This window comes from Anopheles arabiensis, chromosome 2, assembly GCF_016920715.1.
Source record: "Anopheles arabiensis isolate DONGOLA chromosome 2, AaraD3, whole genome shotgun sequence".
Classification (NCBI taxonomy): domain Eukaryota; kingdom Metazoa; phylum Arthropoda; class Insecta; order Diptera; family Culicidae; genus Anopheles; species Anopheles arabiensis.
In genome coordinates, this window is record NC_053517.1 from 41,280,490 (window position 1) to 41,352,578 (window position 72,089).

At 43.4% G+C, this 72,089-nt stretch overlaps 2 protein-coding genes across 14 annotated transcripts in view; both read left to right on the plus strand.

Moving 5' to 3' along the window:
- Positions 1-2,166, plus strand: part of LOC120897674 (extended synaptotagmin-2) — a 26,159-nt gene extending 23,993 nt beyond the window's left edge. For all 7 annotated transcript variants that reach the window (XM_040302751.1, XM_040302724.1, XM_040302717.1 and 4 more), the window contains 2 exons: positions 1-72; positions 146-2,166. The exon at positions 1-72 is cut by the window's left edge and continues 951 nt beyond it. In XM_040302751.1, coding sequence (XP_040158685.1) covers positions 1-72; positions 146-235 — 162 coding nt within the window. In that variant the 3' untranslated portion in view covers positions 236-2,166. The remainder of the gene's footprint in view (positions 73-145) is intronic.
- A 1,987-nt stretch (positions 2,167-4,153) lies between these two features.
- LOC120908829 (protein CREBRF homolog) lies at positions 4,154-31,983 on the plus strand. 7 transcript variants are annotated; one of them, XM_040320272.1, is made up of 8 exons: positions 4,194-4,216; positions 5,555-5,650; positions 19,455-20,120; positions 26,950-29,072; positions 29,145-29,344; positions 29,747-30,017; positions 30,130-30,258; positions 30,349-31,983. In XM_040320272.1, exons 4-8 carry the CDS (start codon positions 27,041-27,043, stop codon positions 30,450-30,452), a joined length of 2,736 nt encoding a protein of 911 aa, XP_040176206.1. In that variant the 5' UTR covers positions 4,194-4,216; positions 5,555-5,650; positions 19,455-20,120; positions 26,950-27,040; the 3' UTR covers positions 30,453-31,983. The 7 variants fall into 7 exon arrangements, with proteins under 7 accessions (XP_040176237.1, XP_040176185.1, XP_040176223.1 ...); XM_040320303.1 differs by having other exon boundaries at positions 4,154-5,650; positions 29,762-30,017; XM_040320289.1 differs by lacking the exon at positions 19,455-20,120 and having other exon boundaries at positions 4,191-4,216.
- The last annotated feature ends 40,106 nt before the right edge of the window (positions 31,984-72,089 follow it).

Below are 72,089 nucleotides of genomic sequence, written 5' to 3' on the forward strand. Positions count from 1 at the left end.
CTGGTCAATTCGGAGCTGGAGGTGACGGTGTGCACACAGAAAGGGTTCTTCGGCAGTCCCGTCATCGGAATGGTAGGCAGTTTAGATGCAAAAATCGCACAGAAGTGTGTGTGTGTTTTATGATTTGTTTCCTCTTGTTTTTCAGCAAAAACTCTCCCTAAGCGATCCGGACATTTCGAGCGGACAGGGCATCAAGGCGTGGTACGATCTGCTGCCGGAGTCCAAGTTTGAGTAAATCGTCCTGCCAGCCCGATCAGCATAATGCGCATTAATTTTAGCAAACAGTGTAAGAATTGTGATGCAGCTTAGCGGCAGGCCTAATGATTAGATAAGAAGAAGCTTGTTAAACACACACACATACACATACACAACGAGCATTTTATTGGGCACAAGCATTCAACGGCTAGCGTTTGTAATTAAAGTGCACCCAGTGGGCAACATTGAGCCAGAGAGCTGACACAATATAGGTGGCGAGCTATTTTATATAAGCAAACGACGATCAAAAGCGATAACTATGCGGTGATGATGCTGAAGCAGCAGAGATATAGTTGTGGCGTGTATTTTTTTATGCTTGATTAATGTTAATTTGATAACTATGTATGGTGCAAGCAGCTCCGCATTGTTGCTTCTGGAAGAAAGTTGTGAAAATGCAATTCAAGAGCAAGCCTGAAAGAAAACAGTGTGATCTTTTGGAGCGTTTAATCAATTTTAACAACAACAAAATGGAATTTCGGGTCAGTTGTGGCCAATTCTAAGCCTAGACTAGACCAGTACTCTGAAGTGAACACAAATACAGCAACTACTATTCGATCAAAATATGTTTTATTTTTTCGTAACCGCGCTTGGAGCATCACACCAAGCTGTGAAACTAGCAAGGATCCTGTTGGTACACCTTTGCATGTTCTTGTTTTGTGAATCATACTAGTGAAGTGCATCAGTAGAACGTTACATGTAACATCAGTGGTAGAGGATGGGTTTATTCAAGCCTAATCATGCGGAGAATGAGTAGAGCTAATGTTTTTGCAGTAGAATTTTGCTAAATAACGAATGTTACTCTGTACCCCCAACACACCCAGTCAACCTCTATAGCTTAGCGGTAGACTGCAGTAGTAGCTCTAATAGTAAGCTCCGTTTGAAAAACAGAATTCTCTCCCTTACGTCCAGAGGGTCGGCATTCTGTCCGGTAAATTGAACGAAAGTTGTCTCCAAAATGTGTCAATTATTAGCCCACACTCCTCGTGCAAGAGGTGATGGGTCGCGTAGTGGAAAGAAGTAGATACTATTTATTCAAGGGCGGTGGCGCACGAGTCGGCACCGCCTATTTGCTAAGCGGATGGGGCGTTGTGTTGTACGATCACCGGGAACGGAACTGGAAGTCTCTGAGGCTGAGGCTGAGGCTGTGTCGTTTGCTTCAACGATCGGGCTTCAGGTACCAAACACGTATCCAGTGTGTGTGTGTAAATAGGCCTTTGCTGCAGTACACAGTCCACGGTTTTTTAGCGGTATGCACATGCACATGCACAATCAATACGTCCAACCATTACTTCACTGTGTGTGTTGACGCACGGACGGCAAAAAATGAAAGCGGGTGTTGAAACCCACCCCAATGCAAATATACATCCAAACAAACAACACACACACACCTAAAGCACACTTGGTAAAGCAAACATCTAAATCAGTAAGAATATACACAGAGCTTATAGATTTATAGCGCGGCTGAGCTTACTCTGCTCCTCTGAACGAAACTTCCCACTAAACAGTCATGTATTTTCGCACCATATTTCTACAGCTTGTCATGTAAGCATTTTGCGCTTCGGTAATTTCGGAAAATCTAATACAGAACAATCGCAAACGTCCATTTAAGTAGATTCACAAAACGAGTGAGAAAGGGAGCCTTTTTACAGTGCGACAGGAAGGAAACAAAGCTCTACAGTTCGACCCGATCTAACATCCCCTTTGCACGTAAATTAATCGACATCGACTGCACGTTGCTTGTATTTGCACACACACGAACAAACGCAAAAGAGTTTTGAAGAACTTTAAATCACTTTTTTGAATATTGATCGATTCAGTGTACTCTCAGTAATTCAACGACGGCGTGATAGTTCAATAAGATGTAAACCGCTTTCATGAAGAGATAATAAAGCCTTTTACTTGTATAGTGTACATCCCGCTCCATCGCATGCTGGAGGGACAGTTTGGGTTTATTTTTTTTCAAACAAATAATAAAAATGGCTTCTAAAATAGTGTTGTTTACTTTGATGTGTATATCATACGTTCTACATCAAACCAGCAAATCGAGATTCGGGTGAGTTTATTGACCGTAGGTTCGGTTGGATATGCTAAACTTGGTTTTAAACCTAAGCTCGGCGTGCTCGGTCGCTAGTGGGCTTTTGTTTTTGTGCGACCTTAAACGGTGACAAAATATTCAAATGCATTAATTTGTATTCATCGCAGCGGCTCGAAGAAACTCAAAGGTGTAGAAGAGGGTTTGGCAACGTTTTTTTATGGCCATTGGGGCTATAACCAACCACAAGAAACCTCTAAACGTATGAAAGAGCAGGAACAAGTATTTAATAACAGGGTTCTTTAAATACGAAAAATGAAATGATTTTTATTAAAAAATGTTAACATTTACTTCAAAACCATTTGAACGCTGAACCATGCGTTTCTACGCCAAACTCAATGCGCTAACGCATGGAAACGCTTTACAGTGTAGCCAGCGTGCACTAACACTAACCCGTCCACACAGCTGCCGAGTGCAGGGCTAAACAAAGAACCACGCTGTGTGCCGCACCGAAAGAAAGCACCCCACCAAAACCATGTGCTCAAGAAAGGGAACCTAAGCGCGAGGGCTGCTGTGGTGGGAAGGGGATTGATTTATTTGCAGCATAAGTATGCCGCCAGCATAGTCGCGCTTGGCGTTAGGGCGAAGGTTCGGCGCTATCTCGTAGGTGACATGCGCGCCCGTCCGCCTTACCCGTAAGCGTTTGCAGCGACCCAGTGGCATGGTGAGTCGATCGATTTTATGCTCTTCCCCTCTCCATCGCTGGCGCATCATGTTGGGGGGCTTTGTTTGTAAACATGCGGCCTGCCAAACGCAACGGTCACACATTTGGATGCCACGTGGGGACGAACGGTGGAAACCTTTATGGAGATAGAAACATTTGGTTGAAATAACATTTAATGGGAAGAATAAAGAGTAGCAATTGCTGAAAAACAGTTTCCACCATTTGACTACAAAAAAAAGAATCCGTCATTTGGCAGACCAATTTTCCGGGCTTCCAGCTTGTCACGAAGTTTTGTTTTTGTTTACATGCGCTGGCGCTTTATTTCGAGAATGTTTTTACACACGCCGTAGCGTTGGAGCACGATTTGCGTATGTGTGTGTGCACGAGCGCGTCTGCGCCCTGCGTTTGTTTTATGTAAAAGGGTGGCTTTTGTTTTGTGTGTTTCGCTTGCACAAGGGTCGGCGAGAAAAGAGCCCCTCACTCTCTCCTTCTCTCTTACTACCCTTTCCCCTATGCCAATCGTTCTATCTTTCTGTTTATTAAATCTAATTCAATACATAAAGCTCGTGTTTGCGCTCGTTGGTTTGGATGTGTGAGTGGCTCTATTTATTCGCACCATCCAAGAGCAACCCCTGCAACTTCCAACCCCATCCCAACCTTCCACGCACAACAAACCCTGCAACACAAGCACCCCATTCGGCTAGTGGAATTTGTGCTCCCTTTCTCTGTTTCCCCGTCTGCGCTCTCGCTCTCGATTTCATTTCAGCCCTCTCGGCTCTCATCTTTTTCTCTCCCTTTTATTCTTACCCTTCAAATCGATTGCAATGCGGTATGTGCGAAAGCGCTAAATTGTAAACACGGCACTTCCCTCTCGCCTTCGCACATTGGCGATCGGGAGCGCGCGCACGCTCTTTCTCGCTTTCTCTTTCGCAAGGCAATAGCTGGGCAGGGGGTGCTAGAGACGGTGCTAGAGGGTTGTAGTGGTAGATTGAAATCCCTACGTACACACACACACACGGACAGTGCGAGACGCGCTACGGGAACATACGCTTGTGTGAGTGTGTTGCGCTCGAATGATGATAATTCTCACACAGAGTGAGCGTTGCGCTTGCTCGTTCGTCCTGCTCGATTCAATTCAAAACAATCAAACAAGCAGTGCGGACGCACCGCAAAGCGGTCGCAGCCGAAAGTGATAACATTGAACAGTGAGACATACGAACCGTGTACACAAACAAACAAAAAAGAAACATTTTTGCACTAACTCCGAAGACACCGCGTGTGACGTACGGGTTATCAGTTTTTTTTTTGCTTTCTGGTGGTGATGTAAAGTTGCTGTAAAAGTGACACACTTTGTTGTGCTTTGTTCCGTGTTGTACATTTTTGCGACAGCCACCGAGCAGGCTTAATTGTGCTTCCTATTGTTTTTGTTATCGTTGTGCATTGAACAGAGAAAACACTGAATAGTGTGTGTTCAAATTTGAATCAAAAACAATTTTAACAGAACACAATCACAAAGAACCAGCAAAAGGTGTGTAGAGAGAGCAAAAAGGCGAAAGTCCTGGCCTAAAAGTGCTGTGTACAAACGTGTTTGTGGGTGCATATCGGTGTATGTGTGTGTGTGTATTGCACAGCTGATATACAAACGATTATTATGTAAGAAGCGAACTCTCTAAAGCAAGGCCAAAGTAATTGCTCTTCAATTGATTGCACTTCTATTGTGTTTCGCAGTCCGCATAAAGTACAATATCGTTTTCGAGTTAAAACTGTTGACAGTTTCCACGAAAGAGTCTATCGGTCGCACTGAAAATTGAGCTACATCGCGAGTAAACAGGTTAGCTGGTGGACAGGAGAGGAGCGAAGGAGACAGGAGAGGTGCGAAGGAAAGGGCACACGCAACAGGGTGGTTTGTTGACACGAAAAGGAGAGAAATCGCTGTCCGTCGTCGATCGATACACGCGCCCGCGAGAGAGAGAGAGAGAGAGAGAGCGAGAGCGTGCGCGCAGGAGAACGCGTACCAGCGTGCGCTGCTTTCAGCCCGCCACCCGTCGCTTCGTTCCGTCGTAGTGTGCGAGGCGTGCGTGTGCGCTTGTATCTGCATGCGTGCAAGGGTGTGTGTGTGTGTCAGTAGGTAGCGGAATAGAAAAAGCAACACAGCCGCCGCCATATTGGTGCCGTCGTGTGTGGGGAGCAGAATCAAAACAAAGGAAAATCATCTGATCAGAGCGGGCGAACGCAAAACGCGCAAACACAGAGCGACACGGGCACAACACACATCGAAAGGCGAGATCGTTGTGCACGTCATCGGGCAGAAGTCGAACATTGTTGTTAGTAGTCGGCAGTAGCTGTGTTTCTGTGTTCTGTGGTGCGAAAAGAACATCAAATTCGGTTGGCGAATTCTTCCCGAACCTTTACGCGGATCTGGCATTTTGTGTGCGGCACAGAAAGTGGGTGACGGCAACCTCGCACCCTTGCACCCCTCGCGGGGTGGGTTAGGAAATAAAAAAAAATGATATAATTCAGCCTGAGTCGTTCACATTTTGCAGTTCATATACAGTCCGTCGTAGCGGCTGTGTCAGTGTTTCTTCAAGAAACGGGCAAATTCAACCGAGAAGCGTCCGACAGACAAACCACGGGGCAAGGTAAGTGCACACATATGGTGACGTACATTTGCTGATGTAATTAGAGCTGTATTTACTTTACACATCGCCTACACACTGTACTGCCTTGTTTGTGTGTGCGCACAGAGACGAGTGGTAGCAGTAAATGATAAATTAGTCTGTGGTTAGAAATGTTTTTGACCGATTAAAAGATAAAATTGATCTAAACTAACACACATTTTAATAGTTTGCCTTTGGTTAGGATTGGACGAAAATAAATGTGTTTGTTTAGAACACACGCTAATCTGATCCAATTAGGTAGAGTTGGGCATGACTCATCCGTTGGATGACTAAATTGAATGATTTCTGTCGACCAAAGCACAGACGCCAAAGTACCGCAACCAGGGTGTAGGAAAGGGGAAAGGGAAGGGGTAGGTGTAATGCCAACTGCTGTGTTATTAAACACATCGCTTCCCCCCAGTAGGCTGAGCTTGTTGTAACGACGACGAAAACACCTCCAACAAAATCCGCACAAGCCTGTGACCCCTCCCCCCCCTCCTTCCGGTTCCTTGTTGTTCTTGTTGTTGCTCCGTCTCGCTTCCATTTCGGGCCGACCGGTGTGTCTCGTTCCATCGTGTGCGCCATCATGGTCCCATAGTCTCCCAAACGAAACGACCCACACGCCGCCACCGCCGTTTCGCGATGGTGGAAGTTTCATTTTCCAAAACCCAAAGGTGTTTCCCTTTCGCGACACAAATACACGCGCCACCATCAAGTACGGGCACGCGCAGAACAGATTGTGATGATGATGATGATGATGATGACGACGGGGTGTGTTGTGTTGTTTGTTGACATTTTTCCGGTGCTGTGTCGTTTGTGTGTAGCTGGGGCTTCGTCTAAAATATTGATCGACCACCGTTGCGCAATACGCGCGTGTGAGCGCGGAGAGAAGGGAAGGATACGCACCGGGATATGATGTTCTTGCGCACCAACACACACAGACGCAAATTGTAAAGAAATATGGAGGAGTTTGTTTTGGCAGTGCGTGCTGCCGGAAGCGGAAGCAGCAAGGGAGGGTAAGGGGTGAAATGCGTACCCGGCTGGAGGCACAAGGGGGGGGGGGGATTCATTTCGAAACAAGCTGTATGTAATGTCCTTGTGCTGTTGCAAGGGTGGAAAGGGAAAGTCTTTGGAAAATGCACGAGGGGGCAAATGTGTGGCAGTAGGTTGCGCTTACACGCGCATTCATCCCTTGCGTCCTTACCGCTTGCACCACACCCCACACCTCCCCGGGTTGCTGCCGCCTTTCCTGTGTGGCTTCCTGTGTTGGTTGCTGCCTCGTGCTGGCAGCGGTTGCCAAGCGGGGAAATATCAAGCACCGAATGGTGATGAGAGGAGGGTTCGCTCTTTTTCGGGCACGTGTTTTCGGGACGTAAACTTGCGTGCCGTGGTAAAATTCCGCACCAGACGCGCGCTCGGTGTGTGTAATGGAGCGAGCGAGTTGCTAACGATGTTGCCAAACAAATGTCCAAACCGCTCTCGGTTTTGTTGTGTAGCGAATGCTAATTCCGATCGATGTTTCGCATCCCACGTCATGTTTTGGAGGGGGCAGTAATGCGTTTCCGATGCTAATACGGTTCGATTGCCGAATTTTGAGAGTGGAGCCCTTATACCAAACTCCTTATCAATCGTAACAAGGGCCACTCTTCGTGCGTCCTTCCATTGGTGTATGAAGTTCTTGGAATTCGCTGGAAAATCGTTCGGTACCCGCCGGGCCGTCCGAGGTCATCCAATCGAGGTGAGCTGAGCCTAGGTAATTCGTGGAATTATCCCTGCTAGGCTTGGTGAGGTGTAGTAGATGAGGGAATGTTTGCTGAATTGTTCGCGACAGACCCATTGCTGTTTAGTTTCTGTAGCTCGTTTGAGCTGTGTGTATAGCTCTTCCCCAATGTAAATGTGTATTAGTCGTCGGCTTTCTATGAAACCAAAACAAACCTAGTGCGCCGACTCAACAACGTTGTTATGGGTGTCGGTTATTAGAAAGATGTTCCCCAGGCGACGGATTTGAACATGAAGGTAAGGTTTGGTTTTGGTTTACATTGATTCTTGAACATCGTGCATGAGGAAGATATAGAAAGGTTTTTTGGATTTCATCAAGAAGTTAATGCGATAGATACGTTTGAAAAAACTTTCTTGAAAATTGTCTACAAGCATTTCAGTTTGTTCATTGAAGAATGAAGCATTGTGAGTTGCGTATTCGCGACTTCAGCCGTGCCTCAAACGTGGCAGTCCAACGTCTTGTATACCTCGTGGCAGGGGTCTTATCACAAACATACACACACACTCTCTCTCGCCTTCGCTGTCCACGCCAAATACCGCCGTGTAGTAAGGAGGGAACGAATAAAATCGTAAGCAGAGAGCGCCGCAGCACCAACCCTGGGAACCATGAATGAAGCGGCCTGTGAAATTATGGCACTGCACAGTTCCATTATCAGCGTAGCCAGACGACGCCAACGACGACGGGAGCATTTGATAATCGGCGCAACGTTGCTCCTGCCGTAGAAAGGAAGACACTGTTAGGTGCCTGCGGTCTGAGGGGAATGGGAGAATGGGGGAAGCTTGTGCAAATATATGATGATGATGACGATGGGAAAGTAGGCAACGTTTGATAACCGCTTGCAGGCTGTCGTGCGTCTGGACTCTTGAACTGTGCTTATGGCTAGGATGAGAGCAAAAAAAAAAGGAGTTCAAGCGAGAAAGTTTTGACGTGATCAAAACGTGTGCCTGGTGGATCTGAGATTGTTTTAGTTGCCATTATGAGCAGATAGGGCTAGGTGGAGTGATTGTATGATCGGATCAGTATGATTAGCTGGCAATAGTTGGTGTCTGGATGGAGTGTTAGGCGATAAGCGAGCTAGAATGTGTATAAAATGTATGCAAACTGTTGCAGAATCCCTGGTTCAGTGCTACTGATCTGGGATTGAGAAGTGAGGCGTTTTACATCGTTTAAAGTACATTGAACATATTGTATATGCAAGTATTATGTCATCATGTCATAAGTAAGTTGCTTTTATCGTCAACAAACATCTACTGGCAAAAATCTACTGGAATCTGATGGAATATACCTTAGGCGTATCTAATTTAGTCGGTAAACAAACTGGAATACAGCACACACCAACGTCAAGTGAAGAGAACGCTGCTATAGAGAGGAATGCAATGACTGAATGATGAAAAAGTAAAAACACCTTTCCATCTGGATTCTTCCGCTCTACAATTACGTTCGCTTCTTCCCATTCCAGCCAGGGTGATGGTGTTACGATGAGGTTGCAAAATTGCGAAAGTTTCTCCCATGGCATCCCTTGTGTGTGTATGTGTAGCCAAGAATAAACCTTTCTCAGTTCGCAAAATGAAGTCTTACCGGCTTCGACTCTTCTTGTGCCTCTTTCGCTACCACATTGTTTCTTTGGGTGAAGTTTGCCTCCTTATACTTCAAATGTTTATTTCATCAGTATGAGAAGATGAGCTGGTACCGCAGATCTACACAGAACACATCTTTAGTGGTGTGTAATGCATTTGATCAATTCCACAAATAGATCAACGCTGCAAATTTGATTGTGTTACTGTTTACGGCAGTTGTCTTATAGCAATAATTAATAAACGAATTAAGGAATGTTTCAAACTTTCCAAAATCATCCCACTGCCTATTATAGTAAAACGAGTATCTCTGTATGATCTTTTTTTCTTACTTTCTCCGGTAATATATAATGCATAATACATAAATAAATAAGGGCTTCACAGGACATCCCATCCATTGAGTGAAAGTAGCAATAACAGAACCACCTTTAGTGGCACTTAAAACCAGAAGAACGGCTATTCCATCCCATTCCTGGGTTGTGTTTGTGGTGCCTTGCAAAGAAGAATAAGGGGGAAAGTATTCCAGTTTTCGTGCGGAGCGCGTCCGACCTGTTAGAACACCTTTCCCTATACTAGCGTGGTTGATTGTCGATTGCTTTCTTCCACTTGCAAATGGCAGCAAGGAAAAGGGGATAACCTGCACAAGGGATGATAAAAGGGGGCAATGTACAAAAAAAAAAATCGAACCGCTCCGCGCTTCCCCCTGTCAGGGCATTCGGGTCAAAGGCAACGAAAGTGCTGGAATGGTGATAGAAAAACGAGGTTAAAACCCATTTGCATTGTCCTGAGACAAGTTTTGAGCCACTTTTCACGCACACTGGTGAGGCGGAATCTTTTGTCCTGTTGTCCTGCCGCGCGCGCATTGTGGCAATTATAGTGTGTATGTGCGCCGGTGTGTACAACCGAGTGTAGCAGTAGCCCTTCGCAAGTTCCTCTTTGCCCGCGATTTGTCGAACCCTTCGGAGGCAAAAAGAAGCAGCGGTATATTTGCACGGCGCTAGGGTGATTCCCTATGGTTCCTGTGAGTGCGTGTCCCGAATATTGCATAATGAGAATTCAGCTTCTTTCGCTTTTTTTTATTGGGTGCTTTGTTGCTACCCAACAGGTTTGCCTTTCGTGTTGTTTTTTGCTGCTAGAGTTTGTGTTAGTAAATAAGATCCCCTTGTGGTGGAATTTTTCCTGGAGGTTTACGGTCCGATGCACGGGCTTACACACTCCCCTCGGTAGTGATGCGATCCTAAGCCATTCGCGATGAATGGTGCAAATTTGCTAGGATATGCTTAGCCAGGGAGTTTCTTGATTCGTTCCCCGTGATATAGCTTTGAAAAGGAGAAAACAAAGAAATTCGGTGCCTGTCCATATTCTGTGTGATTGTTAAGGAGGGAAGAGAAGAGCCTCGTTTTGGATGAGTAGAGGGTTCGTCGTTTGCGTTAAAAATATCAACAATTCTACATTCTTTTGAACGTTTGAGGGGAGAAAGTTTGTAGTGATTCTTGCGCAATGACAGCATTGCATAGAATCTACATGAACTCCTACAAAGGTTTTATAAAAAGTGTATTTTTCCCAGTACAGAAAGCCTTCACAAGCTCTTACTATAATGGTGTTTGATTCAATCGAGTCCTAGCAATGGGGCTCTAGCGTTTTCCCCCTTTGCGTACAGCGCACATCTGTACATCTTGTCCGTAAGATTCATACCTTCTTTCATCCCCTAAGGATTGCTCTATTGATTGTTCTGTAGCTCGCGTGCCCTAGCGACCCTTTGCATTTTCTTGAACGCTCGAGGGATGGTTCCCTTCGAGAATTTCCTTTGCGTGCGAAAGGACAACGAACTCTAGCGGCAAGTACACTCCCGTCTGCCAAAGGCATCTTGACACACCCGGGAGGGCTTCTGCGCGAAGGGCAGTTTTTGATGCGGCTTGTGTTTTGCAGAGGTTCTCCCCTCTCCCCTTCAATCGCTTCTGAGAGGGTGAGCGTGGAAAATCAAGAAAAGTTCCCTACTGTTTGTTATATTGCTTAGGGGTAAATGAGATTGATTCATGATGTAGGGTGCCGCAACATGTATCACTCGGCTATAAAATAGGTCAGATTATTTAGAGTTTTTTTTTAAACATTGAAATAGCTTAAATGCCGATACCGGACGAGTAAAATCTAGGACATCGGGGGGATTTTTTGGATGAAATATATTGATGACACAGCAATCGTCGTGTGAAACAATGCCGCGTACGAGTTAAAATCATATAATCAATTCGCTCTGATTTCTTTATCGACTTCCTGGAAATTCAATGTAACATGGAATCTACCACAGCAGTTTGATTGCATTCCCTACTGCGTAACTTGCTTTTTGCTGGCTGGATAGTTTGCAAATTTATTTTTATTCATGCTTAAATCATCATAATGTCTCTCCGATCATTCACCACCAGACAGCGTGGAGACATTCGGGGTAACGAATTGACTAATGGACAATTGGAACTTGAGTACCTTTAAGAAAAAAAAATGCTGTGCGTTTGTGTGTGTGTTTTGCAAATTGAAACATGAGCCATCGTTTTCAGCAAGAGGCAAACAAACTTCCCATGGTTTTTAGTTAGTTCTTATTTTCGATTCAACAGAAGCAAACAAATTAGAGTAATAATAAATATTGGACAGGTCACCCTGGTTGGGTCTTGTTACGAAATCGCGTGAACACACCGCCGCCATTGGTCAAGTGCATGCAAAACGGTTCGACGATGTTATTGACCCAGTTTGCACTTGAAACCGGGCCTGCGACGGGGCTAATGTTCTACGCTTTTTATTCTACTAAACCACCACCACCGTCTGCGGGACAAGCGTGCGCAGAGGGATTGGTTTCACATTTCGCAAACGAATCGCAAACGAACGCTGGGTAGTAGTGGTTTGATTTGTTACCTATTTGATAGCGTTACTACCACTGCTACTGCTTCTACTACTGCTGTTGCCATTTTATTACAAAACAGTCGAAAGGTAAGGGGGTGACTACGATGTGTCAATGCACTAACGTCCCCTACGTCCAGGAGGTGAAACGACGCTCGTCGCAGAGCGCTCGCACCTAGGAATGTTAGCATGGAACAGCTTCGTTGCAGTACCCACCACCAGATGGCGCCAGTGGGTTTGTTTTGAATCGTGGGTTGACTTTCGAGCAGAAAACTCTCGAAAAATCGGGTTCGTCCTGTTTCTTCGTCTTAAAAACGAGAGATAGAGAGAGCGAGTGGGCATGTTTTGTTGTGCGTATCCCTATGCTGTTATTCGTGTTCTTTCATCGTTCCTTGAGGGAAGCGGAGTTTGGGGGTTCAGCTGGTGTTGGGGAGGGTTGCGCGCGTTTCATTCATAAAACGCGCAACGTACGCCTACGCGCGAGGCGGGCAGAGAATGGACGCCCTTTTGCAGCGGCGTGCGTCACAACCGATAAACCGTCACAACAAGAAACATTCCCTCAGCGAGGGACCAAAAATCAATAAGCATACCAAGCAGGGACAGGCAAGCAGCACTCCCAAGGACGGATCCTGCTTTATGGGAAGAAGAATGGGTCGCGCGTGGGCTAGCAAATGCGTATGGAAGTGGTGGGCATCCTTATGTTTATGTAGGCGTATTTCCTAGATGTTCGTAGGATGTAGGATGAGGACGATACAAAGCTTCCTTGCTGGGAAGGCATGCGTTGTAATGATTGCTGATGTAATGGAATGTGAAGAGGCGATCGTCTTTACCGTTGTGTCATTGGAGCAGGAAAACTGATAGGACGAAACCGGGATCTGCTCTGCTTTGCATAAGACTGTTTGCTACCGTTACGGTAATCAAATCTGGCCACTAAGACGTGCGAAGGGTGTGTGTGAGTGTCATATTTACGTGTTTACAAATCATTTACGCCTAATTAAATGTGTAGCGTGTTTATTGGTATGGAAGCGGCAAGAGAAAGAGAATGTTGTTATTCACACTAATGGAATGAGTAAAATTGTGTTTTGGACGTTTTGAATTCCTTTTTTGCATTTAAATATGTTCCATATAAGTTACAGGGTTTCCAGGAGTACTCAAAGCTGTGGTCCACTTTATTAACTCGTTCTTATGGGAAATGAACTTAATGTAATGGGAATTGGACTCTATATCACCCTTGTTGGACAAATCCAATAGGAATTTCCAAGTAACCTGTCCAAAAAGGGTGCCAAAAGCGTCCAATTTCCATCATTTGAAATTCCCATAAGGAAAGAGGCAAGGAAGTGTCCCACAACTATGTATTATTTGCTGTAAAATTTAAATAAGCTATCATTCGAACGTTTCCATTATGTCGATTATCGATTAATGTAGGCATAATTATTCCATTTTCCTTTATCATCAATTAAGTATTCTAGCTTAATCAATCTTGGCTTGGCCCGATTGCATAAGACACACGGACCCGTTGCGGGGGAGTGGGTTGTTGTTATTGGACCTCCGAGCTCAGCATTTGCGTGATAATTTTCTATTAAGTCCCACGATGCGTAATACATTTCGATAACAAACTCTCTGCCCCCTTGTGCAATAAGCGGCGGTGTAGTAGGTGTGTCTCGGGACAAGAGAGAGGAGAGAGTGAGAGATGAGAGACGCATTTCCATCGGGAGAAGTTTATGATGGTGCTCGGGTTGGAAAAAAAGGAATCCTTGCGGTTCGTTACGCATTTCGTTTCCCTGATGACACCAACGTAAAGGTCACATTAGGTGTGGAGGTGGAGGCGTTATTTTTAGCAATCGAAATTGCATCGACGAAGCCCTCCACTGAATTGGATTCAGTTTTGATTGAAGACATTTACTAAGAAGTGAGCCATATTTCTATTTCCGTGTGCAGCAGCGGTTAAGATAGGTATGATGTTCTTCACCGTCAACAAAAGAAAGGTAATATGCGCGTCTACGCGGCAGTGTTGGGATCGTTATTTTGTCATTTCTGACGCAACACAGTACGACCAACATCAAAACCTCGAGGGCTGTGTTGGTTGTTTTTGAATGTTGTTTTTGTGAATGAATAAGCTCACTGGCGAGAATGGACACTTGCGATTAGTGTGCCCGGGGAAGTCAGCAAGAAGAACGCATGAGACACGGAGACCCCGGAGAGGTTTTGTTTTCGTTTGGCATTGCGCGATTGCGATCTTGTATTTAGGTATGTTTTGTTGCGTTATTTTGCTGTTGTCACATGGTCAAATTTCTGTCTAGTGTAACCTTGACTAACAAAAACTGCACTATGGGAACGGTAAAATGTGTCCGTCGGGCCGAACGCCGTTTATTGGCAACGAAAGCAGCGCCGGTTATCGTTCTTCCGGTGTCATAAAGCGGTAAACGCTGTGAAGCGTAGGATCGCCGCCGTGTTCGATGTGCGCGGCAAGTGTTCCGGATTTATGTGCTGTGTTCGGAAAAGCACGCAAATGTCGTAAAAATAGGTGCGGGGGTGAGGGACGACGGTGTACGTGATTTAGCATGAGTTATGGGAACACACTTACTTGCCAACTCTACCGTGCCTTGGAGCACACATTACTGACAATGTAACGGGTGTGTAGTTCCATTGGCAGAGGGCGGGTGAGACAGAGCTGCGTGAGAAAGAAAATGTGGAGGAAAGTGAACTTTGGATCCCGATTGCATCGATTGCATGAGCCACTTACCGGAGTAAAATTAGCTCAAATTTGTTGCTGCTTTTACTGTAGCAGAAGCAGCCGGGGAGCTTTCGGCGATCGATTGATCGATTAAAATGCCCCCACCCCATTACAAGTAGGCAAAAGATATAAAACTGTTTATATGCGTAGCAAGGAAATGTTTCTTTCCTGTCATTTTTCGTTCGTTCATTCCTGTTCCTTTCCATTCCCCCAGTGGGACACCGGAGGCGGACGGAGCATTCCATTCCAATTGGATTCGTTTGAGCGTGGTCACTCACGCGCAGCCCTCCCATGTCGGGCACTCATTCAATTGAAAGTTTCCATCCCGGTCAGGCAAGAACCGCGGCGAACCTGTTTACTTTTACCCGCGAGTGTTCGCGTCGAATGCCTAGGGGGGTCCACGGTGCTGCAAGGGGTGTGCTATTGGTGGTGGCGGTAGTTGGCCGGTTGTTTTGTGTTGTTGTTTTGATGCGTTCGCGTCACGCCACATTCTACCAAGCCTCCAAGAATGATTTGTTGTTGTTGTTGTTGTTGCTTTCCGTTGGACGCGCCACACGCTTGCTCCGTTTTCAATTGGTCACAGTGTCTTACATTTACCTTCCCCCTTTACATACACACACCCCTTTTGCTGCGGGTGGAGGGCGGTCAGATCATTCTCGCAAGCCGAAGGGAGAAGTAAAGTCCACGTCCACGTAACGACACCGATGAGATAAAACAGCCGGCGGCCGGACACGCACACACAGCCATGCTTCAGCACACTCACACATACACCAGTTTTGATCAAAACAAGCGTCGCGAGCAGCTTAAATTGTGTGCGCGATAAAAACAACCCCCTTGCTTTGAGTGGGTGAGGGGTGAAAAGGGGTTAATATGGACAGTGCGCAGGGTAGTTTGATGACGTCACGTGTGGGCCCTACAAACACAATTGAAAATAATAAAAAAAATGAGTCGGTTCGCTGGCGGAGATCTGGAATAGATGGATCTGGATGTTGTTTTTTTTGTGCCATTGGAAATGTACGCCTCTTCTGGGCTTTCGAGCGCTCGCGATCCACTTAAATGTGTTACCAAACTGCAAATTATTCCGGGTTTTCCCCGTTTGGCCACGGATATGATGGTTTGTGTGTGAGTCACACAGTTTGCGGGGCTGGATGTATTTGTGTAGGAATGTAGCGAATTAAGCAGATCAACACACAGCAATAAACGCGCTGGATGGAAAACGATAAGAAGCGGTAATGCATTCCACCTCTTCTGGTTGCTCCGTTCGATGATGGGGATGGGGAGTAGTGGACCCGACGAGGAAAGGTGTGTTGTTGTTTACCGAGTCTTGTTTCTTGTTGTTACCCTTTGTTTCTTGCTCCTTTTTTGCTGCCTTTTTGTGCGCGTTGTTTTTGTTGCTCGCCTGGAGATTAGATGGAAAATTTAATTTCTAAGCGTAAACAAGCTTTCGATGAGTGTTTGTCAAAATGAAAGGATTTTTAAAGTTGCTGGAATGCCTCACGAGTAAGGATTAGTCAACAGTGTCACAACCGTTAAGATATGCTGTATGGTTCTGTTTTGTTTTGTCTAGATGACTTTCCAAAAACAAAATGAGTTGAAATTTCACGTAAAAAGTACTGTGAGCAAAGAGTTATAAAGAAGACATTACAGGGTATCCCACGATTTTTAAGTCGTATCCTATAGATTTTTGGTTCGTTCCCATAATTTATTGTAATTTTTTTTTATTGAATATCAATACAATTGGTCCAACAAATTCTGGAAAACGACCAAAACATCGTGGAAACGCACAAAAAAAAATGGGAACTCACCAAAAATTGAAGGGAACTAACCAATAAATCGAAGGAAACTATGTAAGAGTACATTAAGAATATTCGCAACTGGTATATAAAAGCGTTCTAATCATACGCAAACGATAGTGTACTGAAAATATGTAGCCATTGAAACAATAATTCATTGAATTTCCACAATTATTTACAACCAATTGTGTTTTTATACATTTTATATCCTTTCTTTATGAAATGCATGTACTATAGTAGATTTGAAGCATACTTCAGCTAATCTTTTCGAGCACGCAACGATGCAGCTTTTGTGAAAAACATTTACCTGCAAAAAACTGAGGTTCAAAACTTTAGGCTTTTTAAGTGTGTGATTTTGTAAAGAATGTAGACATTCAATCAGCCATTAAATGTCAAAATCCATGTAAAAGAAACTAGCTGGAATCGTATAACCACTCTTCATTACTTTAGGCTACATCAAACATATATTTCCTTACTTGTAACTGTCTGTGTTTACATAAAACAATACATAAGATATGATTGATGCAAGATTCCTATGTCCTTTGCCAATATTGGCAAGCCGAAAGTAAAATAATCAAATTGTAAGTCACTGTAACGTTATTGCAACTAAACAGAAGAAAAAAACAATGAGGTTGTTGTGGGCAGATAGTGAGAAAAAGGATGATCTATAAATAAACAACGTTCAAGACACCTTTTTTTGCATTTGAGCTCCCCATCCCGTATCACCAATATGTCACACCACGTCGCTTGGATGGGACGGCCTGGGCCTGGTCATGATGAAATAAGAAACTGATATTGCACTATCAATCGTAACAATGTCAACTTCGACAGCAAAACACACTGTAATGGAGGGAGAACCATCATCATCATCATCAACAACAACAACAGTAAAACAGGAAAAAAAATGGCAAACCGGTGACGAACTTAATGGATTTGTTTACAGGATTTGAGTTTCGCGTGCGCCCTGAGCTTTGGTACAACAAAACAAGCTCCTCATCTACATCAGACACTGGTGACGGGTGTGTGTGTTTGTGCGTTTATTTTCCTTCGATGGTGTTGGTAATGATGATGTGTGTAATCTTGCATCAATCTTCCATTGCCGGTGGCAGAATGGAGCACCAAACAATCACACACATACGGGCAGAAATCCATGTAGGTTAGCTAACGCACACCACCGCAACCAGCGCGTGTCGATCGAAGTTGAATTTGCTGAATGAATAAGTAATAAGATGTGAAACGAAATCGAATGTTGGACGAGCGGCAGGCTAGAATATGGATGGACGGGTAAATAATTCGAAGCAACCCCCCCCCCCCCCCCCCCCAATCGTGTGGCTCGAAAGATCAAGGGGCAAGAGGAGAAGAGGATGTACGATTCGCGATCGCAGAAAGGGATATTTTCATCCCTCTTTTGAATGTGTCCTATCTGTACAGCCTTCACATTGAAACGCCGATCGTGCGTTGTGTTTTGCTGCTGATGCTGATCGCGAGCGTGCCGAAACAAGAGAAAGAGAGAGAGAGAGAGAGAGAGAGAGAGAGAGCGCGCGAAACGAAAATACGTTTGTGATCGGATGGAGGCGCACGGTGCCGGGTGGAAAGCAGCAGTCATGCTGCCCGTCGCTGTTCGTCGTCGCACTCCCGCTGTGTTATGTTGCTTGCACGCCCTCCCCGCCCAGCAGCACCACACAGGCAAACAACAAAAACAGTCAGGAAAAAAACCTGCTCCACACAGCAGGTGGATGCGCGTATTTGTAGGTTCGGACGCGGTCGGCCGATGCTGCTGGCGACAACCAAAACACACGACCACAGCAACAAAACCCCCGCACAAGTTCAGTCAGTCAGTCGGTCGGTCGGGCAGTCGGGTCCCGCGAGCCTGCTAGTTCGTTACTGACGGTGATAAACAAAGGTTCGCAGCAGGTTTGTGCTCTTCCGCGTGCGCCGTACGCGTCACAGCTCCTCTTCCCTCGGGTGCTAGAAAGGGAAAATTTTTGTTTGAACTTGAAAGGAAAACCAATGGCGCCTATGCGCGCGGTGTGGTGGTGTTGATGCGTGCTGATAATTTCGTCTATTAATCTAATTTGTGCAACACACTCTCACACCCCGTTGTACGTGCGGTGAACACTGAATGATTTAATATATTAATTCAATCAAACGCTGCGCGCCGAGTGTGTGGAAGTGTTCTTGTGCATTGGGCGATCGGTTTCGTGCGGTGTGTTGAGTGTTTGTGTTGGTGTTGTCCAGGTGGAAGTGGAAGTAGAAAACGTGGACGGACACGTGCGCGCAACCACCTTATCATCATCATCATCGTCCCTCGAGCAGGGCGAGTCCGACTGGGGTGTGATGCGAAGGGCCGGTCGGGGTTGGAAGTTCAATTTGCCGTGCTTGAAGTAAATTTGCCAACGTAGCCAAAGCAAACACATACACTGGCAACAGCGACGAACCAAGCCATGAACGCTTTTGCGGTCGAACGAAAACAGCACAACCGCGCGCGTTTGTTGTGACTTGTGGAGATCGTTCGTCAGTCACTTAATCGCCTAGCCCCGCCGAAAGGAAGTAACGCACACACAAACGGTCAAGCGTGAGGTGTTCCGTCTTCATCATCTTTATTTTCTGTGTGGTGCGCGATTTTTTAGGGGTGGGATGTGTGATAGTGTCGTGATAATAGTAGCTGCTGCTGTTGTTGATTGTGGCGTTTGAGGATTTTTGCCTCATTTCCATCGATCGATAATTTCGTTACCCCCGGGCGCTTGGTGCCGCCTCCGGGAAAACAAGATGGCAGTGCGACGAGGTTATTAGATTGGGCACACTATTATTTACAGCTTTCTTCATTGTTCCTTGTTTACCAGTCAACAAGCAAGCAAGACGAACGTGAAGAAGGATAATTGCCGATTTGTATGATGTGATTACTATGTTACGATTTTCATTGTAACGTTTCATTATAGGCATTGCATTTTTTCTGTTTTACCAAATAGTTCATTTTTGATATAATTAAAACTAATGTTTTAATCATTTTCTTTTATAGCACAGACAACACAGAAAACTAACTGAAAACAAATAAACAACTAAACATTTATAGGAAAAAAACTTGAATAACCGTAAAATTAGAAAGGAATACAAACAAGCCAAACGCAGCAGCATAAAGCAGTGATCGAGTGTAACATAAAAAAAACCCATTCAAACTCACAAATACACCCATCCAGTTGTACGGGTGCCGGTTTTTTGGCTGTTTTATCTTATCAAGCGTTTCATGGTCGATCGCCTGGTGCCATTTTTGGGGCGAACGCTGTGTGCGTGTGTGAGTGAATAAAAGTGAACGGAATTATTAGACGGCTTTGCACGGGAGTTCGAGAGTGGTGTTTTTGGGGGCTATTTATTTGCTCAACACAGTCAAAAGTGATCAAAACAACTGCAATCGGGGGAGAAAAACCAGGCGTTGCAAAGATTCGCGAACGAAAGAAGCGAAACTTACGCGCGAAATGTGAACATGTGAAACGGGAGCGAAACTGAACAGCGCGAGAAGCAACCGTGAGACTTTGTTTGATTGGTGGAGTGTGGGGAGATTATTTCGTGCATCTGTCGTGTGGTCCGCAGTATATGTAAAATTCAGCAGCCGGGAGCTGTAGCGGCAGAGAAGAAGGAATCGGAAAGGAAAGTCACACACACACATACACATACATCTCACCCGGAAGTAAGTTTTTGTTCGCTTTTTAGCTTCTTGCTGGGGATAGAATGTAACCGATCCTCTAATGTAGCAAATAATGGGTGGACGAGAGCTATTTAACAGATGTTGAACAACTGCGGCAAGCCAGGCTGCTGGTGGTTTTCGGTGTGTTTTGCCATGCTACGGCAATTGTTTGTTGTTTGGGTATGAATGATTCATATGGTGGATGAAAAGGAGTGCCAAATATTTAATTTGATAGTCAATGGACATATGTTTTTTTATTAATGGCATGTGTGGTGTATGTAAAGTTCATATTTAGGCACAGTAAATGAATGCATAAATGTGAAGAGGTTTTGAAAATATTTACAACTTCAGTAGAGCCTATTAAATAAAAACTACAAAAATAAATCCTTTCCCCTTTTTGTATGATGTTTACCGTTACTTAAAAAGGGTTGTCTCATGAGACTGTGAAACAAGCCTCATTCTATATCCACATATTCAGGCAGTTCGCGAGATACACGGTTAATAGGGAACGAAAATGGTTGTAAAATACCGCGTGAGTCGAATTTCCGCGTAAGTTGCTAATTTTGGAAGTAGGGAGTACTTTATTAATAATTTGCTATGATTCTGACGGAATATAACAGTTTTAAACTTTTTGAAATGGTTTTTAACATGGATGTGTCAAATCAGTACAATTTGCTCAATAAACTGTCAAATTTTGAAAACCCCGTCTCCCAATCCGCTTATAAGAGGTACTGTGTATCTCGGGGACTACCTGTATAGAAGGCTCAAATCTAATGTGGATCAATGGAGAATAAAAATTATTGGACAATTAATGTAATTAGTTAGAAATGTAACATTTTGGGCTAGCGTTTGTCAAACGTTCTACATCAGCCGATTGGTATATTCCATACCCTATCGACAGATATGCTCTGCCATATGTTTTTGAGCTTGGCAGCTTATACTTAACAAAAATCATGTATTCACATATACATTTTTTCATTTTATTGTGTTAAATGAAATGTATGATGATATTTTCAAACATCGTTTTATCCTTTTTGTCCGTTCTTAACAAAAACCGAGCTACGACCGAAAAATCAATAATACATGAGCATCGTGTACAGCATTGTTTTACCGATTTAGGCGTAGCTACAATTAAAGTTAGTTTTTAGCTATAAAAAAGGTGTTTTAAAATCGTAAATAAATTAACGATATTTTTTTTTGTCATAAAAGTAGAGGAAGAATTCGAAGAGGCAGAATTCACTTCCCTTTTATCTGACAATCGTCTTTAAAAACGTGTCATTTTATGCTCGAATGACCCATTCAGCCTTCCCCTAATAAAAACGGCAACGAAACGATCACGGAACTGTTTTGTGAGTTTTGTTCTTAATTGCCCATAATTATTATGCTTCTCGCGGTATCCTGCTTGCCGCTCAGCTCGGCAAAATTTGTTTCACTGTCCTGAGTCTGGCTGTGGTGGGAGAAGAACCATAAGCGTGTGAAAATCTCCCGCATGATCAGTGTTAGCACTCTCCTCTCGCTTTGTTTTGGTCAACGAATCGAACGGGATGAAGGGTGGTGGTGGTGCTGCTGCCTCTGCAATGGGAAGGAAACGAAAACGAGATAAGCATACTACCCTTAGGCAGCCAAAAGTGTTTGCCAAGATGAACGATGCGGGGCCCCGTTGGCTATTTTTTTGTTCGCCTCTGAAAGTTTTATTTTTATTTCGTAAACAAACTTTGCAACACACGGTTGCGCGGTTTTGGGTGGCGGTGGCGCGGTGGTTTGCTTGCGGCACGCATACAAACGAACGAATCCGCTCAAATACATACACACTCACAGACCATTAGGTGTGAAGCGAGAGGGGAGGATTTGGACTGGCTGGCCAGTACTTTGAGCCGTCGAGGCGGTTGGATTCTACCCCCGGCGGCAGGTTGGTCTCACGCGCACTGCTGTGTTAATAAACTTTGACAAGGTCGATTTGATTTTACCCACTATGTGTGTGTGTGTGTGTGTGGAGAAGAGCCATTTGGATGGTAGTGGTGTGGGATCTTCGGGGGCCGTTTAAACCGAGCTCGTAGTAGTATTCCGCTCGTACAGCCAGATTCGATCGTGGAGAACAATGTTCATGCCAAGCAGAGGCACTAATTTTGGCGAAAACGTCCCATCCTACCCCCACCATCCACACGAATGTGGGTGGTGAATCGTTTCTAATTCTAATTTAAATCACTATTATTGTATGGCGCCTTCCCCAAATGTGTTGCGATCGCACTGCACTGTCTTGGGCTGTCCAAGCTTTACGACGAGCTTTTTTTTCTTTCTTTCTCCTTCAGCTCCCCATTCAGCCCACGCTTAGCTCAGCTGATGGGTGGTTGTACATCGTTTGCACGACCGATTAGAGACAGATTGTTGAACCCTTTATTGGCTGATCGCGCGCTACGTTCGGTGGAATGTGTAGGTCGATCGGGGCGGGTTTTTGTGTTGTGTGCGTTAGCACTGTCATAAATATTCGACACGATCTAAAAATAGCTCAAGAAAGAAAACAAAACAAAAAAAGGTGGAAAAGGAAACACATTATACCGAAAACCAGAAATGAAGGAGAGGATAAAGCAAAATGCCGAAAATAAATGGGCAATTTATACGCAGCTCCACCACTGCCAGCATTCGTATTTGATCGTTGCTTGCTTTTTGTGTGTGGTGTGTGTGTGTTGTGCTATAAGCTCGCCGTTTACTTTTTTTCCGGAGGAGCTATGGGGGGATTCGAGGATCTTGTCGGACGATGGTTAGATCCAGACCAACCTTTCCATGTAATAATGCGGTTGAATATGTGTGTGTGTGTGATTTTTCTGTATAACATTCTGAATGTTTATGATCGGCATTCTAATGTTCTCATGGTCACTGTAAGCGCTATTGTCCTCGTGGAATTAAAAATAACCCTTTTGGTAGGTTTAGGATCCATTCTGAGAAGCTTCTCATGCCCTGTTCAGAAGTTCTTTGCAAACTAATGTCCAATCCGCTATCGGAGCTTTCTAGAACACTGACCAATTGACCTCTGCAAGTACACAGTACAGAAAGGTGTCGAAATATCGGTACAACACCGCATGGCGATAAGTGCTATGATATGATTGTTTGTGATTTCGCGAGCTTCCGAAATCGTGGCAGGAGTCTTCGTCGCTCTCTCTCGCTCCACCCGCACTCGTTACGATCGTATCGTACCCTCGATTGGGCGATGATAACGAGTGTGCAGTACATAATAGTATGCCATATACAGGGCTTACATCGGAGGGTAGTTTTGGTTTGTGTACATGAAGCGGTAAGTAACTTCTCGTTCACACATAGCAAACAAACGCAAGAACACACTTGTCTATACTTGATAAACCGACGAGGATGGGGGTTGGTAGTGAAGGGATGTTGCGCCATCTCGCCCAATGTCGACAACACACACACATACCCCCGACGTCACGAGTTGGTGGTAGCTTCCATCCCCCCATTCCCCAGTCCCATTGGGAAGGGATTAATGTGTAAAAGTGAACAACACACCACCACAGCGCACACTCCTCTTCAACCGACCGAGCCAACAGCGAATGTGTAGCACTTTGTTGTAGTGCGGAATGTGATCTTGTGGTGTGGCCGAGGGGGAAGAAGGTCCTAACCTAACCGTCTGTCACGTTAGTAGATAAAGTTTCACGCTGCTAGTAAATGGTGGTGCTCTTTAAAATCGCCATATCGCGTTGGTGGGTGGAATTTCCACGCAAAATATTCTTTATCTTTCTTCCCTTTTGGTTTTTTGTTGTTAAATTAAATATAGAAATAAACCTCTCACGAGCGTTGGTGTGTGTGTGTCTGTCTCTCTCTCTCTCACTCTGTGCATGTTATCGGGGTAATTGTTTTCGTTTCGCGGTGTTACTCTTAACTAATCTCGCACAATCAAAAACAAGCCCCCTTTTGCGCCGTTTGACCCACTTCAGGGTGGCGTTGGGGACGATTTTGTTTGCACGCCAGACACATAACCGTCTGGTGTGGTGGTCAGGCCGCTGTCCGGGCAGGCCGTTCTGTGTGGGTGTGTATGCAAGCAAGGGAGAAGGGAAATTAATATTTGTAAAACAACAATGACACACATCGATGACGGTATGTTGAGGGCCGGACCCCAGGGGATGTGTTGCCTGCATCCAGCATGGAGTGGAGTGTGGTGGAGTTGAGGAAAATAATGCAGGCTGTATTGATGGTCGTGTGTGTGTGTATGTGTGATTTCCTATCATTGTTTACCGTGTCTGATGAACCACTTCAGACTAATCTGTTTCAAGTTGATGATCAATTTGTCTTTTAGATTATGTCTTTATTTAACGGAAAGCTTTGAACACAAACAAACGTTTTATTTAAAAATATCCTTAGTTTTAGTAGTTTGATGTGACTTAGGCCTTTTTTTGTAGAAATTATCATACCGCTTTGCTTGATCACAATGCTTTATGGAAAACAATTAAAAAATTCCATTGTGTTTGCTTCATATGCATGTTCACCACTAAAACAAAACAACACCGCCCAGTGTAGGCCCTACCAAAACAAGTTCTCACTTCCGGTTCAAACTGTGAAGCAGCTGGAAGGAGAAAAAAAAGCGCCAAAACACAACAAACGATACTTCTGCTTGACTGACCGATCGAGGGGGGAAGGAAAAAGGCCAACTCTTTCCAGCACCAATTGAAACCGACAACGAAACGCCTCCCCCCCACGTTCACCAAACATTATAGCTGCTCCATCAAACCTCCACCACTACCAAAGCCAAATCATCATCGCTTGGTCGAAGCACACACAAAGACACACATGCACAAACCACGCGTGAAGTTGTTGCAACGCGTGGCTACACGTGCCTGCAACTACAGCTGCCTTTTGGTTCCGCTCTTCAGGCCGGCAGGGCAGGGAAAACCTTGAACTTAACCGACCATGATGCCTTGGACGGTGAAGCGATCATGCTGGAATGGATGTGTTGGAACGGCAGAACCATGCCATGTGTGTGTGTGTGCGCGCCACCGTGGTCAAGAGATTGGAGAACGCGGGGTAACGTACCACCCAAACGCGGTGGAAATGGTAGAACATTATTTTGGTGGTTTGGCGTTTTTCGTTCGCATGTTCTTTGTACTGTTACGGGTATAATTTTGTTTATGTGTGTGTTTTATGGCTGTGATGCATTACAATTTTGTAAGTGAGTAAAAAATGGCGAAAACGTTAGTGACGAGCTATTTCCCATTTATTTACCCTAATTTATCAAAATTGTGTTCTTAATATCGTTTCCTTTTATCTCTATTTTTTGTGAAACACAAACGAACTGATTTAAATTATTTGATTGAGAATGATATAATCACAAGCAATAAGTTGAATTTGATTAGAGGCATGCTCTATTATCAAACATTTTGCAACAAAAAGATATTATGCGTGAACACTGCCGTCGATCTGCCTCGTGACGTCCTCTAGATTTGTAATCAAGTTTGTATCTGTGGCGCGTGCATACATTAAAGAAACGTGCCGCATATTTAAATTGCATTCAAAACACACGCACACAGTTGTATTTGTGTGTTTAAGTGCAAGGCAATAGCAACCATCGGGGGACTACTGGCCAGGTCGAAGTAATAAAAAAAAAAGAAAAACCCGCATGAGAATCCACCCAGCTTTAATGCAAGGTGGTGAAAATAAACCGGCGGGATTTGTTATTTTGAAACCGTACACTACTACTAATCACGGTGAAGAGCAACCAAGAGACAGACAGAGTCGTTACACCACGAAAGCATTGCCAGTGAGCGGGCGAAACGAAGTTCCCAGTCGGCCAGACGATCGTGGGGTAGAATGACGCGAAAAAAACTATGTGTTTACATTGCACGTAGCGAGAAAAGGTCATCAAAAACTAACCAAAACAACCCGGACAGTGTGGACGGGGGTTTGGTGGTGTGATGATGAGGATCTTCTCGGCCACGGACATGATTGGCGAGAAGCTGGTGAGGATTATTTTTAGAATTCCGTAACTAGGACACACCACTAGAGATTTAGGGGAGGGAAGGAGAAAGAGCGAGAGCGTTTGTTTTCAAATCGGCGTTCACGCTTGTTCGGCTGCCATAATAACACCGTCTTGGTTAGGTGTCCCGTTGTGAGAAGTAGGGAAGCTGGTTAGCAAAGTGGGCGTGCAAAAGTGTTTGAAACGTATAAATAAACATATCGAAACGTTTGATGAAATCGATGGAAGTCCGCTTTGATATTACATTATGTGTATGCATACGATCACTGCAGTCCTTGCTCGAGATGGCGATCGAGATGTTTTGTGTTTTTCATTTTTCATTGATTTATTAATGCATGATCTTAATCTGTATATGCAAACTGATCTTTGCGGTCGAGAATCATTCAAATCATAAGATCACACTTTTTTTGGAAAACGGCCACCTTACATTGCTGTCTGTCAGTGTCTGGTGCAATATGCATCCGGAGAAATACTGTATTTACGTTGCGGAAGTATAGAAACAACCGTGCGCTATTCTGGTGCCGGGTAGGAGAGCTCTTCCCTTTCTGTCGTAGCGATCCCCGAGCAGTACTCGGCGGTTATGTCAGCTGACGCGTGTTAAACTTTCGCTTTCGGATTGGTATTTTTAGCGATCGAAAGTAGCAGTGACGATATGTTTCTTTTTTTTTTGCAACATATTCTCCGCGCCGCCAGCATTAGTATGTGCTGTTGGATCGTGAATATTATGGGTTGCAAGGGAGTAGTGTGGGAGAGAATAATTTATTTCTACCTCGATACGGTACTTTATCGTTTTGCGTTAACATAGAATCGTTGCAACGGCCTAACCTTTTTTGCCTTTTCCTTTTCTTTTTGCAGATAGAAAGCATCCCTTTACGATACAAGGATTAGCCTTCGGGCAGCATCCAACAGACCGAGCGTGGTTGGTTTGGCGCGTACAGGAGTCTGGATGATGAGTAGCTTCGGTGGCTTGCAGAGCGGAGGCGGCCTAAACTTCACCACCGGTATCGGTAGCGTTGACGGAAGCGTTTCGATCGTCAAGCAGGAACCCACGGTATACACGGCTTCGTCCGCGGACGGCGGAACGAACGCAGGCAACAACAGTAGCTGCAACACGATCAACAACAACAACAACAACAACAACAGCCACAATCAGCAACACCATTTCCAGCAGAACACCTTCATGATGGACGCACTGAGCAGCAATCCGATGCTGACGACGGCATCGATGCCGATACCGTCCCGGAGCGCCAACCATCAGCGCGTGATGCAGTCGGATCTGGACTTTGGCAACGAGATGGACCACCAGTTCCGCAGCTCTGGCCAGCTGCTGCACGATGTCGGCGTGATGGCGGCCGGCAACGGCGGCAGCTTCCAGACGGGCAGCCTGCCCACACAGATGGACGGTATGTTTCACAGCGGCTGGGACAACCTGATCCTGACGGCGGACGGGATCGACCTCGGGCCGATGAATGCGGCCGGCCTGCAGATGATGGACACGTGGAACAATTTAATTTCCCCGTCGTCGACGGTGTCGTCGGCGACGCAGCTGGACGAGTCGGGCATACAGCAGGTGATGGTCGGCGACGGTACCGCGATCGTGCTGGGCGGTGGTGGCGTCGGTGGCCTCGGCGCCGGACAGCAGCTGATGGAAGAGTTTGAGGTGTACCCGCTGGAAGATTTCAACGACGGGCTGCTGTGCAATGATTTGAACACGATCGACGGGCTGTTTCACGACGATATAACGCTGCTCAGCCAGCCGCTGAGCCAGCAGTCGCCGAACCTGAGCGGCGACAGTGCCATCATCCTGTCGCCCAGCCTGCCCCAGCAGATTCTGGGCCGTTCGTCGAACCTTTCGTCCGGCGGGCTGACCATCTTGGCGAGCGGCGAGAACACGGTCGGCAGCGTGGGCAGTAACAGTGTGTCGTCGGGTTTCGGACCGGCCACGGCCGCCGGTGGCATGCAGCTGCTCACGAACGACCCGATGGTGGCGGCCAACTACATCAGCAACACCAACAGCAACAGCAGCCTGCTTTACGATGAGCAGACGCGCATCTCCTCGTCGCCGTTCGAGCTGTACACGAAGCAGGAACCGGGCAGTGCGGTACAGTCCCCGCTCGCCTTCTCGCCCAGCAGCCACGGTTCCAGCCCGTCCATCTCCGAGGGTGGCCACCTGATGGTACCGCAGGCCGGCAGCTCAGCGGCGAAGAATTTGCTGCAGCAGCAGCTGCAGAGCTCGTTCAACAACAACAACACGATGTACAACGGTGCCTCGAGTACGATCAGCGCCGGCAAGCTGATCAAGAGCGGCGGTGCGACGTCCCCGGGCAATAATAACAGCGACACGGCGAAGAACCAGAACCTGGGCGGTAGCAGCCCGGGCCTCGATGCTGGTGCACACCAGCAGCAGCCGCAGCAGCAGATGCCACTGCGCGCTTCGCGGCGTGGCTTCAACTTTAGCCGGAACAGCGGCAACGTGGGTCAGGTGCAGCATAACCCGAAGTATTCCACCCTGCAGCAGCTGCTGATGAGCAACACGTCGGATCGGCTGGGCAGCGGCGGCAATCTGGTGCTGGGACAGTCGGTTCCCGCCGGTAGCGGTTCCGCTGGGTTGCTGTCCGGTGCCGCGCTCAGCCCCGGCGGCAGCGGCGGCAGTTACTCCGGCCGGCGTCTGTTGCAGGCCCAGCTGGCGGCGGGAACGACGAGTGCGGCCGTTTCGGTCGGCTCGAATGCCGGCACGTCCGGTACGGCAATGTCGCGCTTGTCCTCGTCCGCACCGACACACATTTCCGGCTTCGAGCAGATTTGGCAACGGCGTGAGCCGCGCCCACATCTCCTGTCGACCGGTAGTTTGGCCGAGGCCGGCTCAACCTCTTCGCTGAGCACCGGAAGCATCCTTAGCCCGGAGGCGCCCGATTTTTCACACGACGAAGGCTACTCAGACGATAGCGATCACTATGAGGATTACTCCAGCGGCGAAGGTATGTTTGTGCTTGATGTTTGTGAGCGTTGAGCGTTGTTTCTTACCGCATTTACCTCTTCTGTTGCTACAGATTCGGATAGCGAGGATACGGGGAAGGTTTCGTCCAGTGCCGGCAGCAAGGCAAAGCGCTACTTCTGGCAGTACAATGTGCAGGCGAAGGGACCGAAGGGGCAGCGTTTGGTCATCAAAACGCAGGTGGAGGATCCGCACGTGCTGAACGCGGTTACCGATCCCGTATTCAGCCCGAACTGCTCCGTTCGAGGCATTAAGGTTGGTGTAAAAAGCAGGCTGCAGGCACTCTGCAATTGCCCGACATTTTGACTCTTATTTTATGATCCGAGCGTGCCGCTGCAATCGTTGCATTTCAGTGTGGATTGCATTGCAAGAAAATAAGCTTTGCCTTTTATATAGTATACCCGTCCAAATTAAGAAGAAAAGCCGTATAAATTTTAAAATTCAACAAAATTTGTATCAAAAAGTGAACTAACCGTTTTGGATTCTTTCTCTTCTTCTTCTTCTTCTTCTTCTTCTTCTCTTTTTTCTTTCTCTTACAAAACACGAAACGCCTCCTCTTTACATTCCATTCCAACCTTCGACACACTCTGGTGGCGATTATTATGTGCGCACACATCGGTACGGGAATCGCTCGAACGTACGGTTAATGTTCTTAAGAATCTTCGTTTACAGCACAGCGGCAAGGCGCGGAAGGGTGACGGCAACGATCTGACGCCGAATCCTCGCAAGCTGCACAACATCGGCAAGGAGCTGGACAAGCTCGGCCGCGTCATCAACGACATGAAGCCCGTTAGCGAGCTGCCGTTCAATGCGCGCCCGAAGACGCGCAAGGAAAAGAACAAGCTGGCGTCGCGGGCCTGCCGGCTGAAGAAGAAGGCACAGCACGAAGCGAACAAGATCAAGCTGTACGGGCTGGAGACGGAACACAGTGCGTATACGCGAACAATTGTCCATTCGCTTTAGCAAACAACTTGTATTTTATTATGTGCTTGATGAATTGTATGAGATTGTAACGAATCTGGTTTTGCTTCTCTCAACAGAGCGTCTCATGAACGGAATATTGCATCTGAAACAGATCCTGGTGACGAAGTGCAGCAATGCGGGAACGGCCAGTGAGAACCCAGAAGAGTACAAACAGCAACTAGACACGTTGGTGCAAACGTCATCCAGTAAGTGTTTGAACTGCTGAGGGTGGGATTAGCACCGACATCGCTTAACGTACTTTCTTTACCTTTATCCTGTTTTTTTTTGTATGACAGAAATAAAAATTGCTGGCAATTCTACTGAGTTTGTGAACAAAATGCTCGAGAATGTGCGGACGGGTAACAACACCAGCATAGATACGGTGCTGGAGCACTTCTAGATCGGTCCCGAAGCTTCCTGTTGTGTTGTGCGCTTGTTATGAACGATACAGCAACATGTGTGTGCGTGCAAGCAGGAGGAGGAGGAGTCGCTAAGTCGAATGGTGATGGTTTTGCGCGTCATTTTCTCTCCACTCTGGAGGGAAAGTCGAACCAGCACCAAATCACCAATGACGAATCAATGAGACTGTAAGATAAAAAAAAAGAAAGCAACCAATTACCTTCGTTTTGTTTAAAACTACATAATATTTTCTAATGACCGTGCATTGTATGTATAATGCATAAAACGGCACATGATGCACACAGTGCGGCGGGGAATAAGTGATATTTGCCATTGCGCTGTTGGCAGACGCCGGCAGCAGTGGTGCAAAAGCAATCACTCCGGATGGCGCAGTGAATGAGAAATTACTACCACCTAAGAGAAGATCGTTGCCGACGAAGGAGAAGCATTTGTACGGGGAGTGCACTTTCCATGCAAAGTGCAATCCAGAACACGTGACAGAGCGAGATAGAAGAGCAAGAGGGAGAGAGAGAGATAAAGCGAGGGAGGAATGCTGAAACATATGTTGGTCATTATATGATATTTGAACAAGCATTAGCGAGTAAGAACACATTTCTTTACATGCATATACATATACGTAGATACACTGTAAGGTACCGGATAAGGATTATTCAAACCTGTTTTTGTTTGTCAGTACAACTTGTTACATTATATATATACGGATATATTTTTTATACGAAGTTGATCACTAAAAGAAAACAAGCACCAAGTACTAATTTGGATTTGTCTCCTACACTTTTCATCTTCTGTTTGTTGCAAACTCATCGAGCAAGCGCCTTTTAGTGCGTTCTCTCGATTGGAAAGTGGTCGTGATCTTCTCCAGTTAAACACTTTACCTCTACAACGAAATCAAAACCAAAACCACACTGGTTTCTTTTGTATAAAAGCCCAATCTCTGATCAAATCAACTTCACAGAAATCACCTCTATTATGTGTACAGCAGATTACAAATATTGGTAACCGGTATGACCAACTATCCCTAAACCAAAACCACACGGACTGAGATGAGTGCCGCGTCAAACGCGACCATATACTTATCATACTTTGTGCCACACAAAACTACACGCGCGCGTACATATACATGCAGTTGCACATCCATCCAGCGTGACCAATAGGGTTAACAGGAACAAAAAAAAAAAAAAAACACAAACGAATGAAATGAAGCTCAGGAACAAAGTGCGTGTGTATTGGGGTTGGATTGAACAATTGCAGTTTTTTTAATTCTTACAAACGTGTTTACTTTTGAACCATTTTTGTTATTTTTTTTTTTCAAATTCAATGTGAAAACGAGTTGTGTCGGAGCAATGGAAACTGTATGTTTGAGATACAGGATAATTTACACATAAGGATCATTTTAACATTCAAACTTTTTCTCTTTAAAAATGAAGGATGGGAATTATTTCGTGTGCCGTAGGTGTGGATATTGAACGAGATGAATGAAATGCTTGAAGAAAGCAAACAAAAAAAAAAAACAAAAAAAGAATCAAGAGATTGCATATGCGTACACTGACCGACGTGAATGTGAATGAAAATTACCTTTAACGTATAAAAACGACCCGCTGTGCAAAGCGACGGAAGGCGTTATGCCGTTCTGAGAATTTTATCATGCCTTCCCTTTCTCTCCAACGGCAAATTTGTCGAGCAGCTCGTCGAGCTGCCCGTCCCTGGCTCCGCCTCATACCCCTCGCCTGAGCGCGCTGTCGAAGGTTTGAATGTGTTGGTGCGTCAGACGGCCAATCGCTGTCAGCCATCGTCCGTGCTCTTTCCCTCCCTAGCGCTATCTCTTTCTCGCGTGTGGTCAATGCTCGCGAGCTGTTGTGGCGCCAAAAATGCCGTTAACAAACATTGCGGCGATGAAGTTGCATTTTCACAAATCAAACCAAAAAATGCGCAATAAGTTCAAACACTGCAATGTAAAAATGATTAAGGAATCGCTAGCTCACGCAGGAGGGTTTGTTGTGCATCGCGCAGAACTGTAATTCGCATTGACACGTTCAGCCCGGCGCTGATTTTCGCACTTTCCGTTCCACCAGCATCAAGAACGCAACCTGATTGTGACACCAGCATCCTGGATGGGGGGGCGGGGGGGTGGCCATGGGACCCCTACGATCATTAGTCACAGGCCCTAAAATTGTTGACGCCATGGGGGAGGGGAGGTGCAAATGGTTCTCCAGCCACGGAGCCCTGAAGACCATCTTTCCGGGGGCCCTTGTCGCTAATAATCTGTCCACTTGTAGACATACGGCATACTATAGACTAGAGATCTTCGGCGACCGCCTAGTCCGCCTATCGTTAGGTCCGCCGCTGGTTCATGACCGTGTTTTTTTATCGTGGAGGTGCACCCTTCTCCCTGCCTGCAGCGTATGCATCAAGCAGGAGACAGTGTGGCATTATACAAGTTGCACGCTGGATAGGAGCGGGCCCGCGACACCGCCATCATTCCGCACATCTGTATGCCCGTCGTGGGTCCGCCGTAGCAAGGGGTGACTATCCGGCTACGTGGTACTCAAGTCCTGAAAAGGCCGGCATGATCGCGTTGTCTATTACGCCAATAATAATAATAATAATTATAATAATAATAAGAACTTAGCATATCAGTCCACACCCGGGTAAGAGTTTGTCTTGACTTTGTTGCTGCCGGGCTACCGCTGTGACGCGACAAATGCACGGAATGCACTCGATCAAAACAAGAACCTACCGATCCGAACCCATTCCAAGGCATTGCCGGTCAATCGGCGTCATGACAACTACTCCAAACCAACAAGCCACCAGATTCTGGACGGACAGGTGCAGCACCATACGCGCACCATAATAAACAAATCCAGAAAATCGAAAATGTACGCATCAGAATCAAATAGTTGTGGGGTTTCCAAACGCACGCACACATACAAACACACAAACACGCGCGCGCAAACTCACACACACACACACACACACACACACACACACACACACACACACACACACACACACACACACACACACACACACACACACGCGCGCGCGCGCTAAGGCACCTACGAACGCGCGCACGCGAGAACGCACCTACGAAAGCGCGCACGCAAGACCGCACCCCCAACCAAACCCCCCTCCGCTTCCGCTATCATCAGCTATCATATAGCGCATCATCATCCAAAGCGCCGGGCGAGGTGGGGGATCGCGGCATGATAGAGTGAATGGTCACTTTCCCCGCGCTGTGTGTGTGTGTGTGTGTGTGTGTGTCGTGACCCGAAAACTCGAGACAGATTTCGACACATTAAAAAAATAATTATCGCCACTTTACGCTGTGCTACATAATGCTTAGAAGGTCGTTGAAGCATCAAACATGTTCAAATTAAAAAATATTAGTTTAGTGTTAGACGTTCTCCTACGCTTGTTTTAAATAGGCTTCTTCACCCTCAATTGGCAGGGGCATCGAATGGTCTCATCAGCAGCGGCACGAAATAAAATAAACCATCAATACACCGATAACACTTTAAATCCCAAGCCAACCCAACCAGCTTCTCCCGCATCGTCTCAAGGTCACACACAAATTAATAAATGCTAACACCCACCAATAACATTACACAACCGCAATGCACATATATGAATCAACGCATACACCACAAACACCCAATCAGCTGGCGGCGGAAGGCACGGGCAGAAGCGCAAGTAAGGCAAGCCAGGGTGAGGGAGGGAGAGAAGAAGCGGACGAAAAAATGGGCGCCATTATTTTTTTAAATTTTTTGACCGTTTTTTTTTGCTCCGCCGCCGCCCGAACTGTCCGAACTGTCCGAACTGCCCGAACTGCGCGACCCAGCGCAGGAATCGCTGAAGAACAGCGCGGGAGAGCAGCCAAAATCTGCGCTGGCCAGCGCAGATTTTGGTGCATTTTCTGCGCTGGAAACTGCTCGAATTTGCGCAGCGGGGATAACCATTGATAATTGATAACGTATGTACCTAATTACCCTGGCGTAAAAAAACAAAACACACAAACAGACATTATATAGATATGTATACACATATAATCTTTTTACATTTTCTCAACTATTGTGTGCGATTAATCCTTGTAGGATGGGTTTACGAGAAAGATAAGGAACAGAATGGAAATAGATAGAGTGATAGGATAGATACTGCGGGTGTCAGCGGTTTGTCTTTTTGTTTTGCGGAAGAACACGATGGAAGAATACAGCCGCCCCTGGCCTCTGGAGTAGTAGTAGTAGTTCTGTAAGTGCTATAGTATGTAACGAATACTTTTTTGTCTGTACCCCTGTTTTTTTACTAGATATTTGACATACTACTCAGCTCACTGGTGGTGCATGTGTTACAGGAATCTTGTCGCATTAGTTGTGTGAAGTGCGTTGCGAGATGTTCGAAATCGATCGTTACTTTCCCGCCCCAATTCCTCCTTTCATAATCGTAGTTGTTTAAGCAAGACAGCGACAGTACAGGCAGCGCCCTCTAGCGATGGGAGATGAGGCAGTGTCAAGGATAGCTTTTCTGCGTTGCATTACACAGCCGGTACGAAAATTCAGTGATCATTTACGTTTTCCAAGTGTTTTTATTTCCCTTCTTCCTGGTTGTGTAGTGAGCGGATAGTTTAGCGAGGCTTTATTCAGGAATATGGGAGATCGAGCGTGATCGAGCGAGAGAGGGAAAGAGCTTAGAAGTGTACCTTAAGCAGCAGCATCAGACTAGTACTGTTGATTGTTCTGGTTATTTTAGGCACTAGTACCCGGGAAAAGAAGAACGGTTTGCCCCCGTACAGTCCCCCCCGGGGCTAGGGATATCGAAAAGTGTGACCAAAGTGCTTGTTTGGAAAAGAAAACGGCCTGGCGCTAGGAATGATTTTCGAAATGAGGATGGTTTAATGCTACAACGCTTTAATGTCGGTTCAAAGGCGAACAGTCGGTCCCTCAGATGGTTCTGCAATTAAGCGACATTATTCTGGTACTTGGTTGGGCACAACACATACACCAACAAACACTTTAAAATATATCATTTTAGTCGCTTTCGGCTACAGAACGATACAGCTTTAACCCCCATACGCACCCATTGATTGCAGCAGTTGTAAACGAAGAATTGTGATAATATTTTCTGTTTTGCTGCAAATTGTCTGTTGTATACAGAAACTTGCAAGCTGCCATACTGCATTTATTTGAATTCCAGCGTCGAAGCGTGCGTTTTTGTATGTCCTGTGTGTACGTGTAACATGAACACGCAGAACACGTAATGAACACAGTGGTAAAGACAACGTTTATGTTTTTAAATTGATTTTGTTCGTTTTTCCTTCTGTATCTTTTTTTTGGAAAATAAAGGGCACCCCGATGCACTTCCGTGGTTGATTTTTATGTGCAGCATGCAACCCCGAGAAATCTGTTCTGCAGCAGCAACGTACAACAAACCTACAAACAATCTGTGATTTTCGTTAATGTTATAGTGAGCGTTTTTGTAGTGTCAGCTTCTATTTTTACTACGATAGGAAGGTTTTGTGCTGTTTTTGGGCTAGGAACAGCGTGCAGTTATGTCTTTTTATTTGTCCGTATTTCCAATTTAGTTGTTTTGCGTTACTTTGTTTCTGGTTTGCTGCAGATAACATTAAGCAATAATAATTATTTGCGATGCATCTTACCGTTTCCAAACTCTCTTTCTCTGAGTTATTGTGTTGGGATCAGACAAGCGGACTGACACGAAAAGGTTGAATAAGGCACGCGAATAGTAGAACTAGCGCAGTCAGCGTATGCTCAGGTTTGTTGACTAATGGCATAGTATGGCACTTGCTTCCGATGTTTCTTTTCCAACGTAGCATTAAGCATGATGGAGCTGGATTGAATTCGTCTTATTACTTACCTCTGTTTGTTGAATTTATTGATATTGGCTATATTTTACCCTACACAGCTCTGCTGCAAGATTTACTTTACAATACCAGAGTAGAATGTAAGTTTTTTTATATCTTGACGAATTGATTGGAAAGTTAGGATTTTCAAATAATCGTGTGTGCTATTGTTTAGAATTCAAAACGGCAACGGCATGGAATTATAGTTGCATCTAAATTGTATAAACTAGAATTTAACAAATTGATTTATTCTTACAAGCGTGAAAACACTCAATTTGAAGATCGTACCCAGTGTGAGGTAGAAGATATGTAAGGCAATTTGGTTTTCATCCACTATCAATCATTTCCCGAGGTGTTTATCAAACATATGGCCTGAAAAATGATGCGTTATTATGTTGCTTTAAATTGAAGCAGTCTCTACCCAGATAAAAAAAAAAAACAATTCGAAAATTTAAAAAAAATCGCAACAATATCCTATATACTATTGATCATTACAAAAGTTTCTCTTTTTGAACATGAATAACTCTATTATCAACATCCCTCGTGTTGTACTTGTTTTACTTAAACTTAATCTTACTACGGTTAGCTTTTTTCGCAAATTAAAATGGAGGATTAAATTTAGTGGTAAAAATCAAACAAAAGTCAAATGTTCCTATCCCACATTATGTCTAGGAAGCAGAAAAGGAATATGCAGCGAGACACTTATCGAAATGAATGATTGGCAAACAAAATACAGGTTAACATCGTAAACACGTAATAAAAAAAACCAATAATTCTACAATTCTCCTCTCGCAATCAAATGATGAACACAATGATAATAACCAAGCTGAAACAGGCCTCTAGCCTCTTGCCCCCCCCTCCTTCGCCCGTTTACACAGCCCAAGTGGATCGAAACAAATTGTACAAATATAATACAACAACGCGTTACTGCGTCAAAGCGTGTGTCAACTAAGGACTACTTGAGTGATCATCATCTACAAAAATGTGTGAAGCAGTAATTAGGATGAATGTCCTTTTTTCTACGTTTTTTTCCTTCTTCTACCGGTACCTGGCTACAGTTCGTTGCAAAAAGCAGTGCAGCCCGCAGTGCTGGTCTGCAATGCCAGTTTGCAGTTCCTTTCGTACAGAACGCATAGAATGTACAAATATATTTCTTTCATCCTCACAAGCTTTGAAATTGCTTCACCGGGTGGTGTGGTTTACTGCTCTGGTACAAATATTAGGATGGACACAATTGGATAAAGGAAAAATCTGGTCGATTTACACTACCTCAGCACGATGACGAATGTATCGTAGAAGAGAAGAGAAGAGATTACACCCAACACTAACCGAAGCAAATACGGAAAACAGAAAAGGGAAAATCACACAAGCAGAAGCTTGTATAAAAAGGAAAATGTATATTTTCATGAATACAAAACTTTATACACGCGCGCCCACACATATTGAACTCCGTTTAACGAAGCCTTTCATCATCCCGTCAACGGTTGTGTAAAGAGCGGTAGTCTGTTGTGCAGTTGCCGAAGGTAACGCTTTAGGATGTAGGATAACACGCATGTGATTATTACAATGAGATTGCCATAAACTGCATGAAGCAACAAGAAACGGATATAAAACACTAAAAACCCATGTACGTACTCTACGAAACAAAGAGTTGAAACAACTGCTCCCCTTTAGAAAGTGCTGTTTTGTTTGCGCTCTTCCCCCACTCTCTCTTTCTCTCTCTACAAGAATCCAAAACATTAAACCCATCTGTAATAGAAAAGCGTTTTAAACGCTTAGCTGCTTGAAACTTTACTTGGTGAGAGGCTGCTAAATAAAAAAAAGAAGAAGCAAAACACTGAAATACAAAACGAAGAAAAAATCGCGGAAAATAACAAAGCCAAACTAAAAACGAAGGTAACGATAACAAGTGAACTTCATTCTGGTGGGAGCGTGTGAGAAGCATGTACTACATTAGGGCCATGTTTGCTAAGTACAATGGAGTGTATATTTTTATAAACATTTTCAATTGACATATGAATAAACACACTCAGCAGCAACATATGAAAAGAAAAGGAATGAAATGAAATTAAAAAAAATGACTTGAAGCAGCTTGATGGTAGATTACTGATTCAGCTGAAGTGTAGGATGTCTGATTTATCTTACTTGGTTATGATTTTTGAAAGCAAATTTAAGGGCCACTTCGACACGCGTGTACGAAAGCAGGAAGAAACAGACCCCTTTTTGGATGCAATAGGCTTGATGCTATTTTGCTCCGTAGGAAGAATGGAGAGGCATTTTAAATTTTGTAAAATGGGGTACCGTAACAGTTCAAATCGCAAGCTTTTTGAATGAGTTCTTGCGTTATTGGTTTCCTAGACACGAACGAAGATAGCGAACTACTTCGTAGCAGGTCTGCAATGTAATGAGACGAGCAAAGATGGAAGAACGAGCAAATATGTGTAACAAGGATCGAAAACTACCAATTGTAATAGCTGTGCTTACGTTGGATTAAACACAATAAAACTTTCATCTGAGATACTGTAATGGATAATAAAGGAACTAAAATTGTATGTACAAATGAAATGTATTCTTTTTATATTCATTTTGAGAAAAACTTGGACCGGATTGAATAAAAAGAGTTGTATAGCAATATTTACCTGGTGCGAAGTTTTGTTTTGTGATTGTACCCTTGTGTTTCTATAGAAATTTTAAAGAAATGAAAAATTAAGGAAATTTATTACTCTGATTATGTTTTTATCTACTAAGATTTCAGCGGAACACCTCATAACGAGTACCCCTCATAACGAGTTAAACGTGCAAATCTAAATGCTTTACAAATACCCCTCTTAACGAGTAAAATCTTGCATAACGAGCAATTTCATTTGGATCAATGGATCTACCTGCTCATGAAGGCGAGAATTTCGAAACTAAGAATTTATCACTTGATTACTGTTCGCACTTAGAGGTGTCCCGTAAGGTTGTGATGCATATATTCCCTGTATACCTACACTTTTCTTAGCCTGGAACCAATTATTTCACTCTTTATACAAATTGTATGAAAAAGAGCCTGCCACATTAATTTTTTTTCGCATAACGAGTGAGTCATTGGAACGGAATAAACTCGTTATGAGGGGTTCTACTGTATTTGCTATAAGAATACATTAATTATGGAAAGGATTATTTTCCAACGAAATGTCCTTTCTGGGTTTATGGTTACTGTAAGGTATACAACGTAGTATAACAGAATGATAATACATTTAGCGAGATATAATATGTGTGTATTAAAAAGAGAAATTCAGATACAAATTTCATCCGATAAAATAAATTGACGTATTGTTCTTCGCTAACTTAAAGTTCGCATAGAAATAATTACTCATTTACGTTAAAATTATATTCAATTGTTTTGAGGACATTCTACCATAATTCCTTTTCACCGGCAAAGTGTTATACCGTGTGCGAAAAAGTTATGACAGAATGCATTGTCCTGATCGAAAAAATATCCTTAAAGTATTGGATGCTACCATAATGCTCAAAATGGTCCTTTTACGGTCCTTGGAAAGGCTTGTGTAGAGATGATGCCTAAAATTAGCAGTCTGTGTTGAATTTAAATCCGTCTTTTTCTTTAAATAATTTTAAAAAATAACATGACGACCGGTTTACTGACAATGATCAAAATCATGGTAAAACTTCATATAACACTAGGTCGCATCACCGCATCACCGATTTATTGTAGTAAAATGTATGGTATCGAATCGCCAATTGGCCGAGATAAATCACAGGCAAATGTGTGTATTTAAACTATTTTATTGCTCTTAGTCAAGGTTGTTGCAACCTTGAAAGTTAAGCCCTATTGTTCCACTTTAACCTAATTAGCTATCAAGTGTGACATGAACAAGCATCGGCTGCTGAAACCAGTCACACTGTACACCGCCAACGGCAATTAATTAGTTTTATGGTGCTGATCCGCAATGATCCGCAACATTATGCGACCAGAAGAAGAAGATGGGAACGTCCACAAACACTAATGCACAGTTTGTCCTGACACCATGCTGCGATTGGTGCAAGTGCGTATCTGCCGGGAAGGTGAACATCGAGTCTGGCGTCCAAGAGGGTTGGGTGGCCATAGCAAAGGTCGAACGGTTCGCCGAACATTAATCAATTATCTGCCAAACAGTGCACAACTATGTTACCCGCATGCCATAGTGAACATATAAAAAGAGATGCGCATCTAGGACTCTTATTCTCGTCCGATCTTTCTGTTGGTACCAAACAGAACAAAATTGGAATCATAAAAAGCGGCGTATAGAACGAAGCGATACGAAGAATTTGCGGAAGGCCTGAAAGAATTTGTTGCACTTTTTGCATTCTTAGGTAAGATTAGAAACACTGATATGATGCTGATTGGCATAACTGTATGCTATGCTCTGTATTTTGTTTGTTATAGGTTTTTTTTCTTAAAGTTCATTAGGAAACAAAAAAATCAAAGATAGTGTAGAAGACGGGTAAATAACTGAAAACGGTAGCCTAAGGTCCTTTTGCAATTCTATGCAGCTGAGATTGCATGAGATCTCTAAAAAACACACGCACACACAACCTTGAGGTGTTCTTCTTCCACCTGTTCGCACTTTTCTCTGAATCTTTATCCGGTTGCTATGGATCGCAATCCATGAGAACGGATCGATAAAATGATAAAGATAAAGTGAGAACAGGTTTATGTTGGATATTTCTAAATGCGTTACTTTTTTATATCGATTTTGTAAAATATTTGCAGATCGAGAAACAAAATGTATAAAATAATTCAACCAGTAATATCATTCTCATGATAAATGCAATAGATTCAGATTAATGCAACAGAATGCTTAAGAAAAATATTCAATGTTACCAGATAACTCATTCTGGGGTATTTTTTGTCAGGAACAAATATCAGGTTTTTTACAGAAACAGTACAGAAACATTTCAGAACAGTTCAGAAACAGTACAGAACAGTACAGAAACAGAGACAAATAAAATGAGAAGATCATTACAAATAAAAAATGGAACAAAAATAATAATACCAATAGAAATATTTAAAAAATGAAAACATATTCAACGAATAGAATCATTGACAAAAATGACAAATAAATAAATAAAACAAGACACAAAATCCTGCATAATGTTTTATATAATTATACATCTCTTGGGCGGTCCCGTGGTACAGTCGTCAACTCGAACGACTCAATAATATGCCCGTCATGGGTTCAAGCCCAGAATGGACCGTCCCCCCGTAGCAAGGATTGACTATCCGGCTACATGGTAATGAATTAAGTCTCGAAAGCCTGTATAGGCCGGCATGACCGCGTAGGACGTTACGCTAAATAGAAGAAGAAGAACATCTCTTTACACGCACACACCTGTTTATATTTAAAAAAAACTACAGATTACTGAAAAATGATGAAAAATTAACTGAAAAAGGCTGCATTTAACCTTTTCCTAATTTAGAAATAAAGCTAATTTCATTAGATGACAGTTTTGTGTCAAATAACTGGAAAAGATCGCTACTACGATCATACCACTAAACGACACTGAGCTTCCTGGTGTTAGTTTCTTAGGATCGCTTTTACAATCTTTTCGGCTAAATTTATGAAACCCACCAACCATTACTTTTCACCACCGCCCAGAGATTGTGTGACTTTGGACAGCTTTACTACCGTTCATATCCTTAGGGCTGGCTCCTGGTTTACTCCTTTCTCCTGCGTCTACCACAACCGTTGCACTTCTAGTCTTCGTCCACCTGCACTTTGTTTGTTTTCGCGAGCGCGTTGCTGTGTGTGGGTTTCAGTTCCGCTGCGCGACCGGAAGAAAGTGGTACGAGAAGGAGCCCAACTCTCGCTCGACTTGCTGCTTCCGCATTTTCCACACCGTTCCACATCGATTGAACAGCTGGTTTGCGCTGGTAGCATCCGGTTGAAGCGGGAAGGAAGGCAAACGTTGAGTTTCTTCGCTCACTCTGGAAGTCATGTCATCTTTACCGTCGCTTAACCGCGCTGGTACGGTACGAAACGGTAAGTTTTCTGTTGCGAAACTCTCCACCATAGCCGCGATTTCGCCACCACAACGCGCAAGTTTACGCCACCAAAAGTGCATACCCGTGGCAACGTCTGCCTGCACTGCGAAGCAATCGGGCAGTGTTTGAAGCTTCCATCGTTTTAAGTTACGGTTTTCCCGACACCTCGGTGGCTGTGGACCACACTGAACAGGGCTTTGCGGAAAATACAACAAAGCGAACAAATCACAGAGAGAGAGAGAGAGAGAGAGAGAGAGAGAGAGAGAGAGAGAGAGAGAGAGAGAACCACCGAGAAACAAACGTGGATAAGCGTCACTGTAAATGGGTCCCGGTCAGTAGCAGCAGTGCAAATCGAATCGCAGCACAATCCGGCAGCCCCAAAAACTGGTACCGGGGGGAGGAGGGCACACAGGAAGGAAGGTGGCAAAATCCGCCAATGCAATGCAAAATATGGTGTCGGATTTTAATGGATTTGTTTGTTCTGGAGCGGAAATGAAAATTGCTATTCCTGTTGGAGTTTCCCGGGGAGGTGGGAAGAGAGGTGAGAAAGGCGGGTAGCGAACGAACACGACGATGGCGCACTTAAACCTGAACGCCCTACAAAAATCCGGCTGATGTTTCGGTTTCCTCGGTGCAGATGGCAGGTGCATTTGCCGGGTTTGTACGCAAGGTGTGCATTAGTCCTGGGGCCGCCGAACGTGACGCTGCATAAGCCCGGGGAAGGAAAATGGTGAAACAAAAATGGTCCTAAAACGGACAGCAAACGGACGGCAAAGCTGTGGCAAAGCGGGCAGAGTAGAAGAAGAAAAACATAAATCTGTACTCGACGCTGGAGCTGAAGGGAAACACAAGCACACACACACCCACACAGGGGAGGTCGGAAAAGCTGGTCATACACAGCTGGACGGAGCTGAATGTTGGGCAGTGCCGGAGGTGATGTTTATGGAAGGAGGGGGCACTGGCCATCGGGAAAAGCGGAACCACGCGCACACCTTATCTACCGCGATACCGATCTTCGTACGTACGTGATCACCAAACCGATAAGCATCGAGGACGGCAAATTGGAAAGCCTTCGCCAGTGCTGGTGGGTGTGCTGGAAATGAAAAGGAATTAGGACGAACGAGCGGGAGAGAGAGAGAGAAACTCGACACACACACACAAAAACTTTTAAAAATACACGGATTAGAGTACAGCCGGGACACAGGGAAAAAGCAGACGGACTTAATTAACCAAATGGCTTCGGGATACCGTACGAAAGGGAGACTGTCCTCACAAAACGAACTGTTTTGGCGTATTTGTATCGGGAGTTTCGTTTGTTCCTTGCGCTGTCATACGACATGGACGTGGTACTACAAATGGAACACATATTTGCTGTGTGGCCCGTACCGCACAGACACACTTACACACGCAGGGCACGAATCTGGTGGTAAAGCCCTCTACGGCACCCGTCTGGAGCATTATTTACATTGATTGAAAATGTCGTGAGAAGATGGGTGAGTGTATTTCCTGTGTGTGCTTGATTCTGTTAAAAAAGGTCAAGGCATATGCGGCTTAATGGAAAAGCGTCGTGGCATGTCGCTTTATTTGAGAGAATTGGTTTTAAAAAGTGATCAAATAATGTAGGATGTTTTAAAATATTTGATAAAATCCTTTTCTGTTCATATCATTTTAGACATACTGATTATTTTTCCGGAATTTATTTCTGTGTCTCTAATATGGTTCACAAAATCTAAATAACTATCAATCAGTGATCATGGGCAAAAAAATTCTAAAAAAATGAACATATTATTATAAACTTAACCAAGTGTAGTAAGCATTATAAGCGATTCCCCGCACATGAAATAAAAAGTGAAATAACTGAATTGTTAAATTAATGAATGAATAACTTTATTAATTCCTGTATCATGTCAACAAAGGTTTTCTAAAACGAACGAGGAAAATCCTATTGTATTTCAACCTAAAATCAATATTGCATAACATAAAAAAAATGATTGCTAAATGAAGTCCAATATAATTTACCAGATTTTTCATAAAAATCATCCCAAGGATTGTATAAATTTTAAGAAATTAATTATTAAAGATACCAACGTTTTAAGATTGAATAAAAACATGTGAAATATATGGTTTATAATTCCCTTTGATAGGTTCGAGAAGAAATTCGTTCTTCTTAAGATATTTTGTATTTACTAGTTGATATGGCCAGATTACAGGGCTGTGCAACAAAATTACTAAGGTCCCCCTTACTCTACAGAGTACGTCGAAATTAATGGCTTCAGAACCCAATTGAAATGAGGTATTTACACCGTTTTCAAGCCCAAGTAAGCAATGTTAAGGTACTTTTGAACATTAATATTCAGTTACGATTGAACAATGTTCAGAAAGGTATCAGAATTTCAATTGGCCTTAAAAATGTTTACTTATAGTTGAATAACGTTCAAAAGCACCTTAACATTGTTTACTTGGGCTAGAAAATGGTGTATGACGACCCCTTAAAAGACTTAAAACCAAAACCAAACCTATACTGGCCCTGACACCAATACATCACCTATTCTGATCAAAACGGCACAGGACCGAATGCCGGTCTTGAACTTGATACTAAACCTATATCGGTCCAGGAACCGATCATGAACCCATACTGGTTCTGGAACCAATACTGATCATACCGGTCCATGAACTGAATGCATACCTGGCCTGGAACATATTAAGAATCCATTCCGATTTTCGAACAGATCATTAACTCATACTGACCTTGGCACTGGTCATGAACCCATACCTATCCTGGAACCGATCATGAAACTGTAGCTACCCTGAAACCTATCATAAACACACACCTGTGCTGGAACCTATCCTATCATGAAACCATATCGGTCCTGGAACCTATCATGAAATCATACTGGTCCTGGAGCCTATCTTGAACTCAGACTGGTCCTGGATTCGACCATGAACTCATACCGGTCTTGGAACCTATCATGAACTTATACCTGCCCTGAAACCTATCATGAAGCCATACCTTTCCTGGAACGAATCATGAACTCATACCTGCCCTGGAATTTGCCATGTATCCATACTAGTGCTGGATCCAATCATGAACCCATACCGGTCCTGACTGATACTAAACTAGAAATTAGCAATTAGTAGGAATTAGCGAACCCATACCGATCCTGGAATTAATACTAAACTCATACCGGTCCTAGAACTGATACTGAATCCATACCGGACTTGGAACTGATACTGAACCCATACCGGTCCTGGAACCACTAATGAATTCATCTCAGTCCTAGAAATGAAAGTAAACCCATAAAGGACCTATCACTGATACTGAAACCATACCGGTCCTAGAATCTATCATGAACTCATATTGATCCAGAAATAGCTCCAGATTTCATCTATTTTCAGAAACAGTAGCTGGAACTGTTCCTGATTCGGAGTTGAAACGATACTAGGAACTGGTAAGGATCTGGAACCGAAACAATTTCAGTTCCAGTCAACAAATTACATCCAGTATAAAACGTGCAGCGTATGAAAGATCGTAGGAATTCAGCGTAGGAATTAGCGTAGGATTTGGCGTACGAATTGGCGCAGGAATTAGCGTAAGAATTAGCGTAGAAATTAGCGTAGGAATTGGCGTAGGAATTAGCGTAGGAAATAGAATAATTTAATTTAAAAGGGAAAAACAAATTTAAATACCATCATCATCACGTTGATAATTGCAGTTGATTTACTACACAGCAAACTTTAACCAGCCGTCTAAGACATTTAGGTCGATGTTTCTGAAGAGCTTCTGCCTGCTTTACGTCTCGCCTAGCAATGAATAAAACTGTATTGTCAGCGAATCAATTGATTTCACAAGCCCGCAACATTTTTTCATGTCGTTAATGTACAAAATTGACAAAATCGGCCTCAAGACACTTCCCCGCGGAACTTCAAGTGTGTTTTCTAGTGGATCTGATACGCTATTCATAAAGGATGTTGTTTGTGTTCTTCCCTCAAGATAATTATCTTGAGCGAACCATTGTGCTTCAACTCCTTCTATACCGATTTTTTTAAAGATTCCAGCCATAAAGGTCTTGATACAGTTAAAATGCACGTTTATGCAAAACAATCTAAAAATACTGTCAATCTTCGTGCTTTTGCTCTACAAAACTTTTCCATTTTGTTAAGAGCTATAGATTAAAGAGTTAAAGACCATTCCTGTGAGCCGTTTCACAGGAATGACCCTCTCTTTATTGAGATTGCTCCGGATGTAATACATCATGTGTACTAAGTTTATCAATTGATTTTGAACTACTCACTCTAATATCTTTTCGAAAGTGTGAAGAATGTTGTTGGGAACAAATTCCTCAGCATCAATCACCAAAGCATGCACCAGCCACTTTTGAAATTGTAATAATTTTAGACCTTAGGAAACACACCATTGACTAATGATTCCTTTGTTATGGATACTAATTCAAATTAAATTATAAAAGTTTAACTTTAACTTTAGTTTAAGTACTGTTTACAGTAATTGTTTCACTATTGGTAAATAAAATCGTATTCGGATTATTCTTCTTAGATCTTGAATAGTTCTTAGATTACTTTCACATTGGTAGGGCAGTGTATAGCATAAAAATAGAAACTAATGAAGCTATTCAATCACACTCAAAAAAAAAGAGCAATCATACTCCACACTGCATCCATCAACGGGAAGAAAGAAAAATCAACTGATGCATTCGTTTTTTACTAGCCTGTTTTTTTCCTTCGTTTCATCAGCATCGGTCTCAGCCGTCGGACGATGTGCTGAGCTGTGAATAGAAAAGCAAACATTTTGCTTCTGTAATCAATTGACCTCGGACCGTGCAGACAAATCCCGACCCGCTCCATTGTAAGCTTGCAATGTGACAATCAACGGATGCACAACGAAGCGTTCGCTTTCGTTCGCTTACGTTTAACAAACAGATCAACAGACTTGTGGAGAGTTTCATGCGCTAAGGGTTATGCATTGAAACCGTCTATCCTGATCCTTGTGTTGACGGATTATTCAAAAGTTCAGTAATGGCAGTTGGGCTAAAACGATACGAAACCTGGTGGCAGACCGCGTTTTGGTCAGATTGAACCTCAAAAAACGATAGCAAGGGACTGTTCGCACATGAAGATTGTGCTTCGAACGAACACTTTTCCCAAGAAGCAGCAACTGTGGAAGTGCTTTTTTTCTTGGAACGCATCTGGTCTTCTGTCCTACACTCGGGACGACCTTGCGATAAAGGTATCTTGCATGCCTGATGTACGACCACTGCAGGACAGATCTGTCACCTTGTGAAAACAACCCATGAGCCAGACTATCGTTCGCATGCGATTACAGGTACAGGGAGCATCCGGCGGCTTTGGTTCCATCTCGTCAGGCTCGAGCAGCTCGAGCTGCTTGAACTCGTGCTTTTATTGGCACTAAATTGGGCGCAAAAGTGATTGCAGCTTTTTCATGCAGGTTTTTCCCCCCACAGAAGCATGCAGAACTCCAAAACGATAGAACGTGTGGGGCAGATTTTTAGCAGAACTGCACTTATTAGGGCCAATAAATAAAAGCTTCACTGCCCGTCCCACCAGCAGACGTTCATCTGGGCTCACACAAAAAAAAGCATTTCTTTATGTTCGGTTCGAAGCAAAGTAAGGGTGCAGAAACAAAACACTGGGTGGGACTAATTTTGCAACGCAAATAAATTCACACTTTGTGTGATCGGGCTCGGGAAGAAAATTCTCGCAACTCGCTCTCGAAAGGTCGATGGAAAACGCGCCAAGATGGAAGAGAATGTGTAAACCTGCTCACACTTCTCGTGCTCGTCCCATCCTCCTTGTACCTCGAATCGTCCGAGCGCTCTCAACTGCGAATCGAGCAAATGTGTCCTTCGGGAAAAATAATATGTTTGTTTATACCGGCACCCGGGAGGTGGGACGGGAACGAAAGCATATTTGCCACATATATGCACCATCACCACCACCACCATCCCGAGTAGCGAAGCACATGGAAATTTTTCTTCTTCCCCTTGGTTCCACTTGGTTTATTGTGAGCCGTTTGTTTTTCCCTCCCGAATGAATGGTCGCCTCGGCTAATGTTGTTCATCGAGCATAACTTGCCCGAATGCTTTACTGCATCCGTGGGAGCAACCAACACACACATGCAAACGCAAACCCCCGTTTCGCAAACAGGAGCACGGGTGTGAAGCTAATGCTGTGCTTTTATGTGTATGTGTGGGTATGTGTCGGTAGCGGCGAGTGGTGCTGACGCTCCGTTGGCTGGCCACTAACGCTACAGTGGGTACGCTTAATGTGATAGCTTTAATATCACATTCCTTGGCTGTGGCGAGGAATAGAGGTTTTGGGACGATTGTTTTTCACGCTTCGCCGGTTGACAAATTATGGCTGGGGGAGAATAGATTTACGACCTAGCTGGGCGAGTCGACTGCACCGGTGGTAATTGCACTAGCAATGGGGCAGGTTAGCAGCCAAAGCCACCGGCAGATATTTATGAGTATTGGAGGCCTATTAAACCTACCACGCAGTACCACGGTGTACATGTGTTTAAATTACCAACGATCCTTTAGTTGAGCGATAATCTATTAGCTCTATAAAAATAAGTTAGGAGCTTACGGAAAGGGGTGTTGCATAGGGCGGCCCTCGCGCAAACTTTTAACAGAAACATTTGAATACACGCCACTCCTCGATATACGCCATACTCGAAGTACGCGATTTTGCTTTACGCAACAGTTCTTCTTCTTCTTCTTTTTGGCTCAACAAACGCTGTCGGTCAAGGCCTGCCTGTACCACTACTTGTGGGCTTGGCTTTCAGTGACTTATTGATAAATTTGACAGTCAAGCGAATTGTACTGATTTGACACATCTATGGTCAACTGCAAAATGATGTCCTTTTGATGTCATTGAATTAAAAAAAAAAACATTTTAAAAGGTACAGTTGGAATCAGATGAAATAACTAAATTAGTGGCTTAAATCAGTGATCTTCAACCTGTGGTTCGAGGATCTCTTGTGGTCCGTGGCGTTAACAGACGTGGTCCGCGAAGGAATTTATTTTTGAAAAAGAAAAGCTTATTATTATAAATATTGTGCATTTTTGTTCCCACCATTATTTTTCCCACCAAATTTTTAACAGGCCTAGACATGCCAATAACATTAATACATATTTTTGATCAAAAACTTTGTACTACTTTTAAAATATGTATGCCCTCATAGATGTGGGCCGCGGCAAATGTATCATTTTTAAAATAAAAATAAAATAAAAAGCCAAGTAGTCCACAATCCTAAAAAGGTTGGGGAACACTGACGAAATCTATCACTTGAAGCAAAATTATACGAAAATTAGCGATAAGTTGTACTTAATAGTAAGACGGCATTCAATGTCATTTAAAAAGCATTCATCAACGTCGTAAAATATGCCTAATGGACCTTATCTACAGTGAAACATCCCTCACAAATTGTCGAATGGTGCTACATATTTCCTCTATGAACAGAAATCTATTTGATATTTAGATTAATCTCCTTTTTGTTATTAAATTTTGAGCTAGCAATCCTGCCTGTAGGTTTATCAATGGGGCCCTTCACGATTCTAGTTAGATTAGTGTATGGAGTTTGACAGTTGGAAGCTGAAATCATTTAAACACTCCACACAAAACCACACATAAAACTAGCCTGCAATTTTCAGTCTAGAAAATTTTAGCCTAAAAGCTAGAATTAGATTCGAGTACCTGCTCGAAAACACAGGTTTGTTTACATTTATCCCAAGGTGCATTAAAGAGATCAGGTGGTGGAATCTGGAATCAAAGTGTATGTAGTCCAGGCGGTCTCATAGCATTTTTTCATAACTAATTTTGAACATCACTTTTTGACATAACGAGTGAAAACGTTTGCTCCAACGAGCTTTCTGGAGACTTGACGAATACTCAAAACACTCTTACAATCTTCATTCAGAAGCAGAAGCGATAAAAATCAGCCTTCTAAATTCATACACCTTGGGATAAGCCCATCTGTATATTATGCCCACTTAGATTAGAGCCTAGAGCTACTCGAAAACTGCTGTACAATGCAAACAGCTAACAGGCTGAAATTTCAGCCTACGACCTTAAAACGGAAAGGGCCCCAATAACAGAATAGTCAGTTCTATTACCCGTAGCAGTTCTGCTATGCTTTTTAAAACTCTCAAGTTCTACTCAACGTCAACCTACTATCATTATTTGTTTTCTTATTTATTTATTCATTTATTTATTTATTAAACTCCCCCTCCCCCTCAATCCCCTTGGAACACACTTCGATTCAATGCGTAATCCTTACACCGTAAAGTGCTGCCGATAAAAATATCGTCACAGATCCCTCACCGTTATCAAAGATATCTCACGTGATGTCAGTGAAAGTAAAGCCCTTGAAAACAAACGCTGCTACAGTGCGCCCCAATGGGGATTCCCATTACAGTGAGGATTAAAGAACGCAAGTAATTAATGATACTGTTAACACGCTTACAGAAATACATTTAACCGTCAGCGATGCCGACAAAGCAACGCCAGATTACGTCGGAGCTGCCGCTTATCCCGTTGCCGTCGTGCGGGCTTCGGTGCTGATATTATTTACATTTTCCCATGCCCACATTCCCACGCTTAATCCATCGATTGTGTCAATCGTTAATTTACTAATGTACGGTTCCGGCAACAGCTGAAATTATAATCCCCTGCGAACGCAGCGAATGCAGTCAAAGCAGTAGTGCGTACTGTTTGAGCAGGGCAAAAAAGCGTAAAGCGTAAAGCGAATGTAATTTCAGGCACTGGAAGTCTTTTTTTCCAATTTCAATCCGATGTAAATTGGCAAAGAAAATGGAAAATAAACTGGAATGCCGCGGAAAAGCGTTCAGAGGTAGGCAGAAGAAGAAGAAGAAAAAAAACGCTACTCCGGTTAAAGCAAACCGAACGTTTGATTCCATTACAACGCCTTCCGGTCGGGATGCAGACGGTGCTGCGTCATTATACTGGTACACGGTGTATTTTTCCAATCGCTTGGAATGTGGCTCAGTGCGTGCTTCTTCCGCATCCACTCGCACTCGCTCGCCACCTCAACGAGTTGATTCGTTTGTTTGTGTTGCATTTGCACCGTTTGCTTGCACTTCCGCCTGCCGAACATCGGACAAAGCTAACTGGCTTGTAATTGAGTTCCCGCTTTACCGCATCGGTCTGACGCCCGGCACTATCCGGGCACATTTGTAGCCAGTCCGGCAGTCGGTCTTTTTAGTACCTTGCGGTTAGCTGAGAATGATGGCAAGCAGTTACGGTGGCTGTTTGGCAGTGTGGTTGAAATCTGATCCACGATTGTAAAGTTTTCGTACCTTCGTTTGAAAAGTGTTTTCTTTTTTTTCGTTTTTTTTTGCAATCTGTTTGGAGTTTGGTTTTCGGTAGAATTTTGAACCAAAAAAAAAAATAAAACCTCCGTGGAGCATTGTTCCATTCCACCACGAACCAGCAGGATGTTAGATGGAAGGATGAAGCTTGTCTAGCGTCCGGCAAGTCGGCAGGACAAGACACCCGGCGGGGGATGTAGATTGAATGGATAGAGTTGCCGGAGGCCAATCAACAGTCGACCATCAACGGTTTGAACATAAGCTTGGACGAGGGGTCGGTCAGGGCCACTCGCCAGATGAAAGTGGCATACCGTGGGTACGGAGTAACCGTGTTGGATGGTTTACATGCGAGAGTTGTTTACACGTTGCCTAAAGCGAGCACATGGGTTTCGGTGAATGATCGTGCTGTTTCGATGTAATACAGCTGATACCTTTGACGTTTTCTGGTCTAGTTGGCAATTGTCTATTTGTTGTAAAGCGTAATTTATTAACAAAGACTACATGTGCACATTCTGCAGCGAAAGGAGCAATATTTCATTTTTATTACTGCGAGACATCGATGCTGGATTCGATGATGTGTATAAATAAGCTCTGTTAATTACCATGTAGTGAAGAGTTTAACTTAATAACATGTCATGGGTTCAAACCCCGAATCTACCATGCCCCCATTCGTTTGACCAAAGTTTATTTAGACCAGGTGGTCTCGTCCCATACAAATTGGCAACTAATTTCAGAAACAAAAAAAAAACTTCATTTGACAGAATGGGTGAAATAAATCTCCATAGGAACGGTTCGCTTTTCTTTGCAACATATACGTATTATATATTGGTGTCCTCATCGACCGCATTATTTTGATGCAGAAATGGAATTTAATTAGTTGAGATTTGAATTAGCTTACAATTAGTAATAATTTACGTTTTTTTCAAGGTATTTTATTGAAAAGAACGAAGAGTTTAAGAGTGTTTTTGTATTCGGCAATTCGTCAGAAAGCTTGTTTGAGGATAAAAAAATCATCCGTTCTACCAAAAAGGGACGTTCAAATTTTGTCATAAAAAACAGTCTTTGAGACCACCTGGTCTTCATACTCTTTCCGTATGACTGACTATTCTGCTATGTGTAATCAGTAAGTCATTTAATGCCAAACCTATTAGTGGCACAGGCAGGCCTTGACCGGCAACGGTTGTTGTGCCAAAGAAGAAGAAGGAGTGAAGAGTTTTATTTCATAGTTACAAAGTTCCAGGTTACGCTCCAACAGCACAATAAAGCTGTGTACTGTGGTCGAAGTTGATCAATTGTATTGTTCCATTCCATTGCATCAACATTAATTCCAGATTGAAAGTATGATCGATATACTTTTAAATTTAAATAAACAAGGTTTTTATCAGTTTGAATACTGAAAAGATGGCTCCATCCTTCTTGCTCTTATGCAAGCGTATCATCATTTTATTTGCAAATATAAATATTCAATAATATAACAAGCAATAGGTTAATTTTAGACAAAGTATAACACATACGGCAATGTGTGGAGAACAAAACAAAATTAAACTGGTAATCGTGTCCATCAACTGTATTTAATAAACAATTTGAATTTTGTTGTTTGAAACATCTCGAAAACTACATAATAAATGTATTCACGCTCAGCAAGTTTTGCTGCTTTTGGCTTAGTTTATTTTCAGCACTTTGCTGGACTAAGCTTTTATTAAATATTCATTGCAATAAAACAAAAAATGTGAAACCTATATCATACTTCCCAAGCACCATTCATTCACCACGGCAACGGATTAAGGTGCAAACTGTTGCTACTGACGATTGTTGCAAATAATGCATTCGTTACAATGGAAATGCTACACAATAGAGCACGATAGCTTGTGGAACGACTTTGTCGGAGTGAAAGGTAAGCATTTACGTAGTTGAACTGCATTGTAGGCGATTAGTAGAGAAGTTTTTTCAAGAAAGGCAAAGTACATTTGAAAAGGCATAGAGGTTATGTGGTATGTGCACGAAAGTAGAAGTATTGTTGCTTCCCATTGTTTCCCATGAAACTTTACGATGTAGTAGTACAACAAAAGCTAATTCACGGCAGTTAATATGTTAAACTTTGTTCAGTTCAGAATAATCGTAAGAAACACAGCGATTATATTTCTCTTTAATTTCTTTGGAGGCTTCATTTTCTGTTTTATTATTATGCATTGTATCGTATATTACGTACAGCACAGTCATTATCTTTCTATCATACAGTATTGCATAATATGGTAAGTTGTATGGCTATAGACCCATATTTTCTCTTCAATCTCGTTGTTGTGAATGTGAGAAAATCATATAAGACATACATCAAAAGACATATGGCCTTAGAACTTCTACTGTTATTCTGAGGCATGGAAGTGTTCTGTGATTTTGAGATTTTTTTAGGAATTGGAAAGGACGATATTTTCGCTTTGAAGTTATTTTTGAATAAAGCATTACTGTTATCTTACTACGGCGTAACGGGTGCTAACATTGTTACATTCTGACGAACAAATAGTAGAACAAAAACCTGCTGCAACATGGTCTATTCAAGGGCGCGATCCTATCACTTACCCAGTGGTAATGTCACGCAAATAAAATTGTGCAAAGAATCTAGCTGGACATTGGTAGAAAAATACGCAAACTTTGTAGTACCATCGTAGATACGACACATACTACAGCAACCAAGTTCAGTCGACGACTTTACAATTTAATCACGTACCAACGTTGTCGGAGCGAACTGTTTAAATGGTACTTTTTTGTATGTAGTTTCGTGGTGCGACTGCAGAAGACGAAGTTGGAAGCCATTAAAGCAAAGGTGCAGTGAGCACACATACAAAAAAAACAGTTACCACGAAACGAGTTTTAGTCTGCCAGCCCACCCCTGGGAGGGAGGACGGTGTACTGGATGTTCAGGTTCACTAGTTGCCCCTAGGGGGGGACGACGACTCTTTTTCTCAGCGCGGCCTGTCCCGTGCCTGTGGGGCTTTCCAAACTACTCCCTTATTTAAAAGACAACAGCCATTTCGCGTAGTCAGAAAAGTTGGATAAAAGTTTTTTTTACACTTAATGGGACATACATCTCACATCTCGAAGCAAACTCTACCCATGTAGCACACACACACACACACACATGCAGAGGTGCGAATGAGATTTTCGTGCAAATTTTTATGTGCCGTACGTGAACAGGATCGTCCGATCGCCCTGCTAGTAGCCCTGAGGGAAGGGTACACATGTAGCACTTAAAGATTTAAAAGGAAATTTTAAACAGTACCTGTGTGCGCCACCCATGCATGCGACCCGTGTATCTGTGCCTGTGTTTGTGGTTCCAGTCTGCGGGAAATGCTTTACCGTTTGGTAGAGCGATTCGCCGTATGTGACATTTTACCATCAATATGGGCGTATCAGATCAAAGCGAGCGGTCACTAATTATTTATAGACCCAGGTTGGTGTTGCAGGTTGTATGTTTAATAAATTCTATCGGATGGATCGTCGGACGGATGGGGAAGCTGGGTTCTTATTCGCCGGCAGCCAGCCCACGATAGGACTGGCACGGAAGCCTTTCAGGATGGAGCGCATAAATATGCCATTCGCAGGTGGTGAAAGAGTTCTGCTTAATGGCGAGGCATGAGAGGATGAAAAAGCAATGTTATCGTGGTAAAAGCAATCTATCCTGTTCGAGTCGATGGATCAGTATCGAGTATGTCAAGGTATTAAGATTTATTGGTCACTAGAGTTCATACATTTTAATTAACAGTATGCTAAAATATTCCACATGTTTTACCATATTATTTATGTTAGTTGTTGTATACATAGATAAACTAAGCAGTTATGGCAGTAAGACTGATTAGTTCTACAAAGTTTCAAATAGCAAAAGGTATAAATTGAACCAGCTATTATTAACATTTGATTCGTTGTAACAAACATGTGTTACTCACAATGTATTACATTAAAATACCGTTGTTATAATACTTAAAATACCTTTTTTCATAATTAGTTTCCTATGAAGTTTCCTTGTGCATACATTTGAAGTAAGCAGCATAAGTGGTAGCAACATCATGCCGGCAAACACATCGTGTGTGGCAAACATTCACATTAGTTCGGCATTACAATGCACCAGCCATTGTAGCAACCGTCCTCGAGCACGTTTCGGAAAATGCAATTTGGAAGCCATCGGTAAGCTTGCCGCCATTACCACGAAACGTACGCCCATCCCGCGAACCAAGCGCGTTTGTCATTTTATGACATAAATTAGCAGCAAATTGTCGGTGGAAAAATTCACCACAGCCCGATTGGGGAACGGTGCGCGACGGTCGGCACGGAGCCGTGCAGCACAGAACACGTGAGCCGTGGCGTTGTGACCACGGTGCAGTCAAACGATGAACACGATGAGGTTGGAAATTATTGCACCGACAAAATTGATCACCATCGTACGTGTTATTTCCACCGCAAAATGATTTGTGTCAGATGGAGATGCACACGTGCGCCTGTGCCATCACGTGTGACGAGTTCACGTTCGTGTGGAGGTGCCATGGCGGCGCGATTCAAAGGACGCCTGGGAAGCGGGACGGGACAGGATGTGATGGGAAAAATGGGTTTATTTTTAAAACGGAGCGGGCAGATTGAGGTGGGGTTTTGCGTTAATTTTAGTATGCAGAGCTTTTGTGCAGTCGGGCACGAGTTCGGGTCAGGAACGTGAGTTTGCTGACAGGGCCCCCACCAAAACTGTACACAAGCGAGTGTAAGAATAAAACAAATAAACACTCCCAATGCTGCGGTCCGACGAATGTGTGCGGTCATCTATCAACGAAAAACAATAACCACTGCATTAGTGGCCATTAGCTGCACCTTTGCCCGACCCTTAGTGCACGTAGTGCGCTGTCGATACGTCCCACTTTCACGCGCAGCGTGCCGCACGGCTGCATATGTTTTCCCGTACGACGCAGGAGTGCAAGCGAGTGTGCAAAATGGCCTCGCTGCTGTTCCTCGGAGCTACGCTAGCCTTCCAGCCCAGTCCGTCGAGTTTGTTGGTTTTGTGGTCCGAACCTGCGGCAACCTGGGGGCAATATGAGGCAACTGTTGCTTTGTTCGGTCACCCACGACCGTACCGGGATTCGGCTCGCAGCAGTCATTTTTAGCCGAAAGCAGATTGCGCGGAAGTTTATTCGGAATTGCTTGCTGTACGCTTTTATTCTTCACAGTGCTTGACGATTAGTTAAGGGTTTGTCTAACCTGGCGACATGTGTTTGACAAGCGACCGTAATTGAAGTAATTTTGGAAAGATTTATTTTATAGTTGGAACGAGTTTCAAAAAGTAAGCAATTCAGATGAATAGGCAAGAAATTGAGTTCAAAGTTTTTCAAAAAACATGTTGGTATTCTCTTTTCATCGAAGTGTCATTTATATTTAAAGTTATTTGCTAAATGTACTTACACTCTATCCCTTTATGTATAATGAATTCAATTTTTTTATTTTTCGCATTGTTTTCAGATTTTTTTAAATCAATTTACACTTTACAATGAAATTTTTTAAAATAGATATTACTAGTGTGTAAAATCATAAACCTTCACATATGTGGAACTAGACATAATCCATATAAATGTATGGTTTAATCAAACAGATTAAAAACAAATATTCCGTGCACCATTCTTATCTTTTCGCCATACATAAATTTTTAAAAGGAAAAGGAAATTTTAGCAGAAAAGGAATAGAAAATGTAATGAAACAAACTCTCTATAGTTACGTCATGAATACAACATATTTTCTTTCTTAGTATAGATAATAAATGTTCTTTTATCACTTGATTTTTATTCTTTCTCTGTGCACTGTTTCCAGCATATGGTGACGCTGAGCTTAGCCACGGTGAGCAGCGACTTTCTGGCTTCCGGTTACTGGTGCATATCCCACTCGGTTACTGTTTCACATTCCCGTTGAGAAGCGCGGGATTTCATTCCACTCATACAAACGTGGTGATAGCATGAAAAGGCTCAGAAAAACGCGTACCTGAAGTCATACTGCCCCTGTTGGCCTTTGTTCGTTTCAGAGTCACCGTAAATCACACATCGAAACAGGCGTGATGTGTCGCGTTCGACAAAACACTAGAAGCGCCTGAGTTGCTCTGCCGAGGTGCGCACGACGAAGCACGACAACCGCCAATACCGTACGCCAGCTGCTAAATTGCATCAACCAGTTAGGAAGGAAGTGCTGTTGTTGCGCTGGTCAGCGGGCCATGGTTAAAAACGACGATATGAGAGCAAACACACGTGCGGCAAGCATCATACCACACTGACCCCTTCAAAGGGCTTCCAGCGAAATGTTCTGCCAGGTAAAAGCGGACCATATACAATTGACCGAATCATGATTAAACAACGGTCGGTCGGTTCGGTCGTCGCTCGGGGGGTTGGCAGAGTGGGTAGTAACGTCGGACGAGTAGTGCATTTAAATGGTCGCCAAAAATGTGGCACCAAACCAAAGTGCACCTGTTGGGCTTGACGGTGTGGGACAGGAAATGGTTCCACGAGCTTGGCAATATAAGTTACGGATAACCTCACCATTGCATTAGCATTGCACATGGTAGGGTCGTGCTAAAAAAAAGCAGAAATGTATGGTTTCGATATGGTCCAATGCTATCGTCACCTTTTGACGGCTTTTGCCTGCAACAGCACAGGTGAAACAAACGTAGCACGGTACGATGAATCATAATAGCACTCACTGCAACCAATCTGGCCATATTAAAACTGGGTTCCAGCTTTTTGTTTAAAATAAATCCTCCCCTCTGTCAAACAGTTTCGTGTGAGAGTAGCTCAGACCTCACACATGTTGAGCGTAGAAAGGACTCTCCAACGGAGAAATGAGACGCGATCAGTAGTGGGCGAAGGAGATATTGTGCTGCGCGTGATGAACACACAGTGGCAGCGCACAAAAGACAGAGAACACGGAAAAAGCGATACCATTAACGCCTGCGAAACTGCTGCCCCAAACCGGTGGGCGGAATGGGTGGACAGTTATGCCTGCTTTCTTCTTGTTTTCTTTTTCGCCAACGATTTGGATCTGACGTACGAAATATATTCCGCTGAGAACGGACATTTTCGGCCATTTGTGGCACGGTTTCGTCGTGTTTCGGTGTTGGCACTTTCCGGCGACTGTGGACGGTTGGGAGGGTGCAAATTAGGTGATAAACTGATGAAGGTCTATTAAGGGATGAGGATGCCGGTGCGGCCGTTTCTAAGCACGGTCGGTCGTGCACGCCGGACTGCCGATATCGGGTATGGGTAAGTAAGGAAAAGTGCTGACTCAATTAAAGACCGATTTTCAGACGTGTGGGTATTACGGCAGGTATCGCATCGTATGAGATAATGCTGGGACTCTTTGTTGGCTTACTGGATGCAAGAGTGTGTGTGTGTGTATCTGATGGTCGATGCTGAAGGTGTAAAATAAAAGGTGAAAAAGGATGATTGAATGAATCGATATTAGATTTGTTGCATTTTATTTTCAGGAAATCTTATTTAACTTTACCCTATTTAAAGCTTAATTTTATATTTATCTTAAAATATGTTGTTTTTTTTCTATTCAAGAAGAACGGTTCAAAAAGGCCGTATTACTTAAAATATTAAGCGTATTACTTAAAATATTCCCCCAATTGCTTACGGGAAAAATACTAATTGGGTTAGAAGTTTGGAGCTGGATATTAATCCGGTTATGGGTAATTAATGAGGCATTTATTACAGCTTCGATCTTAAGGGAAGCCTTAAGCCTAGCCGGCTCGCAGTTAATTATTAGGTGAGATTTATGTTTAATTTTTTCTAACCTTAAAGCTTAATAAAATGCCCATTTAATGATGGTTTTAATCCATTTGGTATTAAAATAAAAATTTCTCTTCTGTGTTCTTTGAATAACGCATGAGTTCTATCTGCTGCACATTTCTACCTATCTCGCCAGGTGTATTTCTATTCGCTAGCAAGATTACGACCATTTAATGTCGGGCTCGAACTTTCGTGGTAGATCGTTTTATGACGCCGAGCCAAAACTGGGTGAAGAAGAGGAGAAAAAAAAGACAAACTACGAAGCACACCACAGTCGATTGACCTGGAAGGCATCATCTGGCGCGAGGGGGAGAAGATGATAAATTATCCTTCCAGCCGGAGGTACAGAACTATCATCAATTTATTTATTGATTATATCTTCCTCTGGGGGAAATTGATTGAGTGCCATCCGGACCGTGGTGGTGCAGCCTGTGTCGGGTAGTAGGAAGCGGGCAAAGCCCTGTTGCCCGAGCAATGGCATCCGATGCCCAGGGCCGGCCTGAACGATCGTCACAAGTGTTGAGCTGATAAGTGGCGAGCAGTGCATTGGAAATGGTATTACCGGAAATCCAGCCAGAATCTCAAGCCATTAGCCAATGATGCACTAGTGTGGTGAAAATATCAATAGCGATCGTGGGTCGGAAGGAGAGGCGGGGAATTGGTGATTGGTGATGGAAGGGGAGGGTAATTTTGGGAGAATTTATGATGGGCAATTTTACAGCAGGGCATCAAAACGCTACGATAGAGCGAACGACACGTCGAATGAAACGTAAAAATGGACTGTGGTGCTGTGTTGTCATTCGTCTTTCGAGGACCGATGCTTACCGAATTGGGGTCAAATGCATGCGATGGGAATAGTTGCAGCCTGGGTAAATTGATGCACAGTTATGGGAGTGCATTAATGGAGCATTCCGTGGAGCATTCCGCCATTCATCGCGAAGGCTCTTATAAGCAATGTTGGGTTTAAGCAATGATTTAGTTTAAGTTTTATCTAATGGATATTGCAGAAATTGGTTTTAGCTTATCAATTTTATATTAGTTTTAGTAGTATACATATACTAATTTTGGAAACAAATATAATAGGTTTCGAGTTGTTGGAAACACCAGCTCTAAAATATAAAAAAACTATTGTAATTTTTTCCTGATTAACAATGAGAACATGAGCATTACACAGTCGTTCACAGTATACAGCGCTACAGTAGCGTTACGTGAAGCTCAGTTTATTACGCATCATTTGGCATTTGCATTTAATATATCAGCGTTTAACAAGTGAATGTTAAGTGGAAATCGTAAATCGATATCACAAGAAAGATGCAAAAACTCGTTGAAATCTGAATAAAACAAAAAACGAAAACAGTCGAATCTACATGAAGCATACAAAAAGCATGCACACACACACGTGCAATGCAGAAAATCACTGAAAATCAATCACACGCTGATGCACACAGCCCAGCATGCTGTCGTTTTTCTGACATTTGCCCAGCTGCAATGTTATAACGCCCAAACGTGGCGCCAGTTGCATACCGCCGTGTGTCCACAAACTTGTGGCAGTAAAACCGGTCAAACGAATAAGGACCTTCACCCTAGGACGTATTAAAAAATGCAGGGCAAAAGGGCATGCAAAAAGTGTGTTTGAGTCGGTTTTTTTTTGTTTGGCAAAGACAAAAGTACACTTTCATTGCAATTGGTCAGAGAAGGAGGTTGAAATGGGACAGCAAACCAACAAAAAAAAGTATAGAGCTGCACGATTGCACCAATAATATGCGACCCGCTCGCATCATAACGCTTGACAGTGCGTAAAGATCGTCAAGTGGCGGGGGTTAAGGGTGCAAGTGAAAATAAATTTGAGTGCGCTTTCGACCGAGCTGCCACATGTTCAATCGCTTGCGAATGTATTCAATTATCTGTAGCACACTTTATTGACCCGAGATGAAGCGTTGGAACGGAAATTGGGCTCAAGTTTGCCGGCTATATGGAAAGAGTGTCGGTGCCTATCGACTGCAAGTAGTGCGAGAAGTGGCAGAACTTGAAACTGGTTAACATAATTGGCGTGAAGTCAGGCATGGGTTGTATTGAAAGCATCAAATAACAATAATCTTTCGCCTAAGTGTGAGTGTAAAAATGAATGACATAAAATGGTTTATGTTTTATAGGTGGGAATTTCTGAAATTTAGGGAGTTTAGAATTAGTAAGATAAATTACTAATTTTGGTTCTTTTTATGTGCAATATTTAATGTTATTTAATGTCTGATTTTAAAAGATAATAGTTTGCAATATCTGTAAATTCCTGTAACCAAATTTGTGTCATATGTGACCATTACATTAAGAAATACGTATGTATTTCACATCCGTTTACAAATAAATAACCATTACATTACGATGACTTCCATTGATGCAGTTTAATTAATGAATAATGCACACAAGTGCCTGTTGTACTACCATTCCCTGTTTTTCGAACTATCGTTGGTAGTTCATAGGTTTGCACAAATGCTTTCATTGTGCTAGAATTTTCATTAAAAGACTCGTGTAATATGCTGGCCGCGATCCTGGTACGTTAGCTTGGTCCGCGTATTTGCTCTACCTGTTTCAGCTTTGCGGGCCTTTCCGGCCTTATGTTTTAACCACGTAATCGGTAGTTTGGCTCGTACCGTTAATGCTTTCACCATCAGATTGATCCGTGACCGTTTCAAACGGTACTTCACATGAGAGTTCTTATGTAGTAGATTTTCAATTATTTCCAATAAAAGATTTACCATGTCACGGACCCGTACAGACGGTGCACGAATGGTATCGGCTGGGTATAGGCTAGAATTGATTAAGGATTAGAGAACGAACGTACGAAGACCGGTGTGTGCACACACAGCAGTTGGTTGTACTGTGGAAAAATTGATTTAAGCTGGATTAGGTAAATACGGTTGTATTAGCGTATGGTGAAGTGCCACTTCCTGTCAGGTATCGACCGTTTGTTTGAGCAACCGTTGAGCACAGCTTCACATTGGGTGAAGACACTCAAATGATGGGAAATAATTTTGGTCAAAATAATTGTTTTCATGTGACGTATTCTGACGTGTTTCGTGTGAACAGCACCTTAGTTATATGAGTTTAAATGACCTAGTTTTTTGAATGTTCATCAGGATTAGTTATCGACTATGAATAAAAGTTGTTTTCCAGTTCTGGTTTAAGGGCTTGTTATTGTTTTACAATGTATTGATAGTTTTCTCGATGTATTTCATTCTATTTCTCGTATCGACGTTCTCATATATAATATGATAGGTGGTTAATCTAAACTAATTATTCGCATAAGTTGTTTGTTTCGGTTTGATATATATGTGAATCTATTGCAAACATATGTAGTTAGCTTTTTAAATATGTTATGGAGTGTTTGTGTAACAATAGCAGTTTTTGTTTATATAATTTTTTTTCAAAAATTTTAAATTAACTTTAACAGCCAATCTGCTTTTTTTTTTAGTATTTTGAATGAGCAGATGGTGCGATGGAAAGAGAGCGAAATAAGCGAAAAGAGCGAAAAAAAATTATGTCGTTGAAATCTATTTTTTATCGCATTGATGTATGCAGTTCTCATTCCTGCTGTTTTCTTTCATTCATTCTTCATATAATCACCCAGTAACAGATAGAACGCGGCGGTTAAAGTGAACATCGTAATCCACCATGCGCCTCCACCAGAGCTTTAGTGTCATAAACCAGCATGAAGCAGAATGGCACATTGTAACATAAAATAATCTTTACTTTCACCGGCTTATAGTGGAAAGGCTCAATTGATAAATATCACAACACATACACCGAGAGAAATACATCGTTACGTCTAAAGTGTAAACTACTGGGCTGCTCCATCACGCTTCTGCGTACGTCAGATTACTGTTCTCACTGAAAGATTTTCTCGAGCGTCGCTAGTGCTTTTCAAAGCGTCTAGTGTTCGTTACTTTCACGAGCTTTTAATCCTTGATTTCATGTCAAACGAAATTAATCGTGCTGTACTGGGCGCCTCCATCGGTTTGGCAACACATTCAATTCATTTCATTGTCTGTGCAACAAATTTCCCTAGATTTATGGTGACACACGTGGCAGCTGGAGTGAGCTCAGCATTGGCGTGGTGCACGTACCTAGCCCCCGCTAACGGTTCTATGAAGAGGTCTCAGTCTGACATTAATGAGCATTTCGAGCGGCACAATCGATACGGTAGGCAGCTGGTTCTCAGCATTTAGGGATGCCCCTGTCGTACGGTATGTGCTTCGCTCCTGATCATATGCATAACTGATGTATAGACAAGACAAACGCCTCCCGGATCTGGCACAATTGCACAAACGTACACCGAGTCGGCGAGTGTCGGCTCCACCGTGCAATCGATTCCGATCGTCCGTACGCTGGACCGAAAGGAGCAACCGATGAATGCAGCACCATCAGTGACCCAGGCAAGTGAATCGATTCGCTTGCTCCTTTAGGGAATGATAGAACTTTTCAAATTGAATTTATGGCCCATGATCAAATTGTGAGCCCATGTCCCATGTGCTATTACGCTCAGTTCTGCCGGTACGTGCAGAAGCGTTCGGCCAAAAAGGGCCTACCCGGAGCGTCTTTGGTGCGGGTTTTTGGGACAGAGCCCGTCCAGCACGACTAAACAAGTGAGACAAATTAACACTTTGGCTCGGTGCACTGTCAATGCACTGTCCGGGAGGTTCCCCCGGGAAGGGTGAGCCATTTTGTGCGCTAACCCCTTTTTGTGCTAGGCGCTTCAATTTAACATCGCCTGCCGTCGAGCCAGCCCAGCACGGACCAGTTTCCAGTGAACTATGCATTTGTCGGATTAATAAAATAGAACAGTTGTAATACCCGATTCTTCGGTGCCCTTACCCGGTCAGGTTTGCACTAAATCCGCCCGTGATCGACCATGTCGGAAACGGTTGCAAATCCGTTTCAGCATCTGGCAGCCAAGGGACGGCGGACCCGGTAAACCGCATGGCACAGGGACACACCTAATGAGTGGGGTGGTTCCCGGTGCCGGATGCGCACCCTGGTGATCATTACAAATTTGGAACACTAATTGAAAAGTTGTCAACCGATAGGGCTTCGCTAAGCCTCTTTTGGCATATGCGGATGTCAGATTATGGGACGTCCGGGCGTTAGTTCCAGCTGCGATGCCGAGCTGCATTGCATTTGCATCCATCGGTGTTACCGCTTTCCAGGGCTTACATCATACACCGGAACAACGGGACAGTGTACGCATACGGTAGCTTTGACGCGTGACACCGGTCCGAACAAACACACCATTTTTCGGACATTTTCCCTGCCGATTGAGGCTTATTTGCTGAAGCAGGCGGAATGCGCATGCCGGATGAAATCAATGTAAAAAAGGGATTATTCCAACATGGCAACACGAAGAAAGCAACAGAAAAAAGTGCATCCAAATGCATACCCAAACACTGCAGCAAAATCAACAGACCCCCGCCCCCGACTACAAAGAAGCGTGGAAAAAGAATGATTGGAAGGCAGCAAACGATCGAACCCATCGGACGAGTGACATTTATTACCATCCATGCTTTTTCACCATCATTTGGACGTTTGAAGGGTGTTTTTCATCGTTTCTGGCAACTTTTTTGTGTGTGTGTGTGCTCATGCTGGATTCTTCGTTCACAGATGGTTCTAGGTATTTTTCCGGAGTGATTCCCGATCGAAGCAAAATCGTCAACCGGTTCGGACTGGAGGCCCTTTTGCCGAAATGGAAATCGAATTTCGTCTCGAGAATGTAACGTGATTGGTGCTATTTTGTGCAAATGTTTCCCAGCTTCTTTCTGAACGCCGGTCGCACGGTTTGGGTCCATAACGGAGGCGTTCAAAGCAGCTGAAAGCTTTCCACAATGGTGTAAAATGTCCGGAAAATGGGGAAACATTCTTTGCGTGTCGTGTTGATCGAGCAGCAAGGTTTGAGACGCAAATTGATGTAAATGATGTATGAAATCTGTTCATCATTGTCGGCAGAAGGAGCACTGGAGTTTGATAAACCTGGGTAGTGCATTAGGAATTGTTTGATAGTGCATTGGGGATTGTATTAGAAATTGTTATTTAAAAGTTTTTTATAATGTTGTTGAGGTATACAAAAATACATTTTTTGTGGAAAAATAAGTTTTAAATTAAAGAGATTATATATTTCTCCCTGAATGTATTTATTACAATTAACAGCACAAAGCGGTTGAATCAGATAACGTTTCAAAGTTTAATTAAGCCTTCAGCATGGTGAACAAATCTTCATCTCTCTTGCGATTATCCTACAATAGCTTATTCATGCTCCTCAGCAATTGATTTTTCCTTCCCCGAAGCACACACTCCTCATGTTGTTTTGTCTGAACTGTTGATCGGAATGACAAGAGGTAACAAACTTGTAAACACCACGAGTAGCCCCCTTTGTCTGTACTAGCTTAGGTTCGGCGACCCGGGCCAATCCCAGACAATCGATGTTCAGCTTCTAATCCCGTCGCCCATATATAACGCTTCAGCCGTCAGCCGTGAGCAATTAACTCGCGACTGCCAGCACGTTCCTTTTATCCCTCTTTGCCAAGCGCACTGCAGAAGTTGAATCCTCTTTTATTGTACCTTTTGCGGGATTACCACCACTTTGTAGCTATTCTGCGCTTCTTGGCTGCCTGAAAATATGCTCCCTCTGCTTACGCTGCTGCTCTTTCTGGCACGCTGCACCAAGGCCAGCGCAGCGACAGCAAAACAGATTTATTGCCCGTGTTACGTGCAACTGGCTGGTGAGCAAATTAATCACGATCGCAATTCGTGAAGCGCCCGCAATAAACGTCACTGCGATATCCTTGCGCTTTTCCCCGAGTGCTTCGAATTACGCCCTTTTACCTGTTATTTTCGCCACACCCCCCCGTACGCCGTAGTTTACACTTTATTTGTGCAATTGCGAGCTGCCACCGTCTGGGCTGTCACAGCTGACATTGGGTCGCCGTTTTCATCGCTCCGATCCGGTCACCGACAATAAAGCCAACCTTACACGTTAGCCATTGGCCGCAAATTACAATAAATTAATCATCATCCGTCAGCCGTCAGAAGTGTCCGGCAGCCGGCTCCTGGCAGGAGATTATGATTTACCAAAACACAGCGTCCACGGGTCGGGCGCCGAGATTCCGTCCGATCAGATTTGTCATCCCACCGCTGCACCGGAAGAGATGTGGCGTGATGCAAATGATGTTCATGTTCGTGTTGCTTCTGGCCGAGCATCGATGAAGAACCGTGGTGGAGTGCAAGGTTTAAGGGTCCGCAAGCTATTTGGTACGAACCGTTGGATACGTGCAGCTTCATGGGCTTGGTAATTAAAATCACAGAAAGGGGTCTCATTGAAACCATTCATTCGTAATCTTATTGCACACTGATGACTGTCTGTCTAACCGTATCTCTGTTTGTGTCCTGTGGTAAAGTTGGTTAGCATGTTATTGTTTGGTGGTTCATCACAATTATAGGTGCATGCATGTCATTTCAATTAGAGTTGTATTAGCATGAATAACGTGCGGAATCTTGTGAGATGACCTAGAACGAGTTTCCTTCGTTTATATATTCCAATAAGTATTCTTCTTTTTGTCTAAACAACCTACGCGGTCATGCCAGCATTTGGAAGCTTCCAAGACTAATTAAAACCTCGCAGTCGGATATTCAGCTCTTGCTACGAAAGGACGATCCAGTTTGAATATCGATTCTGTAAGGGCTGGTAGAAGCCGACGCATATAGATGTTTGGAATAGGTCATAGGTTCGGCCCATTTCCACAAAAACTTATTTCTAATATTCTTTCCCCTTTTAAAAAATATGTCAAATCACACATCTTTTATCATATTGAAACATAAAATTACCATTACAATAATATGAACATAATCATGAGCAACATAACATTTAATGCACGAGTAATTCATGCTCGCTGCTTGTCAAACACGTGTTAATTTAGCAGATTACTAAGCATTTGTCGCTATCAGAAACCGTGCCACCGGCTGCCATCAGTGACACTTACGCCTAAATCGATTCATTCTCCTCCCCCGGCGCAATAAAAGGCATCACCGTTTGTGAGTCGCCTCGGATGCCGAGATTGGGCGGAAATGTTTGGCGCCTCCCTCAGCGATTTGTGTCCGACCACGCTTCTAGGGCGCGTCTTCTCATTCGCTTGCAGCAGCTTTCGGTGAATAAATTCAATTTGACACACATACAAATTATGATGTTTAGCTCCACTAGCGAAAGCGAGCTAAGGGGAAAGAAAGGCAGAAACCCATCTTGGTGCCGTTGATAGGAAACAGGTTTATTTCCCTACCTTTCCGGAGGCTGATCCGGATTGAAGTGAGCCGAACATGAAACGATGCAAAATGAGCAAACGAGTGAAATGGCCACTCCACCACTAATCGTACCACACGGAGTAATCAACCTTGTGATAATGGTGATGCTACCAGCGATGATGATGATGATGATGATAGGAAAGGACAATGATGCTACCGATAATGACGATACTTCCGTTCGCACCTTACTGCTATCAATCAAACGGTGAACAGGGAATTAGTGTGGTACTAATACGCGTCGCGCTAGCTGTTTCCCACCTTTACTAGCCCGGTAGCTGTGCAAAGGGATACGAGAGCGTGCGGTAAGTGGATTGTGATAGCGATAAATCTTATTCTGCATGAACCATCGGATAGTGGTGGTGAAGGATGGTCTCCATCGCCGAAAACGCACACGGAAGGGTACAGAAATCATACCCGTCCGACGAATGGAGTGTGTGTGGGAGTATTGAATTAATATACATCAATTATGAAGCTATCAGCGTCAAAATGGGCTGCTGGCTCGGAAAAGCCCACGATTGTATTCGATCTTGTTGTAGATGGACGAAAGAGGGTTGCGATCGTTTAAGAGAGTTAGGCGTTTCCAGAAAGTAAACAATATCGGGAGAGCGAGAGAGATACATAAATAGAGAAATAGTGAGAGATATACACACAAAAAGTTAAAGAAATCATTTCATTATTAAAACATTAATGAATCATTGTTTGAGGTGCAAATCGTTACTCTCTTACACGAGTTTTTATTTTAAAAAGGTTTTCAAAAGAACATAAATAAACATTCTCATATAATTTTCTTCTAATTTTTCAGTGTAGTTATAAAATCAAATTTTGAATCTTACTACAACATAGAATTCTTAACGTATTTAGACTTGATTTTACTTATCTTTAAGACATAACATCTCATACACTCCTTTATGGTGTATCCGCATTTTCTTAGAACATAATCCAGGTATGGTGCAAACCGAACACGTTGAGAAAGTAATTACTACACCCTCACACAAATGATTACACGATATAAAGATAGCAACAAGAAAAGTAACTGCAAACATTAGCTGCAATATTAGCAGCGAAGGGCAAGCACCAACATTGCATATGATTGATGATCTGCCCGTTCACCCTGACCGAGCTGAAATTTATTTTTAATCATTTTCTTTTGCGCTCTCGAAGACGATCCGACTGGCTACAAAAAAGGGCATGGGAAACCTATCGGAGATGAGGTAAACGGCATACTTCCTCTTACTGAAAAGACGAAGTAGTAGCAGAATGTTGAGAACGTGAGAAGGTGAAAGTTGTAGTGATGGATGAGGAGGTGGTACCGACGTCGATTAAGTTTGATGAAGATTTAATAAATGCTTGCATATTACTGAATAATGTAACGAGTAATATGGCAAACCTGGAAGAAAAATGCGTTCATAGAGCATATCATAAGTCTCTAGTTTATACCACGATTCAAAGGTTTAATTCGCTGTGCTTATTGTGCATTTTATTAAGTGCCATAGAAGTATTTCTCGCAGCTTAGCACGCATCGCTGCCAGTAGTGTATGGTATAACCACAGGATGTCGGAAGTCATTTTGCCGCCACGCAGGTGTGGTTTCTCATTTCACTCATAACCCCTTTAATACCTCCCGGTACTTGAGCTTGTTGTGGTTGCAGTGTCGTGTGCATTGCACAAAAGCGTGGGCCAGTGTTGCCTGCGAACTACATAGAGGCAGTATGGTGCGTATGGTGCTGCATTGTGCTGCGGCAGTGTGTTGAAAGCAATTTTATGATGATGAAAATTACCGTCCAGGCCAGTGCCTCGGGTGTGTCGGATTCCACCTTACTGGTCGCAGTATGGAATAGCGTCGTAACAGTAGCTTATACCGTGAGTGGTAGCATCTTGCGTGGAAGATTGTTTTCTTTTTAATTAAACACATGCACGAAAGGAGAAGGCAGAGGATGGTGTGGGATGTTTTTACTTTTCTTCACTCGTTGTGGCACGATGTGGAAGAGGAATGTAAGGAATTGTTTTTTTTTTGGGATAAATGGGAATTTAGATAGTTTATTGTAAAGGTGCCGGTCTCGTAGTGCAGTCGTCAACTCGTACGACTTAACAACATGCCCGTCATGGGTTCAATCCCCAAATAGACCGCGCCGCCATACGTAGGACTGACTATCCTGCTATGGGGGGGAATCAATTAGTCACTGAAAGCTAAAACCCACAAGTGGGTACAGGCAGGCCTTGACCGACATCGGTTGTTGAGCCAAAGAAGAAGAAGATTGTAAAGGTATTTCCTGCGATTTTGTTGAACTCTATTCAATTATGCATGATAATGTCGCATTATTATTAAAAATGGTTTTTAATAAAAAAATAACAGGAACACCCTGCTAAAACCACCATGAGTCATTTTGATTCAATTGATTTGCTGACTTATTGAAACCCATGTTTAGTTACACCATACAATTACAATAACTCTGCTCTATTTATGTTCTTCTCGCACGAATCGAATAGGGAGATAAAATGATTGCACCATCGTACATACCACGAGAAATAGCCCCCTTAAGCTATGGCATATTTTTCAGACTATTTAGCCTTTCAGCTCAGCATCCGACCCGTGTACTGTTTATGGAGCCATTCAGCCCTTGATGATGGACGTTGCCGACCGAGCGTCATTGAGGACCGTCTGCTTTATACGGCTGTTTATGAACCTGTTAGATCTCTTTGTTAAATTTTCCTATTTGCATTTACGGGCTTATGCGTCCGTGCTGTACGAGCCAGTCAGTGGCAGTGATTTTTTGTCCCGTGCCCTACCCACCGCAGTGTGTAGCGAACAGTCAACATAACCTAGACCTTTAAAATGGTCGGTTGTGTAATCCCGGTCAGGTTTCCGAGGTTCTTTATAATTTATCATTACATCCCGTGTTGGTCGGGTTGGTGAGTGTCTAGCAGCTCGTGTGGAAAGCGCTAGAATGAACCTTTTTTTCATATTCTGCTGCTTCCAACCCTACCACATTCTATTCATATGCACATTACCCACGTGCGAGAAGGTTTACGGTCGAGACCACTCTAACCCACTCGCACGAGGCACTAGAAGCGTGATGGACGGAATAGCCTTTTTGTAAATATATGCATCCAAGCTTTCACGTACAGAATATCCATCTTCATCGAATGTTTCGCTGGGAGACAGGGTATTGTTTAACAGGTATCTCTCTGCTCGTGTGGATGTTGTTGTTTTTTTATTCCTGTCTTTTTTATGTTGGAGCTGACCAGTGCTGTTCTACACCGTGCGCCTGAACGTATGCAGAATATTCAGAAACAAGAGGTAGTGATAATTTAAAACAACGCTTGGCATGCTTCAAATATTTACCCCTTGTTTCCCACCGCCTGGTGCACTTTCACTGCCCGTCGGAAAAACGGAATACATATTTCAAACCGGACACTGAACACACATACGCACACTTTATGCAAAATCATCCACTCTACAGAAACACTTGCCGGGGGCAGGCTGCTGTTGTCGCTGGCGGATTCTGTACCATTTTTGGACATCGGATTTTGTTCCTGTCGTTCGATAGGGCTGTGATAGGAAACAGGAGCGCGGTACTACCGGCAATAGCGAAATGCATTTGTTGCCTTCATTTTCGAGGAGATACAAAGCGCGCAATTTCGGCTAGGGAAGTGAAGTATTTAAGGTATGCTTTCAATCCTCCTGCCTCCATGTAGATTGGACTGAGATTTTTTCGGCTATGCTTTTGTTCCATCAAATCCATCCTGCACATGGATCTTTTGGGAATTCTGTTACTTTTTTATGTTTTTGTGTGTGTGTTTTTTTTTATTTGATCGCATGTATATGAACGTCAGCGACGCAGTGTCCATTTATTTTACAGAGCTTTTACATTTGCAAGGTTGCAGAATACACTGCGCGATTTGCATGTACCAGGATAGGTCAGGGTTTTGAGGTCAATAAGACAATTCATTTTCAACCGTGCGTGTGTTTTATAACGAAGTTTTTTTCAGATGAATTAGTTTTTGTTTAATATACAAATGATATATTTGTACTATATAATATCTGTACTATATTAAAGGCAACACATATAAAACGTGTTTAACTTTTATCAAAATTTCATGAACATCACCATGATTATATAATGTGTTTTAATACAAAGAAAAGGATCTGCTGGCATTCTTCTGTGTTATTAATAATAATATTTGAAAATTGATTGTTGTATAACTGTACAGAAAACTAAGACAACAAC

Coding starts and splice junctions, on each gene's coding strand:
- LOC120908829 (XM_040320251.1), top strand. CDS start 27,041: ATGATGAGTAGCTTCGGTGGCTTGCAGAGCGGAGGCGGCCTAAACTTC. Junction 29,073..29,144: donor GGATTACTCCAGCGGCGAAG/GTATGTTTGTGC, acceptor CTGTTGCTACAG/ATTCGGATAGCGAGGATACG. Junction 30,018..30,129: donor CGGGCTGGAGACGGAACACA/GTGCGTATACGC, acceptor TTCTCTCAACAG/AGCGTCTCATGAACGGAATA.